General features: G+C 52.4%; 6 non-coding genes across 6 annotated transcripts; 1 reads left to right on the top strand and 5 right to left on the bottom strand.

Moving 5' to 3' along the window:
• The first annotated feature begins 8,229 nt into the window (after positions 1 to 8,229).
• Positions 8,230 to 8,302, top strand: TRNAK-UUU. Its single transcript has one exon. It is a non-coding gene; the product is annotated as a tRNA-Lys (tRNA).
• Positions 8,303 to 18,576: 10,274 nt separating this feature from the next.
• TRNAS-CGA lies at positions 18,577 to 18,658 on the bottom strand. Its single transcript has one exon. It is a non-coding gene; the product is annotated as a tRNA-Ser (tRNA).
• A 3,214-nt stretch (positions 18,659 to 21,872) lies between these two features.
• Positions 21,873 to 21,945, bottom strand: TRNAK-CUU. Its single transcript has one exon. It is a non-coding gene; the product is annotated as a tRNA-Lys (tRNA).
• A 3,436-nt stretch (positions 21,946 to 25,381) lies between these two features.
• TRNAS-AGA lies at positions 25,382 to 25,463 on the bottom strand. The gene has a single exon. It is a non-coding gene; the product is annotated as a tRNA-Ser (tRNA).
• A 39,245-nt stretch (positions 25,464 to 64,708) lies between these two features.
• Positions 64,709 to 64,780, bottom strand: TRNAQ-UUG. The gene has a single exon. It is a non-coding gene; the product is annotated as a tRNA-Gln (tRNA).
• A 3,897-nt stretch (positions 64,781 to 68,677) lies between these two features.
• On the bottom strand, positions 68,678 to 68,750 carry TRNAV-GAC. The gene has a single exon. It is a non-coding gene; the product is annotated as a tRNA-Val (tRNA).
• Between the last annotated feature and the right edge of the window lie 1,835 nt (positions 68,751 to 70,585).

The following is a 70,585-nucleotide window of genomic DNA, read 5'->3' on the forward strand; positions in this document are numbered from 1 at the left end:
GCGGGCAGGGAGCAGCTGGGACCCACACATGTGCACACCCCCAGGGATTGGCGGTGACCCACACATGTGCACACCCTAGGGTGACCAGACAGTGAGTGTGACAAATTGGGACAGGTGGTGGGGGTTATTAGGATCCTATATAAGAAAAAGACCCAAACATTGAGACTGTCCCTATAAAATCAGGACATCTGGTCACCCTAGCACAGCCCCAGGGAGTGGCCAAAGACTCAGACTCAGACTCAGACTTTCAGGTCAGAAGGGACCATTATGATCATCTAGTCTGACCTCCTGCACAATGCAGGCCACAGAATCTCACCCACCCACTCCTGTAACAAACCCCTAACCTATGTCTGAGTTATTGAAGTCCTCAAATTGTGGTTTGAAGACCTCAAGCTGCAGAGAATCCTCCAGCAAGTGACCCATGCCCCATGCTGCAGAGGAAGGCGAAAAACCTCCAGGGCCTCTGCCAATCTGCCCTGGAGGAAAATTGCTTCCCGACCCCAAATATGGTGATCAGCTAAACCCTGAGCATGTGGGCAAGACTCACCAGCCAGCATTCAGGAAAGAATCCTCTGTAGTAACTCAGATCCCACCCCATCTAACATCCCATCACTGAGCGGGGACCCACACATGTAAAACGGAGCTCGTTTCTAGTTCAGGCCCATCTTTTTAAAAAATAACTGTAGGTAGGGTTAACATACAGCCGTATTTTCCCTGACATGTCAGGCTTTTTGGTTCTTAAATTGCCATCTGGATGTATGGTAACCCTATTGGTACAAAAAATACATACTGTGGCACATCCCTTAAATCAGAACTTTTTATAGGGAACCGGTTGCTAAGAAATGAAAGGCTTTTGTTTACTTTTTTTTTTTTTAGTCATCCTGCCGGGCCCCACCAAAAATGTTTGAATTGGGCCCCGCACTTCCTAAAGCCGGCCCTGCCAGCAGCCATGGGTGGCGGGGAGCCCCACAGCCCCACACCACTGCGTATGGACCCTGCAGCTCCCAGCTCCTACGAGTGGACCCCCAGAGCTCCCAGGTGCTGCGGATGGACCCAGGATTTCCCAGCAGGCATTGATGGCGGGAGGAACTTGCAGCCCCATGTCATTGCTAATAGACCCTGCAGCTCCGAAGACTCTGGAGCTCCCAGCCGCCCCAGGCAGGAGAGGAGCCCCCAGCGCTCAGACACCGCAGGCAGAGCCTGGCGTTCCCAGTCACCATGGGGGGTGAGGAGAAGCAGCAGCCAAATGCCATTGCAGGTGGCGCCGTAGCTCCCAGCCACTGCAGGTGGGTGCTAGAGCCTCCAGCTGCCATCGGGACCCCACGGCCCCTGGCCGCAATGGGCAGCGAGGGGACCCCACGGCTCCCAGCCGCCACGGGCAGCGAGGGGACCCCACGGCTCCCGGCCGCCACAGGCAGCGAGGGGACCCCATGGCCCCCAGCTGCCACGGGCAGCGAGGGGATCCCATGGACCCTGGGTGCCACAGGCAGCGAGGGGACCCCCCGGCTCCCGGCTGCCACGGGCAGCAAGGGGTCCCGACAGCCCCCGGCTGCCACAGGCAGGAACCGTCACCCAGCGACCGGCAGAAAACAGCAGCGGGCGAAGGCATCAAGCAAAACCTCAGCTTCTGCTGCTGCCACTCCTTCAACTGGCTCTCGGTTTCCCCTGTTCACTCTGCGTCGCTGCCGCTCCACGGCATTGTCCTTCACCCTGCTGCTGAGAGCTCCTGTGTCGCCACCAGGGCTGGCTCTAGACCCCAGCGTGCCAAGCGCGCGCGTGGGGCGGCATTTTCCGAGGACGGTGGCAGGAGGGTCCGGCGGACCTCCGGCAGGCATGCCTGCGGAAGCTCCACTGGAGCCGCGGGACCAGCGCACCCTCTGCAGGCATGTCCCCCCGGAGCCGCGGGCCCGGCACCCGGCAGCGCACTCCCTGCGGCATGCCGCCCTGCTTGGGGCGGCCGGATTACTAGAGCCGCCCCTGGTCGCCACTTCCCCTGCTGCCACCTGCCTGTCTCCTGCAGCCTCTGCCCCGCCACCTAGTGGGGGAACCTTGCTACAAGTGCAGCCTGGGCAGCCTCTGTCATTGCAACACCATGGGCAGGGTGAGAACCGCCAGCTGGGGGAGACTAGCGCCCTGCCCCGCCCCTTGCACCTGAGGCCCCGCCCCTATTAATTTCCACACCACCCCTGTTGGAGGTCTGGACATCTCCAGTGTCACTGCTCTGCATTCACCTTCCCCTTAGAATTGTTCTCGGACATTCCCAAATTTGGAAAATTATGCAGTTCACAATGTGAATAGTGACCCCGGCTCCTTCCTGCACCTGCTCTACATTGCTCCACAGCAGCTTCTCCCCTGCAGAGTCACCCCAGCACTGCAGTGCAGCCGCCCAGGGTTTTGCAAAAATTAATAATACAGAGTTTGGAGGAAAGGAAACATTTGTGAGTTGTGGAAATAGCAAAAGGCAACAGTTGTGGTGTTACAAGAAGGGCAGTTTTTGGTTTAATAATAAAACCCAGTTATATAAATGTAACTGTATGTGCAGCTCTGTGCACTCACGTTGGATGGAAGCTTAGTAATTAAATTATACAAGAGGGTCAGGTAAAGTGGCTGCTACCACCACTATGTTTTGTCCTGTGAAGCCTTTACAGCCATTCTGAGGGAAAATGGGCCCTTTGCCCACAGAAACGGTCTATAGGGGATGGCTGCAGGCAGCAGGCGGAGAGATAATCTCATCAAAACGATTTGACTCCTGGGTAATGTAAGCAAAATCACTAAAGGAATGTCCGGGGTTTCTATTGGCACTTAACGTGCCTGCCCCTGGCTGGCTCTGGTTATACAAGATGGACGTGTAATCGGGGTACAGTTGTGTAAAAAAGAGTAATCGCAGTGCAAGAGATGTTAGACAAAACAAAATGTTGTGTGTAATTGTGTAAGGTTTTAGAAACCTAAACTGAGACTTATGGTTTGTAACATAATGTTATGAAGGTTAAACTATGGAAGGAATGTGCTTTTTCCCAGGACGTGTGCAGTGTATATTGGAGAAGGGGTAAAAGAAATGCAAACAAAACATGGTACTTAGCTCAAACCCTATTAGGGCTCCAAAGGGAGCCACAATAGGTTGTGGTTTCTTTTTCAGATCTGTGTGTTTTGAAGCAGAAGATGAAAGTGGAAAGTAATCAGAACTCGGGTGGAAGTTGTTTGTGTACCTTTTAAGACAGTCTCTGAGCTGCTGATGGCTTTGGATCCAAAAGCCAAGCCCGAAAGCCGGGGTGAATGCAAATGACCTAGCTGATGGGGGAAGGAGAGAACTGCCCATCAGTGGCAACACAAAGGAGCTGCAAATAATAAATACATCTGGTCAGCAAACAAGCTACTGGAAGACTCAGATTGTGGCCCTCCAGGAAAGGGAGGTGAAAAAACAAGTCAAGCCTGAAAATAAGGGGGACAGTTAACCCTAAGGAGTGTGTGTGTGTGTGTACAGTGCTAAAGCTAAAGCTAAAGCTGTTTCTCAGCTGTTACCTGAGGATAAACTTAAAGCTTGGTGCAGCAGAGAAACTATTGCAAACTGGATCTGTTGTACAAGAGGGGAAACTGAGGCACACCACCTCATGAATTTCATAAATGACCAGTGAGTGGGGTAATTCACTATCTAACTATAGAACAAAATAAGGACAGCCTGGAGGTAATTCTTCTGTTTTTCCTGCAATTAGCAAGGAAATTTTTAAAAGGAAGTGGTATTATTATTATTAAGCACTAATCTGTCCCCACTGGGGGTGTGTGTGGAAATTGTTTCTTTTGTTTTTCAGACACTCTACAAGCAAGCTGGTGCCAGCAAAAGACTAACCCAGAATACCATGAATCTATGTTTTGTATTGTTTGTCTGTGGTGTTTGTCTTGTTGTTAGCATTGTTGTGTTTCAATGAACAGAAAACCTCATGACGTGGGTGGGGGTGGCTTCAAAAGGCTGACCTGGGGGAAGATGTGTGTGGACATTCAAAATGCTCGACTAGGAGGCCAGCACCTGTGTAATAGCTACCGTGGTATCTGGAAGTGAATCGGCAGCTGAGGTGGGCCCCACAAGCCCTATGGGAATAATGAGAAGGGGATTTGCTCACTGGGAATCAATGGAGGGGTGTGTAAAATGGTGTAAATCCAGAGAAGATGTTTGAATGTGCCCCTCCCTGATGGCCGTGGAGGAGCACACCCAATGGCCCGTGGCAAGGGGTGGACAATTGGGTGTACTGTGTATGAGGTGTTTTGCTAGAAATGTACATATTACTGGGGGCACAATTACACCAGCCCCTAACCAAATTCCACACTACACACTGCTCTCTGGGCTTTGGCACACAGATAGATCTGTGACTCTTACTGCTGTGAATAATCGAACCAGCGCATACAGCCTGATTCCACACCATGTGGTTAAGTTGGTTTGGACAATAACCCATTTCTCTGAGGACATTCAATGGACTTATGCTATGGACAAAAGCACGAAAACCTGCAGTGGCAGCGTATTGCAGCTGCCAGCAACTGGGCATGTTAAGGGCTTGACCCCGTCGAAGGAGGAGAGGAGGTGTTTTGGTGGTGGCCAGGATGTTGGACCATGCGGTTAGTGCTCAGGTCTCTCGGTGTTGCTGTGGATTGTTACAGCGGCTGGTGTATTGCTAAGTATACTTGTGTGACGTTGCCTACGGAAATAACCGAGAAGTAATGGAGTAAGCCCCTCCCCCCTGTACTAGACAACCTGGATCCAACCTTCCCGGGCCCACTATAGTGGGAAGTCTGGAACACTAATTGGAACAGGTGTGGCACGTCCGTAGGAGAGAAGGTGCAGGGCACTGTACTACACACGGGGCAGTGGGACAAATGGAATATCAGCCCCTTCCACCTTGATGCCTGGCCCTATCAGGAAATGTGTCACCACGTGTCCTATGTTTTGCTAAGGGGGAGAATGGGAACAGGGACACAGGCAAGGGTCTGTGGCGTCAGGGCTGGGATGGGGACACCGAGGAAGGAAACTGGAATCGTTGCTTGCTACAAGTTTAATCCAATAAACATCTCATTGTTTGCACCTTGGGACTTTGGGTATTGCTGCTCTGTGTGTACGCAAGAAGGACCAGGGAATGGGAGGGTGAAGGGATAAACCCTCTAACACTAACTAACATCTAACACACATTTGAACCTCTTCTTTTCACACCGTTGCTCATTCTCAGGGGCTGCTTTGTCTCCAGACAGATCCATTCTCTTTCAGAACAGCCTTGCTCTTTCTGTCTGTGTCAGAGTAAACACTCCCCTTCCCTCTAGTCTCAGACAAACACTAGTATTAACTGTTTGCTACTGAGGGGTTTAGAAAGCATTTGTCAAAATGTCATTTCTGGGGGATTTTTCCCAAGATCCAGTATTTTGTATTCAGACATCTCCCAGCTTCCTTGGTGAAAATAAGGCCAAGATTTCCTTGCAATATACAGGAAAAGGCAGTTTTTCACCCCAGATGGGACTTGAACCCACAATCTCTAACTTAGAAAGCCATTGCCTTGTCCATTAGGCCACTGGGGCTCTGTGAAAGAATGGAAATGCTACCTCCTAAATGCATATTTCTCATAAGTTGGAAGCCTCTGTCTTACCCCCCATGAGGGATCCGGTGGATGTGGGTGTTCTCCACGCTACTGGGGGTGTCTGGTGCCCCTGTCCCTCCTGGTTAATAGTGGAGTGTGTGGGTGTCCCCCCGGCCGTTAAGGATCCGTGTTGTGCGGATGCCCCTGTTCTTCTCATTAAGAATGGTGCAATGGAGCATCCCCCACCCCATGAACTAGCTCCCGTGTGTGGTTCCCCTGCCCCCATCCAGGCTCTGTGTGTGTCACTGTTCCTCTTTTCAAAATCCATGTTGCAGGGGGGCGTCCCTCCCCCACAAGTCAGAATCCCCAGCGTATGGGTGCTCCCATCCCCCCAGCCAGGCTCTGCGGGGGGTGTCTGTATAAAAAGAGACTGTGTTTCACTGTCTTGCCCAGGCTATGCTGCAGGGTTTATTCACAGGTGCAATCCCACTACTGATCAGCACAGAAGTTTTGACCTGCTCCATTTCCAACCTGGGCCAGTTCACCCCTCCTTAGGCAACCGGGGGACCCCAAGCTTCCCCGGGATCACCATATTGATGCTGAACTTAGTGAGGACACCTGATTGGCACAGCCCCCTACAGCCCATAACTCCTGAGCGCAAGTGATCTGCCGGCGTCAGCCTCCCCAGGAGCTGGGATCACAGGCACCAGCCACAGGGTCTGGCTTCTTTTGCAGCCTGGCAGCTGCAGCTTTAAACTCTGCTTGTGAGCTCTGTGCCTGGGCCAGACGGGGACAGCCTGGAACTGGGAAATGCTCCTGCTCCCCCTGCCCCCGTCTCATGTCGAGCTGCAGGCGCCGCTGTTCTGCCAGGTAAGATCCCGGATGTTTCAGTGCCCCCCATCCCCCGCCCAGGTGTCCGGGTACCTCTGCCCCCCATACAGAATCCTGGATGTGTGGGTGTCCGTCCCTCTGCAGAGGATCCCGGAGTGTGGATGCCCTTGTCCCCCCCTACAACATCCTGGGTGTGTGGGTGCCACTCTCCCCCCCCTACAACATCCTGGGTGGGTGGGTCCCCAGGGTGTGAGTGCTCCCATCCCCCGATACAGGCTGGGGGGGGTATAACTGGCTCTCCCTGTCCTGCCCAGGCGGTGCTACAGCAGCTGTTCACAGGGGCAGCAACCCCACTGTCAACCTGCAGCTTTACCCTGCTCCAGAGGTGACCTGCTTCACCCTCCTGTGGGAGCCCGGGGACCCCGAACTTCCCAGAATCACCTGATTGATGCCGAGCTTAGCACAGACACCGGCTCAGCCTGGCAGGGAGCTGCCCTGAGCCCTGACAATCAGCTTCCCTCCGCCTCCTGCTGCACAGCGAGGATCCCACGCGAGAGGCTTCGTGCCCAGTTTGTTCAGGAGCGTCCCAGGCTCCAGCTGTAAACGCTGCTGGTCAGTTCTAGTCTTTGGCCACACGGGGGCGGCACTAACGGTCCCATCTAAACGCTGTTTGCGTTGGGCCCTTCGGATCACAGATTGTAACCCGCGGGCAGATCTCTGAGTGCAGCCAGATCCCTCCCCAAACTAAACATTGAAGCAGCAGCTCCCCTTGGAAATATCAGGATTTTTGCCTTTAAAAACAAGGGAAATGTCTGCAGCGAGAGACTGAAGAAGCTTGATTGATTTCATTGACTGGCGGTTAAGAGGCGATTTAATCACTGGTTTAAATACGTTTTACAACTTCGCAGAGGTGGGAATATGTGATTTGAAGGGTTCTTTAATTCACCAGACAAAGGTTGAACAAGACCCCATTGGCTTGCAGTCGATGTCAGAAAATCCCACCTGGAAATGACCATTTTTTAACTGTGGATAAATTCCCCATCACTTGCAGTTTGTAAATCAAGACTGCAGCTCTTGCTGCAAGACACCTGGTGTGTGGGTGTCCCTGTTCTGCATTTTGGGATCCCTGGTACATGGTGCCTCCCTCCCACCAGTTCAGGATCCCCACAATGGGTGCTCCCATCCCCCCATACAGTCTCTGCGGGGGAGGGGGGGTGTCTGGTGCCCCTGTCCCTCCTGGTTAATAGTGGAGTGTGTGGGTGTCCCCCAGCTCGTTAAGGATCCGTGTTGTGCGGATGCCCCTGTTCTTCTCATTAAGAATGGTGCAATGGAGCATAAGGGTGTGTCCCCTACCCCATGAACTAGCTCCTGTGTGTGGTTCCCCTGCCCCCATCCAGGCTCTGTGGTGTGTGGGTGTCGCTGTTCCTCTTTTCAAGATCTGTGTTGCTTGGGTGCGTCCCTCCCCCCAAGTCAGATTCCCCAGCGTGTGGTTGCTCCCATCCCTCCCTCCAGGCACTATGGGGGGGTGTATAAAAAGAGACCGTGTCTCACTGTCTTGCCAAGGCTACGCTGCAGGGTCTATTCACAGGCGCAATCCCACTACTGATCCGCACGGGAGTTTTGACCTGCTCCGTTTCCGGCCTGGGCCGGTTCACCCCTCCTTAGGCAACCTGGGGAACCCAAGCTTCCCCGGGATCACCATATTGATGCTGAACTTAGTGCGGACACCCGATCGGCACAGCCCCCTCACCAGGCCAGAGAGAGCAGCAGGTTTCCCCTATTGTTTCCCACTCTTGTTTTCTTGACTAGATTCTCCTCTGCACCAACTTGCTCTTTTCCTATGTGAGCCTGGCTAGCTCAGTTGGCAGAGCGTCAGACTTTTAATCTGAGGGTCCAGGGTTCAAGTCCCTGGTCAGGTGATAAACTACTCCCCAAGATCTTCAACTGTCTTGCTAGAGTCCTCTCTGATGTTACTTTTTCTCTGTAGGATTTTCCCTTTCCTCAGAAGGGCCTTTTTGTGTTGGGTTTGAAGGGGCAACTTCCTGACAGCCCCTCTGTCCTTGCAGCCTGGAGGAATAAAGGCCTCTGGGCATAGAGCATGTTCCTTCCCTGCACACACACACACACATACAAACACACAGAATATCCCTAAGGAATTAGAATCACCTGGTGCCTTCCCCTGTCCTGCTGGATCCCCAAATGAAGATGCTCTTCAGCCTAAACCCATGTCCCCTCTTTTCCCAGTGCCCCTAAATCCCAACCCTCAGTCCCTCCTATGCTCACTGCTCCTCACTCCCAACCAGAGCCTGCTCTTATTCACCCTTCTCCTCTGTCCCAACCCACAGCCCCCTCCTATTCCCAGTGCCCCTCAATCCCAACCCACAGACCCCCCCCTCCTCAGGCTGCTCCTCAATCCCAACCCACAGCTCCCTCCTTCCCTCCAGCAGCAGGTGCTTCAGACCCCCTCAGGAAGATTTTCTTGCAAGGTTTCGTGTATGAGTCTGCATGTGGATTTTGCAGTATGTTGGAAATAGGTTGGGTTGCTTGCCGAAATGATCACTTGTGGCTGGTGTTAGATTCCCAGTCTCCATGTTATAGGGGCAGGAGAAATAAAGGGTTGTTATCCTTGTTGTGTGAATCGAGGGCAGCACAACTGTGCTTGGCAGACCCCGATTGAGGGACTCACCCTCAATTCAATAGCACTTGCTAGACAGGGGACAGGGGTTCCAAAGCCAAGTGGGCTGGGGTCTGGGTCCCAATACTAAAATTTAGGCGTTAGACCAACGTTAGGACAGGGGGGCTGTGGAGGGATGAGTGAGTCCCTAGACAACATAGTGAGTACGGTGCCTTCTTATTTTCCCCTTTTCCACCCAGGATGGCAGGTGAACTCTACAGAGGCACCTCTGGGCTTACACTGACTAAGGACAACAGCTGTGAGTGGGGTGCAGAGCGGGGATGGATCATGTTAAAGGACTTTTTGTTGCTGGACTTATGAACCGTAGGGAGAAGGACAGTGCCCAGCTTATCTGGGGGGTGGGTCTTTCCCTCATAGTTTATGTTTATGTGTTGGGGCTGCTGACATGACTTCTGCTAAACCTGGGCTTACATTGCAGTGTAGACATACCCTGAGAGGGCATCTAGACTGTGACAAAATCCCGCTGGCCTGGCTGGCCTGGATGATCTGAGTTGGGCTCCTGGGGCTCAGACTCCTGCATGAGTGAAGGGCAGCAGAACATACCTAGTTGGTCCTGATGGAAGGCTGGGTGGGTGGGTGGGTGGGTGGGGAATAGCATTTATTGGACTTTGTAGAAGTGATTGAGAACATCACCCTAAACCAGTGGTCCCCAAACATTTCACACTGTGCCCTCTTACCCATTGCTGTGGCCCCTTGGAAGCCGCAGTCAAGAACCAAGGCTGGGAGTGGGTCTGTTGCTTGCGGGGGAGCGGGGGGCAGACCGGGGTATGGGGGTCGAGGCCAGAGTCCCAGGCTGTGGGTGGGGTTGGGGAAGAGCTGGGGCAGAGTGGGGCTGAGTGCTGCTCCCTCCATGGGGGCTGACTCAGGCCCTGAGGTGCCCCCATGAATGTTCTTCTGTGTCCCCCTAGGAGTCACACCCCACATTTTGGGGACCACTGAACCCTACTCACTAAGCAGGGGCTAGTGATGCCAAAGCCCAGGGAAAGGGAGAACAAGTGTGGGGCCCCCAGCACTGGAACCATGTGAAGGGGCTGCAGGAGAGGGGCAATGGCTGGTGGCCCAGGGAGTTAAGGGCAAAGGGGGCACAGGAGGGGGCAGGAGTTAGGGGCGAAGGAGGCGCAAGGGTTGGGAGTGCAGGAGCTAGCAGTAAAGGGGGAGTGGGGATCGTCCAGGGGCAATGGGGAAATGCCAAAGTACAAGCTTTGCCCAGGGCACCATTTTCCCTAATGCTGGTCTGAGCAAACAATTGGAAATGACCTTTCAGTGAGACCAGAACCATAGTGTAGAAAAGCCCCTTTGTTAAGTGGTGGTGGCTGAGGGCTTAGGGAGATGGGTTAGAAAGCAACAGGTGTCTTTCTGTGGAGGTTTGATTCTTGCCTGCTAGGCAAGGCTGGTGTGTGGTGTCTCCATGGCTGTACTTTCAGTGTCTGATCACCCACACTACCACAAGGAGCCACGTCTAGAAATATTCAGATGCTCTATGCCAGGGTTTCTCAAACTACTTTTCACTGCAACCTCCTTCTGCCCAAAAAACCCTACTATATGGCCCTGGAAAGAGAGACCAAGCCCCTTCCCACTGCGCAGAGGCAGGGGAGACAAAGCCTGAGCCCTGCCCCAGTTAGGGGACGGCAAAACCAAAGCTTGGGGGATTCAGCCCTGGGTGGTGGGGCTCAGAATTTTGGCTTCAGCCCCAGGCACCAACAAGTCTAATGCCAGCCCTGGCAACCCCATTAAACAGGGTTATGACCCACTTTGGGGTCCTGACTCATAGTTTGAGAACCACTCCTCTATGCTGATGGGAGAGAGTTTTCCTGTGGGTGTAGTTAATCCACTTCCCAAGAGGTGGCAGCTATGTCAGTGGGAGTAGCTATATCGGTGGGTGTGCAAGCTGTGGTGTTTGCCACATTTAAGAAGTTTAATCAAATCCCATTTTTAAAACCACCTGTTGTCTGGGAATGGAAAAGGAGCTCGATGAAGCAGAGTTTGTCCTTCAAAGTCATGGAGATCACGATTCTATACTCCTATCAGTATGGGGGTATAGTTCAGTAGTATAGTGCTTAACTGCTGCTTAAATGGTCCTCAGTTCAAACCCCAGTGTTCTCTTATAACCTTCTATTTTTTTTTTAAAAAGGAAAACATTTTCATTTCCATTCTCCATTATGTTCAGGAGCTCCACTATACAGGGGTGCTTGATATGAATGTAAACACTCAAGATTTCGCTGTCCAAATGCATAAAAACCTAGCAAAGCTGTCCATCGGCTGAAATCAGTTCCAATCCTCGAAGTGTCTAGTTTATGTTTTCATCAATTAAACAAAGGTATCATACGAATGTACATTTGCAGATCCCTCTTCTCCAGGAGCTGTGCTGTGCAGAAGAACAAGAACCACATCCAGCTGCAGTTCAGGAGTCTGATGACCAAAGAGCCAATAAATGTTCTGAGGGCTGGAGAAAAATGCCATCTAGTGAGCTATTGAACAAGCTCAACCTGTTTCGCTTATCAAATGAAGATTGAAAGGTGACTTCATTGAAGTGTTGAAGGGCCTTAATGGAGAGAAAAGACTGGGTATTGTTAGCCAAGAGGGCTCGTTTTCCCCCCGGAGCTTACCTAATTACACCAAGGAGGCATGAAGACAGGAAGACAAGTACCACACTCTTTATTGATCGGTCAGCTGAGCGGGTGTTCCTCTCGGCTAGTGCCAGAGAAAGAGACACACCTTTCATGGCCAAGCGGCCTACCTTTATAGCCAGTAACAAACAACTTAGCCTACGTTTGTCTACGTCATTTGGTTGACCTATAGACCCTGTACATGTATCTATTAGGGGATAATTGGGTACGCAGGAGACATATATCATTTTGTGGGGGCTACAAGAGACATACAGCTGTTGAGGATACATTTGTCATTCTGAAGGGGACACAAGATACATCCGTTGACCCTTTGTACTAGATACTTTGGATGCATACATGTGAACACAGCTGCATACACTTGGGGAGCCAACATATACTTGGGGAGCCAAACAAAACTGATAAGCGAAATAGCTGACTTAGGTAGATACACGGCCTTCAGTCTAATGAGTTCTGTAAGCTTTCCAACACAGTTTGGACAAGCATAACATAACTTTGGTTTACTCAGGCCTAATACGGAAAGGCTTTATTAGCACTATGATTTTCCAACAACTCCCCCCTTTGAGAATACTCACCAAACCTTTTGGCTGAGTTTTCTCACACTTTGAGGCCAAAAAGCAATGAAGCTCTGCAGAAATATTTACAACTGCTCTTTTAAGCTTAGTCACCCCCAACCCAGGAATGAATGCATGGACAAAAGAGTGGAACCTTGTTCATTTAACAACGAAGGGATCAGGGCACTGACTATAACTCAGGTAGGTATACCCAGTGGTTTAATTTCCCAGATGTCTTGGTGAATAATTTAATCCCATATGCATCCTCCCCATGGACCCGGCAGGATTCGGTATGTGGGAGCCACACCCACCCCAACCGGTCCATATGCTTGGAAGGAGCACTGTAAATGTTCACACTTCCACCCAGAAAGTGTCCAAGTATGTCTTCATGACCACAGATCAGATGGTTCCTGATATGTCTGTAAGGGCAGTGGGTCAAGTCTGGTGCTCAAGATCACTTCAAATGGCCATCAGCTGGTCATCGAGGAAATCCTGAAATTTTAAACATACTAGATCCCACTGCAATGCCTTCCCAGCCTCAGTGATATTCAATACCATCTCTGTCAGTAACTTCTGGGTTATAGAACTAAGGGTGGAAATGACATGTAACTCACCAACTTCAGCCTATACTTGGGTTAGCTGAACTTCAGAAATAAGGCTAGTGGCCCTTTCTAGTTAGCCCAATTTCTTATTATGTTCTTGGCCTTTAAGAATATTCCAAATGGCTGCTACACTATTGGCCCCAGCCCACAGGGATCTGCCCAATTTCTTCTTTTTCCAGAGGAAATAACCCAGGCTCTTTGTTGTGCTAATCTAATGGCAGTCCCCTGTGAGCAATCTGGGTATGTAAAAGTGATCTGAAAACTGGATAAAGGCAATACCATTTAAAATCCAATTAGGGAGGGCAAGACATACTAAAGGATTTATCCAAAACACAGGGCGCAGCCTGTAGAATAAACCCCAAAATTCAATTAATACCACATTTCCAAACAGGATCCCACAAGTTTCTTCCTGCCAGTGTAGAATTTTTGTTTCTTTACCAGGGTCATTTCTCAATGTCCTTTTTAGTCAGGAATTCCTGGACTTTGGCAATGTCAGTGGAGTGAGCGTTCCTTCTCCTTTCCCAAAACAATTGTAGTTTAGCATTCTACAGGGGAGAGATTATCAGCACATCACCCTGTAATGGTTTTTGATTCTTCTAGAAAAGTTCAAAGGCACAGTAGGTCTGTCAGCGGACAAGGGAGAGGTTAGCTAGCATGTCACCTTGTCCTTTTTCCCTGCTGTCCAGAAGGCACAGTGGAGCTAGAAGAAGGAATAGGCTAATCATATAGGAGAGTTCTCCTGATGTGGACGGGTCTTTTTGCAGTGAGAATCATGGGTCCAAGCAATCAGTCTTTGGCACTTCACAGCGGTGTTGGTAATCAGCAGGACTCAATAAGGACCTTTCCAGTGTGGAGCCAAAGCAGTCTTTCGTTGGTGGACCTGTACATTGATCCGGTCTCCAGGTTCCATGGAGTAGCGGGGCTGCTAGGGTCTTCGGATAGTGTTTCTTTACCTGTGAGAAAAGAAACCTAACACATTGCATTAGTGTCTGTGCAGATTTTACATCTGCTTGGGTATATTCAAGCCCCCCTTTTCTGGTTGTTAGCCAAGTGTCCTTGAACGAAGTCAGTGTATTTTTTTTTTTTTTGGACTGAGCTTGCTAATTAAAGTTTTTCTCAGTTAACTCGTTCTTTTTCCTTTTCCCCTTTTTGGCTTCTTTTTTTTTAACCTACAAAGGAAACTTTTACTTTTTACTTATACACCTTTTGTTAACAATGAACACATACACATTGCTGTTATACAGTACATTAGTCTTATTATTTAATGTATGCCACATATACCCTTCTACTAACATAACCTTATTACAGAGCTTTGGAACAACAAGCCAGGACAAGCACACTCACTTTGATGAGTTTATTTAATACAACCTCTAGTTCAATAGCTTCCCACCATCCCCAGCCCTCTGGCTAGAAGTTTGAGGTAGCCAGAAGGATCCCATGCACAATATGGGGAGTGGGTTAACTTTTCATGTCCTCGCTTCCAAAGACTGTTAGTATGCAAATTTTAACAACAATTTTCAATTAAAAGATTTGGCCAATGTAGTTTCTTTCTCTTACTTAAGAAAATACATAAGACTTTAGTATATCACATTTTTCTGATGTATCCAAACACTTTGTATTTTAAGTTGAACAAAACAAATATCTGCATTTCAATTCAAGCCTTCTGCTTTATTTCAAACCAGACCATCCCATGAAAATATTAATCACAACAATTTGGCCACAAGACAAACACCACAAAACTTAATTTTTACTCTGCCAGTAAATCATGGTACGTTGAATGCTGTTTAGCTGGCATTAGTTTTCTTTGATTATCTGAAAGACCAAAACAGAGGTCTACCCCTTCTGGGCAGTCAATTATTGCTTAAAATATACAAATACCCTTGTTGATTTCAGGCAAAACAAGGGAATTACCCCATATTGTCTTATATGTGTTTCATAGACAGCCCAGATTTCAGTGGCCTCTACCTTATCAGTTAGATAATTTGCATTAATACAGATGCTTTCTGGTTTGCTTTTTACTTTTAACTCCTGCTTTTAAACACTGAAAGAAAACATCACCACTTATAGTGCCTTAGAGCCTAATAAATTTTCATTTACATAGCACTGCATACATTCTTTAGCTAATTCAACAAAATTGTTCATAGCCAAATGATTGCAATCTAATAATTTCTTTGCCTGAATTTATTTACAAACATTTTAAAAAAACACCAAAAACATTTCTCTTTAGCATTTTTACAAAGTTCAACTACTATTCCCTCCAGCAACTACAGAGTTAACTCTTCACTCTCCTTCAAATCACTTGCTCTTTCCTTGTATCACTTGCTTTGTCTTTCAACAGCCACTTACCAATTCAAATCACCATTCCAAATATCCTCCTGAGTATTTGAAATCCCCATGCTTATACTCACTTACTTCTTCCTTCCACTAGACCCTCAAAAGTTTCCAACCTGTTCTCCAAGCTCTCTGTCTGTTGCCTGCCCGCCTGGGGCCGATCCTTTTTTTTTTTATTTTTTTTTTTTTGCTGAACCGTTTCTTTCCTGGGCTTCTGCCCCCACCGTTCTGGTCTTTTCCCAAAAACATTTTATTCACAAGACTACCCGAGTCCTCCCGTGTGAGGCTCGCCACCTGAGCAAAACGCATGGCCCACTGGTGTTTAACTATTTAATTGCCTCTTGTAGCAAACACACTGCTGTTACGGCGTATGCTGAGCACAAATGGTTAAATTTTAACAAGTCCCTGAAGGACCGGTACTTGCTTAGCCAGGGCTTCCTTTTCTAACTGGAAGTCCTGTCTCAAGGCCTGCAACTTGCCCTGGGCGCAGGTTTGAGTTGCTGCCTGGTTCATGATCTATGCTCTTAATTGCTCAATTCTAATTACCAAATACACATTTTTTTCCTTTTCTCCAACTACTCTATTGCCCAGTCCTGCTACGACTGGGGGTAGATTCACCTGCCACCCTTCCTGGTCAACCAGGGTGGAGAGAGGAATGCTAAACCCTTCTCCAGTTCTCAGACTTACTGCAGCTGAGAATGGGCACACCTTTAATTATGCAATCCTCAACATATAACACCAACAGAACCAAATAAAACAAACATAAAACAACAAGGGTAAAACAAATAGATGGTGTAAATTCTACAGGGTTCCCCCATTCTCTATTGCTCACCAAACTGTGACAAATTTCTGTTACCAATTATCCCTCATGTCAGGTGATCAAACTGACACTTCAGGACGGTGGGGGAGGATAGAGAAAATACACCATATAACCAAATTTTAAAGCTTCATTAAAATGATAAAACAACAATGGAGAGCGTTGGGAACGCTTCCACATCACTCATAAAAAATACAAATGCCCCATACTTACACATATCCAGACTGGCCACGTCTGTATATAACATTCAGAAAAGGGGAATAGGTGGACGGGAGATTATCCTGTATATAGCTTGTTCAGAATTTCCAACATGCTTCTGCTCTTGGGAAGGCTGTTCTTGTACACCCTGGAATCTCCTGCGGTGTCTCTTTCAGAGATTCTAGTCCAGGTCAGCTACCTCTGGCTTCTCCAGTGTCACCAAGCCACACCAGCACCGGCATCCATCACAAAGTCAGACTGTTGGATCTCACCAAACAGTTAAGCTTTGCAAATGTAATCTCAGTTCTGTAACTTGTACTGCCTTTGGTTTGCCTGTCTCTATTTTTCCACAGCCAGCTGGGGCTGAAAGCAGTTTTTTTTTTGTACTTAACATAGTCTGTACTGATTCTTGACCTTGAGCATAAAACAACTTTCTCTTTTTATCTCTGGGCGAAGCTGAGTTTTAAATTAACCCGTTTCTAGACAAATTGCTCACACTGTGTCAGAGGCTTTTCTTTGGTGATTAAAAGCTCCTCTGAGATATATGATCTTATCTAGATTAAAGGTACCTTCTAATGGGCATTGTTTAGATGGATCTTCACGCGTATAAAGATTCCAATTCTCTAAATACCTGCAGGTTTTAGAACCATAATGTACGTACATATAGTATGCTGGGGTACCCTTAGGGGGTGAGGTGGAATGTTTAGACTGTCCCTTACCCATTTTCTACTCACACACACAGGGAGGGTGCCCTGTCCGCGCTAGCAGCTCATAAACTAAGGATCTCTCCCTACAGGGCACTCACACAGGAGAGACTAACAAGGATGACCACGACTCTCCCACACCTCCCTTCAGCAAAGAGCGTCGGCTAGTCTCTAGGAGAGGGCGTCGGCTTGCTCTGATTGCGTCCAGTGAGATGATCAGACTGTCAGTAGCCCACACGGAAAAGAAGGGGGGGGAGAGAAGATGGGTTCACACGCTCCTAGACCCGGTTACAGTTTTGGCTTCCAGCATACCAGTAGAACAAGAAACAAAAGTACCCCTACCAAAAAGAAAAGCCAGCCCTGGGGCTGCTCTAAGTCCCAGTAATTGTTCAGCACGGCCCACGGACTCATGGAGTTAATGGAATTATTCATTAGCCGTGGCTGTACCTAGGTATCTTAACCAAAAACCTGTTAGGGGCCCAAGGTCCAACCCGCACTTCGGGGGTGTTAATCCTCAAAACCCAGGAGGTAACACACTTACCACGCCCGGAGTGGCCACGTCTGGCAGGTGGACTCCCCTCTTCTGGTACTGTCTTGCCTCCGTGTCGTTTGGAGTTCTCTATAGAGGGGGCGTAGCCGTCCCGGCCGATTGCGGCGACCCGGAGCTCGAGCAAACCAATAGCTCAAGGTGGCCACTCTCCTGAGCCGTCCTCGGCCGCCAGTCGCACCCCCTACAGGGAGAGAAGTCCTGCTGCGGTCGCCATTTGTTAGCCAAAAGGGCTCGTTTCCCCCTGGAGCTTACCTAATTACACCAAGGAGGCACGGAGAACAGGAAGACAAGTACCACACCCTTTATTGATCGGTCAGCTGAGCGGGTGTTCCTCTCAGCTAGTGCCAGAGAAAGAGACACACCCCACAAGCCCGGACGGTCCCCTTTTATAATCAGTAACAAACAACTTAGCCTACGTTCGTCTACGTCATTTGGTTGACCTGTAGAACCTGTACATGTATCTGTTAGGGGATAATTGGGTACGCAGGATACATATATCATTTTGTGGGGGCTACAAGAGACATACAGCTGTTGAGGATACATTTGTCATTCTGAAGGGGAAACAAGATACACCCGTCGACCCTTTGTGCTATATACTTTGGAAACATTCATGGGAACACAGCTGCATATACTGGGGAGCCAAATAAAACTGATAAGCAAAATAGCTGACATAGGTAAATACACGGGCTTCAGTCTAATGAGCTCTGTAAGCTTTCCAACACAGTTTGGACAAGCATAGCATAACTTTGGTTCACTCAGACCTAATACAAAAAGGCTTCATTAGCACTATGATTTTCCAACATGAGCACCTATTTTTTCTCTGTTGGTTCTGCAGCCCCGTAGTTCCTATGGATTTGCTGACTCAGCTCCTTTCGCACCCTAGAGAGAGGAGCAGAACCAGGGCTATGGCTCATCTATGGGGCACCAGGTGAGTGGCAGAGGCTTTAGGTGCTGAGAGTTTGCCTGACCCCTCAGGGACACACTGTGAGGTGGTGTCCCAGGGATCTCTATGAAAGGAGCAGAACAGCATTTACTTGGGGTGGGGAGAGAATTGAGAGTGTCTCAGGGGGTTGGACAGAAGTATTGCCCGGGTGAGGGACTGGCTAAAACACAGGCCTTGCTGTGATCAGGATTTGAACCTGCGCAGGGAAACCCTATTGGATTTCGACTCTAACGCCTTAACCACTCGGCTATCACAGCGGTGAGCACAAAACTGCCCTAATGCCAGAGAAACTGGTAAAGAATCACAATGCCCAGGTGTGAAGTCATCTGAACTACAGAATTCCCACCACAAACCTGGCTCCCAAAGCACAGGGGGGATTGGGGGTTTGTTCTCTTTGCTTAGCCATGTGCAGTCGCACAGAGCGGGAAGGGGAAATGATTCTCAACTTGAAGCCTGACGTAGGGTGACCAGACGTCCTGATTTTATCGGGACTGTCCCAATATTTGCTCTCCCCCTGACATACACTCTAACCACTGGCCCCCACTCCCCTCCCAGGGCTGGAGATAGAACCCAGGAATTCTGACCACCAACCCCCTCCTCTGCTCTGACCACTAGACCCCACACTCCCCTTTTAGATTTTAGGCTTGCTGCCTCTTCTATTCATGCACCCCACCTGTCTATCCCTTTGCCGCCCCTGGGCAGGGAGCAGGCTGGCCGGGTGTCTTTGTGGCCATCTGCTGGCCATGGTCCTCTCCTCCTCTGGCCCTGCCCTCAGTTGCTCTGTAGCTTTTACGCCTTCCCTTGCAGCTGTCAGCACCAGCCGCCTCTGCTCTAGGTGCCCAGAGGAGGAAAGGTGTGTTGGGCTCCAGCCTGTGACTCTTCCTCCATCCTGCCTAGCCCTGACTATCAAGACTGGCCCTGGCACTCAGGGCCGGCTCCAGACCCCAGCCAACCAAGCGCGCACTTGGGGTGGCCTTTTGCCGGCAGGCGGCTCCGGCGGACCTTCCGCAGTCATGCCTGCCTCTTCTATCCATGCACCCCACCTGCCCATCCCTTTGCTGCAGCTTTTTAGGGTGTCACCCTTGCTCTGCACTCCCCCAGTGCAGCCCAAGGCTTTTCCTCCCCCCAACCACACATCCTCTCCCCACACTGAGTGGATTAAGCACATCTTCAGTGGGGGTTTGGCAAGGCAGGGACAGGGGCGGCTCTAGGCATTTTGCTGCCCCAAGCACAGCAGGCAGGCTGCCTTCGGCCGCTTGCCAAGTCGCAGGACCAGCAGACCCTCTGCAGGCAAGCCGCAGAAGGCAACTCTGCCTGCTGCCCTTGCAGCTACCAGCATTGCGCCCGCAGTGGCTTTCCGCCCCAAGCACGCGCTTGGCGTGCTGGGGCCTGGAGCCGCCCCTGGGCAGGGAGCAGGCTGGCTGGGTGTCTTTGTGGCCATCTGCTGGCCACACATAGGCATGGTTCTCCCCTCCTCTGTCCCTGCCCTCAGTTGCTCTGTGGCTTTTAAGCCTTCCCTTGGAGCTGTCAGCACCAGCTGCCTCTGCTCTAGGTGCCCAGAGGAGGAGAGGTGCTGGGCTCCAGCCTCTGCCTCCCTCCTGCCTAGCCCTGACTATGAAGCCTGGTCCTGGCCCTCCTTCCTTTAAATGCCATGTGGACAAGAGGTAACGTGTCACTGCAAGTGAAATGGCCAAACTTGTGGGCCTGATGTGAGGCAGCAAGAATCCCAACCACCTGGTCAAACCACAGGCATCAGGGTAACACGTTCTAGATCCCCAACCCATTGTGGCCATCACAACCCAAGACCTGGCTCCAGTGGGTGAGTCACCCAGCTGGAGGGTGGAGACTGGCTCTTGCACAGCTGGAGACAGGAAAGGTAAGCATTGGGAGCTCCAGGACTTCATCACAAGGTCTCACTGAGATTTGAACTCAGATTACAGGATTCAGAGTCCAGAGTGCTGCCCCTTACACCATGGGACCAGCTCATAGTTCCTTCTCTGCACACCAGTGACCCTCATGGGGCTGGCTTGTGTAAGGGACTGTTGGCCCCTTAAAACTTAGTGTGTGTTTGGGGGGAGGTTTGGTTGGCTATTTCCCAGCACCAATAGAAGGGGGAAGGGCCAATGGGAAATCAGGACCCTGAGACTGACAGTCCCCAGGGGCAATGGGGAGAGGCCAAAGCTCCATGTTAGCCGGACTGACAGGCCAGGCAGTGTAATGAGGGAGTCACCAGGCCAGGGGGTCCCATCCTCCGTGGGAGCTGGAACTGCCCGGGCCAGAGTGGGGCAGAGCTAAGGAGAGAGCAGGAGCCCGAGAAGAGCCGGGGAGCAGAGCTGCACCAGCCGGGGAGAACCAGAGCAGATCTGTGCTGGGAGCCGAGCCGCAGCAGCACGAGCTGTAGAAGCTGCCCAGGGAGCAGATCTGTGCTGGGAGAAGAGCTGCAGCAAGCGGAGCCAGAGGAGCAGCCCAGGGAGCTGGAGGCAGAGCCGCAGCAGCACTGGGGCTGGAGGTGGGTGCAGTGAGCAGCGTGGGAGAGTGAGGGGGACCCTGGGCAGAAGGCCCAGTGCAAGGAGATGCCACCGGTCAAGAGATCTTGCAGGCCAGACTTTTGGGGGTGGGGGGATCATATCCCCTACATGGGGGCTGACACTGGGAACAAGGGGCCTGTCACCTAGAGCACGTGGCCACTGCCAGAGCACGTGTCCAGCCCGTGGTGTCCCTGCAGCACAGCCAGGGCCTGGGGAGGAGGCCTGGGACATGTGAGGGAGAGACTGTGACCTGCCCTGACCCTCCAGAGACGCTGGCTGTGATCTCCCTGCGCCACAGAACAGGGTGACGTGTTTTCCTTTCCCATCTTTCCTTATGTTTTACATTGATTGCTGGGTAATAAATGGTGTTTGCTTGAAGCACGTGCAGAGAGGAGTGGGTCAGGGAAGTGCCCAGAGTGGAGACACTGTAGCCCTGTTCAAGTGATCATGACAAGATTGGGGGTCATCAAACCCCCCAGGATTCCTGGACCCAGCCTTGTGGGGTTACGAGGTCTCTGCTGCACAGGAGAGTAGAAAGAGCGTCCTTGGGGTCAGGCAGCCTCTGGGTAAGGGGGTGGGGACTCAGATCCTTTCTCCAGCCAATTGCACCAGGGTCGTGTATAAACCAGGGAAGTTCCCCAAAATAGCCAGACCAGATGCCCCCTGTACACTTGTGCTCTGTCCTCATTGCTTCTCTGTCTCTCTTCCCCCCATCTCTGCTGCTCCCCCTCTGGGCTTTCTCAGCACCTGGCCCCACAGCACTTCCTGCCAGCCAGGGACTGCGTGTTCTAGGCCTGCTCCTGTGGATGTGGCCTCTCTCCTGATTCCTGAGGAAAGGAACCTTTCCAGGAAATGGCCACAGCTTCTGCGAATCCACATGTGGCTGGTGGGCAGCACCAGGAATCATTTGGCTCCTGGCACACAAGGTAACTTAAAAGCTGAGCACCCAGACAGGGACTTGAACCCTGGACCCTCAGATTAAGAGCCTGATGCTCTACCAACTGAGCTACCTGGGCTTGTTGAGATCAGCTTCACCGTTCAGCACAAGAGCGAGCAGGCAGGCAAAAGAGAGGCAAAAAAAGTCCCCAGAACCCCTCCTCTTTTCCGCACAGCCACTGCCTTTCAGCAGGATTCCTCCTCCTCCTCCCTCCTGTGCCTCAGTGTGTCTAAATCTCTGTGCCTAGACAGCCGGTCCATCCGCTGCACCCCAATCCCCCATGCCTGAGCCTCCCTGCCAAAGCCCTGCACCTGGCTCCAGAGAATTAAGTCTGGTGTCTCGCTGGAAACTCGACTTCTTGTGCCCAAAGAGTCTCGTCCCCCCTCAGCAGATGACCTGAGAAACACAATGTTCATCTTTTCCAAAGAAGTGCTTGGAGGAGCTTTTTTTTTTATGAATCAGAAAACTGAGGGTTTGAGTCCCTTGGTGGTTGTTTTTCTGCAGTTTTACTGTTGTGCTGAACGTCCTGCTCCTTTCAAGGCTGGAAACTCTCCATGGCTGCTCAGGCCACTGCTCTGGCTTCAGCGAGAGCCCCGGGAAGGAGTTGGGGGGTGGGCGTCACAAAGGCTGGGGCATGAGCCCCAGGTGCTTCCAGTCTCACCTTTGCCATTCCTGACTTGCCAAAGAAAATGGGTGGCTGCCCGGGCTAGCGTGTGGAGCAGTTTCCCTCTTCCAAGTGTGCGCCTGTCCCTGTGCTGGAAGGTACTTGCTACATAGCGTCTTCGGAGCCTGGGTGTTTCTCTGCTTCTCACCCACCCAGGAAAAGCCTCTTGGGGTAAAATCTCCTGCCCCACTGCAAAAGTGAGCACCGTGAGTGGGACCAGTCAGAGGCCCCACCATGGGGCTGGCCCTGCTTTCCTACCATCTTTTGATGTTGGCCACAGAGCATCAGCAGCTGCCCCGCATGCTGGTGACCTTCAGTGGGGTTTTGGCATGGCAGGGAACAGCCTGGCTGGGTGTTTTTGTGCCTGTCTGAAGGCCACACATAGGCATGGTCCTGCCCTCCTCTAGCGCTGACCTCAGTTGCTCTGTGGCTTTTAAGCCTTCCCTTGGAGCTGTCAGCCTGGGACTCTTCCTCCCTCCTGCCTTTCCCTGACTATGAAACCTGGTTTTCAAATTAACCATCAGATCTTGAATTTCACACACTGAATGACCTCATTAAAGTTCTCTCACATGACATCCAGACCAACAGCAGTGCACAGTTTCAGCAAGTATTTGAGGAGAACTGCAATGTTAGAGAGAATCATGAACTGCTCAGAGACAATTAATGCAGAGAAGCAGCAAAATTAATCAAACATAGAACTGGTTATGACTTATTTCCTTGGTCTTAAAAGAGAACAACAAGGACCTGAGTCTCCTCCCTGTCAATAACCCCCTGCTCAGCCAATCAGGGTAGAGACTGAGGATGGGGGGCTGAGGGTTCTCACCAGAGAGCCCAAAGGATGGCCCAGGTCACCGGTGGGGATCACTGCCCGAGCACTATTTCAGCCCCACATTTTTGGGTGGACCTCCCACAGTGGGAGCTGCCGAGAACTCCCCTGCAACACACACACACACACACACCCACCCACCCTCTCTTGGTGTTGGGAGGAGAACTGGTGAAAGGACAAAAGAAGCAAGAGACAAAGAGAAAGGAGAGAGGGATGGAGGAAAAAGTAAAACAAAAAGGACATACCCTAATGTCCCCAGTGATTCTGAGGGACAACATGCCAGTTGCAGAATAAAATTCTGCCTCCTTAAGCTCGTGTTTTCCATGCCTAGAATTCAACTGTCACCGGATGGATCAGACTGAACAGGTTTCAAACCTCGAGGAGGCTCTTACCTTCTAAACAGGGACGGCTGTTTTCTAGTAAAATCACTAAAAGGGAAGGAGAAAACTCAAAAGAGGTTCCTCCTGGCGCTCACGTCCATGAACCCAAATACTCTTTCAGTCCTCAAAGAGAGACCTGGAGAAGGAGACTTGCTGAAGCAAAGCCACAGGGGTCTCTGAGGTTTCCCTGGCCCCTCGCCCCTGTCCTGCCTGGCTGATGTCAGCATCTCTCTGTGAGGTCACCACCTCCCCACCGCCTTTGACCAATAGTCTGAGGTCCTGCAAAAGGCTTTGTGATGTCACTGCCACACCCCTCCCTTGCTGTGCTAATGTCCTGCCCCTGGCCAGGCACTTTGGAGGTTTGAGCTACTCCCTGTGGATCACCCCACTCAAGGAGCGTTCGTTCTAGGAAGCAAGCCGGTAGTTTTGGATCATCTACAAATTCTATCAGCTCACTATTTAGGTCATTTATGAATATGTTGACTAGTACTGGCCCCAGTACAGACACCACTAGTTACCTGTTTCCGTCCTGAAAACTGACCATTTATTCCTACCCTTTCTTTCCTATCTTTTAACGAGTTATTGATCCACGTGAGGACCTTCCAGAGGTGAAAGTAAGCCGGTATGTTCCGGTATGGGGTACTGGCAAAAGCCGGTACGCTGTGCCAGCCTGGCCCGGCTTCCCCAGGATGGTGATTTAAAGGGCCCAGGGCTCCCTGCAGCGGCTGGAGCCCCGGGCCCTTTAAATCACCTTCCGAGCCCCCCTGCCAGAGCCCCAGGGAGCAAATCACTGCCGTGGATGCTGCTCTCTCCCGCTCTGCCAACACAGAGCAGGGGCGGCAGAAGCTTCCTTACAGTGGGGGGGGGCACCGTTGTCCGAACTGTTGCACCCCCATGGCACCCCTTCCCTAAGGACCCCCACTCACACCACCTCTCCCCCCGAGGCCACACCCACAGACGCCTCTTCCCCAAGACTGCACCCTCCCCCGCCCCCATCATTTGTCCTAACAGCCAGTAAAGAGTGGTGGGACCATGGCCCTCTAAACCCCCTGTTCCAGCACCCCTGACACAGAGCTAAGCAGGCAGCAGTGTGTACATGTGTGTGTGAGACAGAGAGTGCTGTGCTGACCTGAGCCAGGGAGAGAAGGGGGGCTAATGTCAGGGCTGTCCCCTGCCTCAGGACTGGTTGCTTCCAGCAGCTGTCTGAGCTTAGAGACAGTGTGCGACACACTCACTCTTCCACAACACACACACTGTCTCTCCCCCACACACACACGCTCTCTACCCTATCACACACATTGCAGTTGAAAAGCAGCTGGCAATCTAGTAGGATGCCCATGGAACAATGGGATAGAAACCTGCATCAGGTGATGCTGTACCAGCCTGTGAGGCATTGCAAACCCTTCCCAAAGCACCCTGCAGCCAGTTGCACAGTGGGATGGCTACCCACAGTGCACTGCTCTCTGTGGCAATCCAAGAGATGCTAGCATGGATGTGCTCTGGTGACACAGGGGAATAGGGTGGACATGCAACAGCTGTTCAATTAAAACACTTTAACTTAAGCCACATTATTCTTTCATGTAGACATAACTGAAGAGTGAGACAAGACCCAGCTCCATTGAAACTAAAGAACCACAACTTCCTGCGTAGTTGGCAGGATTTGAACCTGCGCGGGGAGACCCCAATGGATTTCTAGTCCATTGCCTTAACCACTCGGCCACAACTACTTGCTTGATATGTAGCCTTCACTGCACTCTAGTTCTGTTCTCAGTGAGTGATCAATTCCAGTTGTTTCCTCAGACCAGCTTCCACAACACACACACTGCTGTGCCCTTGTGTAAGTGTGTCCATGGCTGAACTGAAATAATTCCTGCTCCTTTCCCTTCTGGCTGGAGCACGAGGAGAGTGTGTTTGTGGTTAATGATGTTGCTGTAGATTTTTGTCCATTTCCTGCCTCGATCATTCAGACAGTCCCTTTCCCGTCATATCCCCAGTACATCAGTGATTGCGATAGCAGGGGGCAGGTTTTCTCTGGGGCACTGAGCTTTGCCAGGGGGTTGATGGCTCCTTTCTTTCCTCACCCTGGAGTAAACTCGCTTTTTATTCCATCCTTGATGTTTCAAGGAATAACAACAGATGATCAAAGAAAGAGGTGGACAGGGTAGGTCTCAGGGGAGGGGCAGAGAGGGGTGGGTGATGGGCAGGGCGGGTCTCAGGGGAGGGGGCAGAGAGGTGGGGGCAGCAGGCAGACCTTGGGGTAGGGGGTGGAGAGGCGCGAGGAGGCCTTGGGGGAGGAGAGGAGCGAGCGACCAGCAGGCCTCAGCCAAAGAGCAGGGGTGGGAAGTGGCCAAATGGGAGTGAGGGTGGAGCACAGGGGGGGCCTCGGAGGGAGGAGAATGAGGGAAGGGGGTGGAGTGGGGGGACAGCACCACGGTCTGGGCAGGGGCCGCCCACAGGATTCAGGGGGCCTGGGGCAAAACAATTTCAGGGGCCCCTTCCATAAAAAAAGTTGCAATACTATAGAATCCTGTATTCTCCTGGGGGCCCTGCGGCAAACTGGCCCCCCCCGCCCACCCACCCTCTGGGCGGCCCTGCCCTCAGCCTCTCCTCGTAAGTCCCCTGCCCCCTAATCATTTTTGTTGCCCTCCCCTAGACTCTCTCCAATTTGTTTCTGTAGTGGCGGGGGAGAACTGGACGCAGTGCTCCAGATGTGGCCTCACCAGTGCTGAATAGAGGGGAATAATCACTTCCCTCGATCTGCTGGCAACACTCCTACTAATCCAGCCCAATATGACCAGTTACCCATATTGAATGCAGACACAGCAATATCTGATAAATTGGTTCCTGTCCATTCAGGAGGTTATTTCCCACCTATTCATAAATTATGAAGCTGCTCTAAGTGGAGGAGAGAGAGCAGTCCTGTCCGTGCAGATAACCCATCTCCCCGAGAGGTGGTAGCTATGTCAGAGAGGGAAGCTATGTTGGTGGGTGTGCAAGCTGTGGTGTCTACATGTGTATATAAAGTTTAATCAAACCCCATTTTTAAACCCCTGAGGTCTGGGAATAGAAAAGGAGATCTCTGAGGCAGAGCCCATCCTTCAAAATCCTTAAGATCATGGACTTGCCAATGTAAAGGTCATGGGAGTATAGCTCAGTGGTAGAGTGTTTGACTGCAGATCAAGTGGTCCTTCGTTCAAATCCCAAGTGCTCCCTTACAAACTTGTGCCTTCAGTAAAAGTAATTCCATCTCCAGTGTGTTCAGGAGCTCCCCTAAAATGAATTGACTCACTCAATGCTTTCCTGTGCAAATGCATAGAAACCTAGCAAACATATCCCCCAGCTGAAATCAGTTCCAATCCTCTAAGTGTCTAGTTTCATTTTCATCAATTAAACAAAGGCACATGAAGTCACATTTGCAGGTCTTTGGTCTCTATGGGCTACAATGTGCAGAAGAACAAGAACCACATCCACGTGGGAGGCATAGACTAGTCTGTAGCCTGGTCTACACTAGGCGTTTAAATCAGTTTTAGGAGCATAAAACCGATTTAACGCCACAACCGTCCACACTAGGAGGCACCTTATATCGATTTTAATGGCTCTTTAAATCGGTTTCTGTACTCCTGCCCGACGAGAGGAGTAGCGCTAATATCGGTATTAACATATCGGAATAGGGATAGTGTGGCCACAATCGACGGTATTGGCCTCCGGGCGGTATCTTACAGTGCACCACTGAACGCTCTGGACAGCAATCTGAACTCGGATGCACTGGCCAGGTAGACAGGAAAAGCCCCGCGAACTTTTGAAATTCATTTCCTGCTTCCCCAGCGTGGAGAGCTCATCATCACAGGTGACCACGCACAGCTCATCAGCACAGTTAACAATGCAGTCTCCTGAGAATCGAAAAAGAGCCCCAGCATGGACCGCTCGGGAGGTACTGGATCTGATCGCTATATGGGGAGAGGATTCAGTGCTAACAGAACTGCGTTCCAAAAGACGAAATGAAAAAGTATTTGAAAGAATTTCTAAGGCTATGACGGCTAAAGGCCACAGCAGGGACTCCGTGCAGTGCAGAGTGAAAGTTAAAGAGCTTAGACAAGCCTACCAGAAAACCAAAGAAGCAAACGGAAGGTCCGGGGCAGGTCGAAAAACTTGCCGCTTCTATGCTGAGCTGCATGCAATTTTAGGGGGCTGCGCCACAAGTACCCCACCCCTGACCGTGGATTCTGAGGTGGGGGTTGTAATCTCTGCCATGTCTGAGGATTATGCAGACGGGGAAGATGAAGATGAAGAAGAAGAGGAAGACCTAGCAGAGAGCACACAGCACTCCATGAGCCCCAGCAGCCTGGAGCTTTTTATCACCCTGACGGATTTACCCTGCTCCCAGCCCTCACAAGCAACTATTCCACAGAATGACGCCATGGAAGGGAGCTCTGGTGAGTGTACCTTTGCAAATAGCAAACAGTGTTTTTTAAGCAAGCCTTTTTTAATGATTGATTTGCCCTGAGAACTTGGGATGCATTCACAGACAGTATAGTTACTTAGAAAAGTTTGTTAACATGTCCGGGGATTGAGAGGAAATCCTCCAGGGACATCTCGATGAAGCGCTCCTGTAGGTACTCCAGAAGCCTTTGCAGAAGGTTTCTGGGCAAGGCATCCTTGTTCCGCCCACCATGGTAGGACACTTTACCATGCCATGCATGTAGCAAGTAATCAGGGATCATTGCGTGGCAAAGCATAGCAGCGTATGGTCCCGGTGACTGCTGGCATTCAAGAAGCATCCGCTCTTTATCTTGTTCTGTTATCCTCAGCAAAGTGATATCGTTCAGGATAACCTGGTTAAAAATCAGGAATTTAAGTAAGGGGGGTGGCCATTTTTCTACTGGGTTCGTGGAATGCAGCAGCTTAAAAAAAACACTTTCCTGCACGTAGCGAAGAGGGGGGAGGGGAGGAGTGAAATGCCGATGATCTTTTCTGTTTGGTCACCGGCGAGGCGATCTTCCCAAGCTACCGGACAAGCAGTGGGTGGGGAGGGGAAGGTTGTTGATTAGCAGGAGCTAGCGTGGTATTAGCCATGCGTTGGGGGAGGGTAAATCACTGAGACAGTGGCTTACCATGTCCGCATGCAAGCTGAATTCTGATGCCTGGACCTGATGTGTCTGTGAGATCTGTAACCCCAGAGCTGCAAGCAGTCACTATTAAGATGAAAAATGCGACCTTGTAGGAAATCACATGTGCTAGGTGAATAGTGATGTTCACTGTGAAACAGTATAACCATTGTTCTGTAAAATGTATCTTTCTAAATATTTCTCTCCTCATGCAGCTGCAAATTTTTCAACCATCCCTCCTCCATCCCAAAGGCTAGCACAGATAAGGCGGAGAAAAAGAAGACGCGAGATGAGATGTTCTCGGATATTATGGAAGTTACACGCAATGAAAGAGCTCATCTGAATGAGTGGAAGGACGTGGTTTCAAATTACAGGAAAGAGGCCAGTGAACGTGAGGACAGGAGGGACAACCGAGATGAGAGGTGGCGGCAGGAAGACCGGCAGGAAAATCAGCGGTGGCGGGATGCAACTCTGGGGCTGCTGCGTGATCAAACTGACATGCTCCGGCGTCTTGTGGAGCTTCAGGAACGGCAGCAGGATCACAGAGTGCCTCTGCAGCCCCTGTATAACCACCCTCCCCCCTCACCATGTTCCTTAGCCTCCTCACCCAGACGTGTAAGAACGCGTGGGGGGAGGCTCCGTGCACCCGCCCACTCCACCCCCGTGGACAGCCCAACCAAAAGGCTGTCGTTAGTCTGAATTTTTTTTTAATAGCCTTCTCCATCCCTCCTATCCTCCTCCCAAAGCACACCCTTACTTCTCTCCCTCTTTTATAATGAATTAATAAAGAATTCATGCTTTTTAAACGAGAGTGACTTTATTTGCATAAGTAAGCTGTACTCGAAGGGGGAGGGGGAGTTGCTTACAGGGACTGAGTCAATCAAGGGGGGGTGGGTGTTCATCAACAAACACAGCAGTCACACTGTACCCTGGCCATTGATGAAGCTCGTTTTCAAAGCTTCTCTGATGCGCACCGCTTCCTGGTGTGCTCTTCTAATCTCCCTGGTGTCTGGCTGCGCGTAATCAGCGGCCAGGTGATTTGCCTCAGCCTCCCACCCCGCCATAAAGGTCTCCCCCTTACTCTCACAGAGATTGTGGAGAATACAGCAAGCAGCAATAACATAGGGGACATTGGTTTGGCTGAGGTCTGAGCGAGTCAGTAATGTGCGCCAGCGCGCCTTTAAACGGCCAAATGCACATTCCACCACCATTCTGCACTTGCTCAGCCTGTAATTGAACAGATCCTGACCACTGTCCAGGCTGCCTGTGTATGGCTTCATGAGCCATGGCATCAAGGGGTAGGCTGGGTCCCCCAGGATAACAACAGGCATTTCAACATCCCCAACTGTTATTTTCTGGTCTGGGAAGTAATTCCCTTGCTGCAGCCGTTTAAACAGAGTAGTGCTTCTGAATACGCGAGCGTCATGAACCCTCCTGGCCATCCCACGTGGATGTTTGTGAAACGTCCCTTGTGATCCACCAGTGCTTGCAGCACCATTGAAAAGTACCCTTCCGGTTTACGTACTGGGTGCCCTGGTGCTGCGGTGCCAAGATAGGGATATGGGTACCATCTATCGCCCCCCCACAGTTAGGGAATCCCATTGCAGCAAAGCCATCCACTATGGCCTGCACGTTTCCCAGAGTCACAACCATTCGTAGCAGCAGCTTAGTGATTGCTTTGGCTACTTGCATCACAGCAGCCCCCACAGTAGATTTTCCAACTCCAAATTGATTCCCGACTGACCGGTAGCTGTCTGGCGTTTCAAGCTTCCACAGGGCTATCGCCACTCGCTTCTCTACTGTGAGGGCTGCTCTCATCTTGGTATTATGGCGTTTCAGGGCAGGGGCAAGCAAGTCACAAAGTTCCATGAAAGTGCCCTTACGCATGCGAAAGTTTCGCAGCCACTGGGAATCGTCCCACACCTGCAACACAATGCGGTCCCACCAGTCAGTGCTTGTTTCCCGGGCCCAAAATCGGCGTTCAATGGATAGAATCTGCCCCATTACCATCAGGATCTCCAAAGCGCAGGGGCCCGCGGTTTGAGAGAATTCTGTGTCTACATCCTCATCACTGTCATCGCCGCGCTGCCGTATCCGCCTCTTACTCGCCTCGGTTCGAAGGTCCTGGTTCACCATATACTGCACGAGAGTGCGCGAGGTGTTTAAAACATTCACGATTGCGGTATTGAGCTGAGCACGGTCCATGCTTGCTGTGCTATGGCGTCTGCACGGTTCTCCAAGCAAAAAAGGCGCGAAACGGTTGTCTGCCGCTTTCAGGGAGGAAGGGAGGGAGGGGTGAGGCTGTACCCAGAACCACCCGCGAAAATGATTTTTGCCCCATCAGGCACTGGGATCTCAACCCGGAAATGCCAAGGGGCGGGGGAGGCTGCGGGAACTATGGGATAGCTACGGGATAGCTACCCACAGTGCAACGCTCCAGAAATCGACGCTAGCCTCGGACCATGGACGCACAACACCGATTTAATGTGTTTAGTGTGGCCGCGCACACTCGATTTTATAAAATCTGTTTTACAAAACCGGTTTATGCAAATTCGGAATAGTCCCGTAGTGTAGACGTACCCTGTATTACATTTGGTAAGTAAGTTGCCATTGGGACTGAAAACTCTACTGGAGGTGGACAGGAGCCTGTTACAAAACTAAAATAACCAAGATTTACCAAACTCCCTGTTACACATTCAATCCTCTGTTTGTGCACACGGCATCAATTGGGGCTCTAATAAATGGCAGCCTTCCTTTAACACAGATCGTTGTTCCTTGTGACTTTCAGATGCATTCGAATGGCAGCTGTTCAGAGGTCATGTGCTGCTAGTTCATGAGCAGCAGCAGAGTCTCTGTACGTTACCAACCGTAGAGCTGGGTGTGTCTGCATCCAAGAAACTGCAGAGTCAGTGTAGTCCCAGACAGTTAATTGCACAGTCTCCCTTTCTGGTCTCATTGATCATTTGGGAAGAAACAGCAACGGTTTGGTGGGGTTTGGTTTTTTTCCCCTTCGTTTTCTCCTAAGGAATGTGTGATCTTGAGCATGTTAGTTTAAGTTCCCTGTGGGTCAGGAAAATTCCATCTCCTTGAAATAGCTGGGAAGTGACCTGTTTGTATCACCTAGAATAAAGGAGCTTTTAAAGAAGACATTGCTTTACAATTATGCTGGGATAAAAACAGTAAATTCCACGGCCAGACACCAGGCCAGGATCAATTGATGGGACCAGGATCAATTAATTACAGGAGAAACAATCTCTTGGGAAGTAGCTGTAATTTGTCCCCAGACCTTTCCTTGTTCTCATATGCTATCAGGGATTCTCTTCTAGAGGGCAGACTCAGAGTTAGCATCATCTGGGCATGTACCCTCACTCTGTATTCCCTGTTTTTCCAGAGTTTGAGTTTTACTGAACTCGATGTTCTGGAAGGTAAGAGATATTCACAGCCAAAGTTAACTCTCTGTTAACAAAGGTTTTGTTAGTAACAAATAATGAGACTAATCCCTCACTGTGGTAATTCCACTGACTTCAGTGTGCTCTTTCCCCATTTCTAGTTCCAAAAAAATAAGCAAATTAAAACAACCTTGAGACCTAAAATGCTGTGAGAAAATGGAAATTTTAGTAGCTCAAATAATTCAGTTTCTTCTGTGTCTTGTGCATGTGTAAATGGCACAACATGTTAATTTATAAGCACATCTTTCTTAACTTCTTTAAATATTCTGTAGTACATTGACTAGATCAAGTGGGTTGTTCAATGCAGTGAGGTTTTCATGCATTGCCTAATACATATTTTTCATATTATGTAAATGAACACAACTCATTGAACACAAAATTGTGTATTTCATGCTGTGAACTGTGTCGGTAGCTCAGATTAATAGGTTTATTTTCTCTCTCTTTCTCTCTGTGAGGCACAACAAAATAATTTAGTGATGCTGAAAACATTCCCTTCTCCTCCAGAACTGCCTTGGAATCACCTTCATTTGTAGATTAATCTGGCCCTGTGTCTCTACAAGGAAAATACAGTTTCTATGAAAAAAACACAATCTTTTAATTAAAGGGACTGAACAGAATAGGTTACTCAGACATAGGTTAGGGGGTTGTTATAGAAGTGGGTGGGTGAGATTCTGTGGCCTGCGTTGTGCAGGATGTCAGACTAGATGATCATAATGGTCCCTTCTGACCTTAAAGTCTATGAGAATAGCCACATGATGGTGACACATCAGGAATGCAAAGCAACAGGTTCCTGGTTTGCACATTGATGGTGACAAGGGATTGAACTCGACTCCCCTCTTTTCACAGACACATTTGTTTTATTCTCTGAGGTCAAACATAAGTTTAAATGTTGTACTTAGTCCTCTGCCTTGTAGCTTCAACAGCCGCAGATGCAAGATGAGTTACTGCAGCCTAGACCTTGTGTCCGTGTTTAGGTGGTTTTCACCTAAACGTTCAGGCAGCTCACAGTAATGTCCGGAGCTCCCCAAGTGCCACTGACAGCTGAGCTCTTCCTGCCCACTGAGCCCAGCCCAGACAGTGGGTGGGGGGTGAGTTTGTACCCAAATAACTGACAGAGCCAAGCAAGGAGCAAAGAAATGTTTGCTTCGGTCACTAGGTCTCTGTTTCTATTGCTCGTTGTCTCTCTCCCCTTCCCTGATAAGGAGCAACGGTAAGAGAAGAAGAGGTTAAAACATGTGCTAGGTGGTGGCTGGGTTTGGATTTAAAACCATCTCAGCGTCCTCTAGTGTGACACTGACACCATCAGCTTCTCACCTTTCACTCACACTTCATTAATAACAGTTTCCCTGAACTACTTTGCTGTGATTATTTCAATGGCTCCTACACTGATACCTGCTGCCCCTTCTGGCTGGTTAATTGCACTATTTGGAACCTGCTCCTAAAATTACACCCTTCCTGGGAGCAAGATTCAGAACTGCCCAAGGAAACCCCATTGGGTTCCAAGTGCAGCCCAGGCAGGGTGGCAAGGGGACAGCCCAGGGGTCTCAGAGCTTCTTCTTCCTCCTCACAGAGAGAAGGTTAAGGGGGGCCACTAGTTATGACTCCTGGGTTTTAGTCCTGGCTGTGGGAGGAAAGGGGTGTTTAGTGGATTAGAGTTGGGGGCTTAGGAATCAAAGAGGAAACATCTCCCTTTTCAGCTTCAATGCACATTGAACAAGAACATGGCTTCTCATCTCTTCCGTTTCAGAGGAGCAGCCCTGTTAGTCTGTATCCACAAAAAGAACAGGAGTACGTGTGGCACCTTAGAGACTAACAAATTTCTTAGGTTCTGTTGCCATCATGTGGCCATTTCATTTCACTTCTTATTGTTAAAAAGGTCTGGGTACTTCAATGAGGCTAATCATCTAGTGGAACAAGCTCCGCAAGGGATGTGGTTAATTCCCCATCACTGCTGTGTGTAAATGAAGACTGCAGCTCTTGCTGCAAGACACGTGGTGTGTGGGTGTCCCTGTTCCCCCTTCAGAAACTCTGGTACATGGTGCTTCCCTCCTCCCACTTCAAGATCCCCATCATGTGGGTGCTCCCATCCAGGATCTCCGGTGGGTGTCTCTGTCCCCCACCCCATGAACTAGCTCCCGTGTGTGGTTTCCCCTGCCTGCCCCCAGCTGGGATCTGTGGGTGTCTCTGTTCCTCTTTTCAAGATCCGTGTTGCTTGGGTGCATCCCTCCCCCCCACGTCAGAATCCCCAGCGTGTGGGTGCTCCCATCCCCCCCCTCCAGGCTCTGCGGGGGGTGTCTGTATAAAAAGAGACCATGTCTCGCTGTCTTGCCCAGGCTACGCTGCAGGGGCTATTCACAGGCACGATCCCACTACCGATCGGCACGGGAGTTTTGACCTGCTCCGTTTCCGACCTGGGCCGGTTCACCCCTCCTTAGGCAACCTGGGGACCCCAAGTTTCCCCAGGATCACCATATTGATGCTGAACTTAGTGCAGACACCCACTCGGCACAGCTCCCTGCAGCCCGGAACTCCTGAGCTCAAGTGATCCGGCGGTTTCAGCCGCCCCAGGAGCTGGGATCACAGGCACCAGCCACGTGGCCCGGCTGGTTACAGAGTCTCCCGCTTCCAACTTCAGGCTCAGCCTGGGAGCTCTGCGCTCTGAGCGGGTGGAAGTGGAGCCTGGAACTGAGCTGATGCGCTGAGGGTTATTTGCACTGTGCGCTTCACATGGAGGTGAAAACAAGGGGCACAGTTCTTTGAGCACAGCCCTCGTCCTGAGGAATGGTGGCGGGGCGGGGGCTGCATAAAGAAAGACCGGCTTTCCCTGGTGGTGCTACAGTGGCTCTTCACAGGGGCAGTCCCACAGCCAATTGGTACCAGAGTTTTTCCGGCCTCCCTACCTGGGCTGACCTGGCTCCCCTCTCTTTAAGGGAATTGGCGACCCCAAAGAAACCATCATAATGAGGCCAACCTGAACACTGACACCTGCTCAGCACCCCGGGGTGCAGCCCTGAACTCCGGCAATCAGCTACGCTCAGCTGCCCACCCAACAAGCGTTACACGCAGGAGCCTTCGTGCCCCGCGTGTTCAGCTCCCTCCCAGCGCCAGCTTTAAACTCTGCTGCTCAGTTCTAAGCTTTGGCCACACGGGGGCAGCCTGGAGCTCAGCCAACGCCTCCCGTTGCTGGTTGCGTTTCCCGCTCCTCGTGGCAGGTTCACACCCCGCAGGCAGATCTCTGAACCGGAGCCGAACCGTTCCCCAAATCCAGCGCTTTAGCAGCAGCTTTGCTAGGAAAGCGCTGACGTCCCCAAGTAATGTAAGAGCCAGAGCGCTGTGTGCGGGATCTTCTATTGGGCCCCTCACCGTGGTGTCTGACAGGCACAAGGAGAAACCAGAGAAATGTTTTCATGGCGTTTAAGGGCAGAAGGGGCCATTAGCTCAGCTAGTCTGACCCCGAATAACACAGAATTACACCATGACATGTATTGATCCCACAGACCTTAGATAGATCAAAGCGTTTCAGCCCTCAGGAAGGAGGCTAAACTGGGTGCCAGAGGCAGCGAACAAGGGGCCCCCAAGGCAATGGCAGGGAACTGACGAGGTGAAATATGCCCAGATGATCCCAGCAGGCGACCCACCCCCATGCTACAGAGGTGGGAGTCCCTGTTCCTCCTGCCCTTAACAATCCCTGGTGGTAAGTGGGTCCCCCCAGTTCCCCAGATAAGAATCCTCCATGTGGTTTCCCTGGCTTCACCTCCAGATAAGAACATTCTGTGGAGGGGGTGGGAGGAAGGTTGTCTGGCAGAGATGTGAAGGGGGACTGTGTCTCCCTGTCTGGCCCAGGCTCCTTGGAGGAAGTGATCTCAGTGTGTCTGGCTGTCTCCATTCCTCCCACCCATAAGAATCCCTGGTGTGTGGGTGCACCCTAGACCATTAAGGATCCTCTGGTGGGTGGGTGTCTCTCTCGCCCTAGTCAGGATCTCTGGGACGTGCCTGTATAAAAAGAGACTTTGACTCACCCAGGCTGGGCTGCCATCATGGAACAGACCAGGTCCTTCTGTGGAGGGTTTGTGTTCCTCCAAGGACGTGATCTCAGTGTGTGTGGGTGTCCCTGTCCCTTCAACCCTTAACAATCGCTGGTGCATGGGTGCGCTGGGCCCCATTACAATCCCCTCTGTCTTACCCCCCATGAGGGATCCGGTGGATGTGGGTGTTCTCCACACTACCGGGGCTGTCTGGTTCCCCTGTCCCTCCTGGTTAATAGTGGAGTGTGTGGGTGTCCCCCCGCCCGTTAAGGATCCATGTTGTGTGGATGCCCCCATTCTTCTCATTAAGAATGGTGCAACGGAGCATATGGGTGTGTCCCCCACCCCATGAACTAGCTCCCGTGTGTGGTTCCCCTGCCCCCATCCAGGCTCTGTGGTGTCTGGGTGTCGCTGTTCCTCTTTTCAAGATCCGTGTTGCAGGGGGGCGTCCCTCCCCTCAAGTCACAATCCCCAGCATGTGGCTGCTCCCATACCCCCATCCAGGCTCTGCGGGGGGGAGGGAGGTCTAAAAAGAGACCACATCTCACTGTCTTAGCCAGGCTACGCTGCAGGGGCTATTCACAGGTGTGATCCCACTACTGATCAGCATGGGAGTTTTGATCTGCTCTGTTTCTGATCTGGGCCAATTCACCCCTCCTTAGGCAACCTAGAGATCCCAAGCTTCCCCAGGATCACCATATTGATGCTGAACTTAGTGCAGACACCTGATTGGCACAGCCCCCTGCAGCCCAGAACTCCTGAGCTCAAGCGATCCACCAGCCTCAGCCTCCCCAGGTGCTGGGATCACAGGCACCAGCCACAGAGCCGGGCTTGTTTTGCAGTTTGGCACCTGGAGCTTTAAACTCTGCTTGTGAGCTCTGTGCCTTGGCCAGACGGAGACAGCCTGGAACTGGGAAGTGCTCCTGCTCCCCTCGCCCCTGTCTCATGTCGAGCTGCAGGCACCGCTGTCCTGCTAGGTAAGATCCCGGATGTTTCGGTGCCCCCTTTCCCCACCCAGGTGTCCGGGTACCTCTGCCCCCCATACAGAATCCTGGATGTGTGGGTGTCCGTCCCTCTGCAGAGGATCCCGGAGTGTGGATGCCCTTGTCCCCCCCTACACGATCCTGGGTGTGTGGGTGCCACTCTCCCCCCCGTAGATCTCTGGTGGGTGGGTCCCCAGGGTGTGAGTGCTCCCATCCCCCGATACAGGCTGGGGAGAGGGGTATAACTGGCTCTCCGTGTCCTACCCAGGCGGTGCTACAGCAGCTGCTCCCAGGGGCAGCAACCCCACTGTCACCCTGCAGCTTTACCCTGCTCCAGGGGTGACCTGCTTCACCGTCCTGTGGGAGCCCGGGGACCCCGAACTTCCCAGAATCACCTGATTGATGCCAAGCTTAGCACAGACACCGGCTCAGCCTGGCAGGGAGCTGCCCTGAGCCCTGACAATCAGCTTCCCTCCGCCTCCTGCTGCACAGCGAGGGTCCCACGCGAGAGGCTTCGTGCCCAGTTTGTTCAGGAGCGTCCCAGGCTCCAGCTGTAAACTCTGCTGGTCAGTTCTAGTCTTTGGCCACACGGGGGCGGCACTAACGGTCCCATCTAAACGCTGTTTGCGTTCGGCCCTTCGGATCACAGATTGTAACCCGCGGGCAGATCTCTGAGTGCAGCCAAATCCCTCCCCAAACTGAACATTGAAGCAGCAGCTCCCGTTGGAAAGATCAGGATTTTTGCCTTTAAAAACAAGGGAAATGTCCACAGCGAGAGACTGAAGAAGCTCAATTGATTTCATTGACTCCATGAATGTTCCTCTGTGTCCCCCTAGGAGTCATGCCCCACATTTTGGGGACCACTGAACCCTACTGGCTAATCAGGGGCTAGTGATGCCAAAGCCCAGGGAAAGGGAGAACAAGTGCGGGGCCCCCAGCACTGGAGCCATGTGAACGGGCTGCAGGAGAGGGGCAATGGCTGGTGGCCCAGGAAGTTAAGGGCAAAGGGGGCACAGGAGGGGGCAGGAGTTAGGGGTGAAGGAGGTGCAAGGGTTGGGAGTGCAGGAGCTAGCAGTAAAGGGGGAGTGGGGATCGTCCAGGGGCAATGGGGAAGTGCCAAAGTACAAGCTTTGCCCAGGGCACCATTTCCCCTAATGCTGGTCTGAGCAAACAATTGGAAATGACCCTTCAGTGGGACCAGAACCACAGTGTAGAAAAGCCCCTTTGTTAAGTGGTGGTGGCTGAGGGCTTAGGGAGATGGGTTAAAAAACAATGGGTGTCTTTCAGTGGAGGTTTGATTCTTACCTGCTAGGGAAGGGTGGTGTGTGGTGTCTCCATGGCTGCACTTTCAGTGTCTGATCTGCCACAGGGAGCCAACTCTAGACATATTCAGAGGCTCTATGCCAGGGTTTCTCAAACTACCTTTCACTACAACCCCTTTTTGCAAAAAAAAAAAACTTACTACATGACCCTAGAAAGACGCACTAAGCCCCTCTACACTGAGCACAGGCAGAGGAGACAAAGCCTGAGACCTGCCCCAGTTGGGGGAGGGCAAAACCAGAGCTTAAGGGATTCAGCCCTGGGTGGTGGGTGTCAGACTTTTGGTTTCAGCCCCAGGTACCAACAAGTCTAATGCCAGCCCTTGCGACCCCATTAAACAGGGTTATGACCCACTTTGGGGTCCTGACTCTCAGTTTGAGAACCACTGTTCTATGCTGATGGGAGAGAGTTTTCCTGGGGGTGCAGTTAATCCACTTCTCAAAAGGTGGCAGCTATGTCAGTGGGAGAAGCTATATCGGTGGGTGTGCAAGCTGTGGTGTTTGCCACATTTAAGAAGTTTAATCAAACCCCATTTTTAAAACCACCTGTGGTCTGGGAATGGCAAAGGAGCTCGAGGAATCAGGGTTTGTCTTTCAAAGTCCTGGACATCACGATTCCACACTCTTAGTGTCATGGGGACCTTGCTCAGTGTTAGAGTGCTTGACTGCAGTTCAAGTAGTTCTTAGTTCAAACCGCCGTGTTCTCTTATAACCCTCTTTCTTTTTTTAAAAAAAAAGAAAACATTTTCATTTCCATTCTCCATTATGTTCAGGGGCTCCTCTATACAGGAGTGCTTGATATCAATGTAAACGCTCAACATTTTGCTGTCCAAATGCATAAAAACCTAGCAAAGCTGTCCATCAGCTGAAATCAGTTCCAATCCTCTAAGTGTCTAGTTTATGTTTTCATCAGTTAAACAAAGGTATCATATGAATGTACATTTGCAGATCCCTCTTCTCCAGGAGCTATGCTGTGCAGAAGAAAAAGAACCACATCCAGCTGCAGTTCAGGAGTCTGATGACCAAAGAGCCACAAAGTGTTCTGAGGTCTGGAGAAAAATGCTTTTTAGTGAGCTATTGAACAAGCTCAACCTGTTTAGCTTATCAAAAGAAGATTGAAAGGTGACTTCATTGAAGTGTTGAAGGGCCTTAATGGAGACAAAAGATTGGGCATTAAAGGGCTTTTTAATCGACGAGAGAAAGGCATAACAAGACTCAGTGGCTGGAAGGTGAAAAGAGACAAATTCATATTAGAAATAAGACACAAATATTCAACAGCGAGGATGATTCACGACAGGAACAAGCTACCAAGGAAAGTGGTGGATTTGTCATCTCCTGATGTCATTTTATGAAGACTAAATGCCTCTCTGGAATGTGTTTGCCCCAAAAGTAGCTATTGTGTCATACAGGAGGCCTGTGATATGCAGGGGGTCAGATGAGATGCTCTAATGGTCTCTTCTGGCCATAAAGTCGACTAATTTCTGAAAAACTGAATGTAGCATTGGGAGCACCATCTGATGTTTTCCTGTCTAGCCGGCTTGCTTTCTAGAACGAACGCTCCTTGAGTGGGGTGATCCACAGGGAGTAGCTCAAACCTCCAAATTGCCTGGGCAGGGGCAGGACATTAGCACAGCAAGGGAGGGATGTGGCAGTGACATCACAAAGGCTTTTTGCAGGACCTCAGACTATTGGTCAAAGGTGGTGGGGAGGTGGTGACCTCACAGAGAGATGATGACATCAGCCAGGCAGGACAGGGGTGAGGGGCCAGGGAAACCTCAGAGACCCCTGTGGCTTTGCTTCAGCAAGTCTCCTTCTCGAGGTCTCTCTTTCAGGACAGAGAGTATTCGGGTTCATGTAGGTGAGTGCCAGGAGGAACCTCTTTCGAGTTTTCTCCATCCCTTTTAGTGATTTTACTAGAAAACAGCCATCCCTGTTTAGAAGGTAAGAGCCTTCTCAAGGTTTGAAACCTGTTCAGTCTGATCCATCAGGTGACAGTTGAATTCTAGGCATGGAAAACACAAGCTTAAGGACGCAGAATTTTATTCCGCACTTGGGATTTTGTCCCTTAGAATCACTGGGGTCATTAGGATTTGTCCTTTTTGTTTCACCTTTTCCTCCATCAATCCCTTCCTCCTTTCTCTTTGTCTCTTGCTTCTTTTGTCCTTTCACCTGTTCCCCTCCCAACACCAGGAGAAAGAGGTGTGTGTGTGTGTGTGTTGTGGGGGAGTGCTCTGCATCTCCCGCTCTTGAGGTCCACCCAAAAATGAGGGGCTGAAATAGTGCTTGGGCAATGATACCCATCAGTGACCTGGGCCATCCTTTGGACTCTCTGGTGAGAACCCACAGCCTCCCGTCCTCAGTCTCTACCCTGATTGGCTGAGCAGGGGGTTATTGACAGGGAGGAGACTCAGGTCCTTGTTGTTCTCTTTTAAGACCAAGGAAATAAGTCAGAAGCACTTAAGTGATAACCAGTCATATGTTTGATGAATTTTGCTGCTTCTCTGCATTAATTGTCTCTGAGCACTTCATGATTCTCTCTAACATTGCAGTTCTCCTCAAATACTTGCTGAATAATTAGTGTGCACTGTTGTTGGTCTGGAGCTCATCTGAGAGCACTTTACTCAGGTCATTCAATGCATGAAATTCAAGATCCGATGGTTAGTTTGAAAATCAGGGCTCTTGGGTCCTATTCCCAACTCTGCCACTGACTGGCTGTGTGACCTAAGACAAGTCAATTCTCCTTTCTCAGCCTTAGCTTCTCCCTCTTTCAAGTAGGGATAATAACTTGGGACCTTACCAGACTGGCTCAGTGAAGACGGGGGGTTGACAGAGCAATACAGACGCTCTCCAGAGCACGGAGCAGCAGCCGCCCATGCAGCCAGGCAATGAGCATTTCCCACAGCCTGGAGCAGAGGGGGAGGCGGCAGCTGCTGTTCCAGCTCCTCGGGGACAGGCCCTGTCAGCCAACAGCCACTTCTTACTCCCCACAGCTAAGGGCGCCGGGTTCCTCCGGTGGGGGTGTGGAGCAGCCGTTCGTTTTCCTGTTCGCACTCCTCTGCGGTGTGAAAATCGGGGAGGGGAGGCAGAAGCCCCACTTCCCTCCTGAAATGACGCCCAGTGGGGGAAGCCAGGACAACAGGGTGGGGCGGCAAGTGGTGGCCAGACTCTCACCGCCAAGGTCTAGTCTAGCTCAGGGTCCAGCTCAACCTCCTCCCCGCGCCACTGGCCCCCAGTCCCCTTCCGCCACCAGGTCAACCCGGGCACTAGGGCAGGAACGGGGTGAGGCAGCAAGTGAAGCTGAGCAAGGCAGGCAAAAGCGAGTCTTGTCTTCATGGGCCGCTCACAATGACGTCCTGTTTGTGTGCAACTGCTGCAAAAACCTCCCGGGCAGAGAAGCAACAGGCCAAAAAATTCCTACCCAACTGCCAAAGTAGCTCAAATGGGAGAGCATTAGACTGAAGATCTAAAGTTCCCTGGTTCAATCCCAGACTTTAGCAAGTCTTTTCATCCCTCTTTGTGCAGGGGTGGATTGTTTTCTGGGAGCACAGTGGTGTCTGCACCCAAGATGAGCAGGACTGCCTTAGGGGGTCTGGAACAAAGCAATTTTGGGGGCCCCTTCCATTAAAAAAAGTTGCAATACTATATTCTCATGGGGCCCCTGTGGGGCCTGGGGCAAATTGCCCTGCTTGCCTCCCCTCTGGATGGCACTGAAAGCGAGTCTCTGATCTTGGGCTCTGCGGTAGGAAACAGGGCCAGCTCCAGACCCCAGCGCGGCAAGCACGCGCATGGGGCGGCCCTTTCCCGGGGGGGCGGCAGGCTGGGCCGGCGGACCTGCCACAGTCATGCCTGCGGGAGGTCCACCAGAGCCCCGGGACGACCAGACCTGCCGCAGGCATGACTGCGGAGGGGGCGCTCGTCCCGCAGCTCCAGTGGACCTCCCGCAGGCATGACTGCGGACAGTTCGCTGGTCCCGTGGCTCGGCTGGACCTCCCGCAGGCGTGCCTGCGGCAGCTCAAGCGGAGCCGCCGGACCTGCGAACCGTCCGCAGCTGCGAGAGGTCCAGCCGAGCCGCGCGACCAGCGGACCCTCCGCAGTCATGCCCGCGGGAGGTCCTCTGCTCCCACGGCTCCGGGGCACCTCCCCCTCATGACTGCTTGGGGTGGCCAAAAAGGTAGAGCCGCCCCTGGTAGGAAAACATAGAATGGGCTTCTGCCCCTAGTTGGCCCACCTGACCTGTAAGGATGAGAGCTGTCTTTCCCAACATGGCAGGAAGAGAGCAAGACAGGGTGACCCTCACGAATGGTGCCAGAGGGCTCCTGGGCAGGGATTGGGGATGAACACTCCTCTGTGCAGCTGAGCAAGGGCAGTACCAGGGAAGGGGCGTCTGTGAAAATGGCCGTGTGGAAGGTGGCAGGGATTTGGGGACCCAGGAGGAGGTGCTTGATGTTCAGTGCCTTGGAGCAGCCATGGTGGGTGTTCAGGAAATGCACATTAACAACTCTAGGGTAGCTCAATAGGCAGAGGGTGATTGGAGGAAGGGCCTCCTGGCCAGGGAAGAATGATGGGACTGGAGTCTTGTTCTTCACGTTGGCAGTGCGAGTACAGAAGGGGCTGGAGCTCCAACCAGGGAGGGCATTACTGGTGGGCTTTGTGCTCTGTGGCACTGGTTACTACTATATTAGTGTGTATGGTCCCCAGTTAAGGCATGGGAGGGAAGATCAAAGGCTCCCTTCCTCTGGACTGCATGATGTTTGTGGTTGGGGGGGGGGGGGGGGTTTATTTTAATTGTGTCAGCCGGCCTGAGGACCGCTGGTCCCGTTTTCCCAACCTTCTGAGGAAACGTTTTTACAATGAGCACTACCTGGCGCAGGTCTGTAGTGAGGTCGGCTTAGAGGAGCTCACTCCAGCCACAGAGGGGGTTCACCTTTCTGCGGGGACAGGCCCGGATTCGTACTGACCGGATTTATGATTAGCTTTTGTGTCTTTAGCATGTTGCTTCTCAGATTCTTTCTTGGCCTGACTTGTTACACTTTGACACTTAACAGGCCAGAGTTTGTGCACCTTCCTATTATCCTCACTAGGATCTGATTTCCAAATTTTGAGGAATGACTTTTTGCCTCTAACAGCCTCCATTACTCTGCCATGAACCTAGAGTGGCGTTCTGCTGGTCCTCCTATTGTCGTTTCTGATTTAGGGCAAATGTTTCATCTGAGCCTCTAATTGCGGCGGTTTTAAACAGTCTACATGCTGCTTGCAGGCACCTAACACTTGTGACAGCAGCTCCTTTTAATTCCCATCCAACCATCTGTACTTATGCTGATAGGTCGACTTTAGGTCTTTAACTTTGAGCAGTAGCTGAGAAGATGGTAAATCGGGCAGAAACCCATTTGACAAACCTCTTCATTTCCTTGTTATTTCCTGTCTTCTTCATTCATCCCCTTTTCTTTATTTCCTGGCTGAGGCGGCGGCCTGCCAGGGAGCTCCCTGGCACCTCTGGCTGCCTGGGCTGAAGGTAAGAGGCAGGCCTGGGCGTGGCGTTGGCCTCCTGTCCCGTAATGAGGCCGCAGTGCTTCCTGGTCCCCTTTTCCCACCCACACCGGCAGGCGGCTGCTGCGGGAGAACACGAGGGAGGCTCTCGGGATGCTAGGCAGCGCTGTGTGGCTGTCAGGGAAAAGAGCCTTCTTCTCTAAAGATGGCTGGCAGAAAGGTGGTGCTCAGCTCTGTCAGCGACCTGCCCAGTAGCCTCACTGCCAGGGGATGCAGACGTTTCTGTAAGGTGCAGAAAGAGGGTATTTGGCTTCCAAGTTAATATGAGAAATACGCATTTAGGAGATGGCATTTCCATTCTTTCATTGGGGCCCCAGTGGCCTAATGGACAAAGCAATGGTGTTCTAAGTCAGAGATTGGGGTTCAAGTCCCATCTAGGTGAAAAACTGCCTTTTTCCTGTATATTGCAAGGAAACCTTGCCCTTATTTTCACCAAGGAAGCTCTGGGAGATGTTTGAACACAAAATACTGGATCTTGGGAAAAATCCCCCAGAAATGGCATCTTGACAAATGCTTTCGAAAACCTTCAGTAGCAAAGAGTTAATACTAGTGTTTGTCTGAGACTAGAGGGAAGGGGAGTGTTTACTCTGACACCTCCAGTAGTTTCCCCAGGAATTGAAATTAGGGGGGGGTGTTTTTATTTACAGGGGGGGTGTCAGGGCCAATGAGATATATAAAAGAGATGTGACTAAAGTAAATGTTTTGTTAGGATAATGCAAATTTAACATAAGGATAATGCAAGTTACACATAACAGGTCTAGATTTCTAAAAATATATATAATTTAAAAAAAATGTATTTAATTTAAATTGACTTTTGAAAAGTAAGCCATCATGGGATAAGAGGGAAGTCCTCTCATGGATCAGTAACTGGTTAAAATCTTGGAAACAAAGGGTAGGAATAAATTATCAGTTTTCAGAATGGAGAGAGAGAAATAGTGGTATCCCAGAGGGGTCAGTACTGGGACCATTACTGTTCAACATACTCATAAATGATCTGGAAAAATGGGTAAACAGTGAGGTGACAAAATTTGCAGATGATACAAAACTGTTCAAGATAGTTAAATCCCAGGCAGACTGCAAAGAGTTACAAAGGGATCTCACAAAACTGGGTAACTGGGCAATAAAATAGCAGATGAAATTCAATGTTGATAAATGGCTTCATCGGATGCCTAGAATGGAACATATAGTGAGGATATATGTATATGCACACACACATAGAACATGAAAAGGTGGGAGTTGCCCAACCAACTCTAAGAGACTAATTAATTAAGATGAGCTATTCTCAGCAGGAGAAAAAAATGTTTGTAGTGATAATCAAGATGACCCATTTAAGATAGTTTGACGAGAAGGTGTGAGGATACTTATCGTGGGGAAATAGATTCAATGTGTGTAATGGCTCAGCCATTTCCAGTCTCTATTTAAGCCTAAATTGATTGTATCTAGTTTGCATATTAATTCAAGTTCAGCAGTTTCTCGTTGGAGTCTGTTTTTGAAGCTTTCTGTTGCAAAATTGCCACCTTTAAATCTGTTACAGAACGGCCAGAGGTTGAAGTGTTCTCCTACTGGTGTTTGAATGTTATAATTCTTGACGTCTGCTTTGCATCCCATTTATTCTTTTCCACAGAGACTGTCTGGTTTGGCCAATGTACATGGAAGAGGGCATTGCTGGCACATAATGGCATATATCACATTGGTAGATGTGGAGGTGAACGAGCCCCTGATGGCATGGCTGATGTGATTAGGTCGTATTATGGTGTCACTTGAATAGATATGTGGACAGAGTTGGCATCGGGCTTTGTTGCAAGGATAGATTCCTGGGTTAGTGTTGTTGTTCTGTGGTTGCTGGTGAGGATTTGCTTCAGGTTTGGGGGTTGTCTGTAAGCAAGGATTGGCCTATCTCCCAAGATCTGGGAGAGTAAGGGATCATCTTTCAGGATAGGTTGTAGATCTTTGATGATTCGCTAGAGAGGTTTTAATTGGGGGATGAACGTAAAGGCCAGTGGTGTTCTGTTATTTTCTATGTTGGGCCAGTCTTGTAGTAGGTGACTTCTGGGTACTCTTCTGGCTCTGTCAACCTGTTTTTTCACTTCAGCAGGTGGGTAATGTAGTTTTAAGAATGCTTGATAGAGATCTTGTAGGTGTTTATCTCTGTCTGAGGGATTGGAGCAAATACGGTTGTATCTTAGAGCTTGGCTATAGACAATGGATCATGTGGCGTGTCCTGGATGGAAGCTGGAGGCATGTAGGTAAGTATAGCGGTCAGTGGATTTCCGGTATAGGGTTGTGTTTATGTGACCATCGCTTATCAGCACAGTACTGTCAAGGAAATGGACCACTTGAGTGAATTGGTCTAGGCTGAGGTAGATGGAGGGATGGAAATTGTTAAAATCATGGTGGAATTCCTCAAGGGCTTCTTTTCCATGAGTCCAGATGATGAAGATGTCTTCAGTGTAGCGCAAGTACAGTAGGGGCATTAGGAGACGAGAGCTAAGGAAGCGTTATTTTAAGTCAGCCATAAAAATGTTGGCATACTGTGGGGCCATGTGGGTAACCATAGCAGTGCCGCAGACTTGCAGATATATATTGTCCTCAATGTGAAATAGTTGTGGGTGAGGACAAAGTTGCGAAGTTCAGCCACCAGGTTTGGCATGTAACTAGTTCACAAAACTGCAGGGGGGTGTTGGGAAATCACTGCTCATGCCCCTGGCCAGCCTATTTCCCTTTGCCGCTCTGAAACGTGCCCCCACGTGCAGGCCCCGAAGCTGGGTCCGGGGGCGGCTTTAGCTAGGGCAAGCATGTCCTTGGAGGTAATTGTCTCTCTGGAGGTGAAAGTCATCAGTGCAGGGTGCGAAGGAGAATGCAAGGCATGTGGTGGGCAGGCCAGGGATTTATTTGTCCCCCCTTCAAAAGGGCTCACCCTCCACGTCGGGGAACCGAACCCCGGTCTCCCGCATGACAGGCGGGGACACTCACCACTATACTAACAAGGAAAGGGGCACGGTGAGTGGCCCCAGCTCCCACAGACCAGATATGGTCAGCGTACACCTGCACCGTCGCATGGGCCCCAGCAGGCAACAACACCCCTGGCCCTCTTCTGCTTCCCAAAGGCTTTGGCCGCAGCAACAGCCCTGGGAAAAGCCCTGGCCCTCCTCACCTGCCCTTGCCCAGCACGACGCCTTTTCGGGCCTACGCAGCTCCTCACACAACACCCGCCTGGGACCTTGCCCTCCCCTACCAGCTCAGCAGCACCTTTTTTCCTCTCAAAACCTCCTCTTGCCACCCTCCCCCTTCCACACTTCACACTCACCTCATCACAAACTCACCCACGGCCCCTTTGGCTTCTCAAGCGCCTCTGGAGGGACGCAGCTTCCCTGGCACGCAGATCCTTCCCTTCAACGCGCACTGGACGGACATTCGAAACACAGCCCTTTCCAGGAGGGAATGCGCTGCTTTTGGACCCTGGCGCCCAGCAAGAAGTCCTGGGACTCTTTTTCTGACCGATGGACCCCACTGACTTGCCTTTACCAAGCAGAAACTGAGGACCGGCTCATGGCTCTCTTTGCAAACGGACGCCATCAGACTGAGCCACAAGGCGTGATGCAGGATAGCCCCTCCCCACCAAAAAGCAATGCCGTGACCCGGATTCAAACCGAGGTTGCTGCGGCCACGGCGCAGAGTACTAACCACTATACGAGCACGGCCAGGTGCTGGGGGCGCAGGCAGCAACCCAGCGGAAAATGCTCAGCTCTGCGCTCTCGGGGCGGCCACCTACCTCGCCGGCGGCCACAGGTCTTTCTCAAGTCTCCCCATTACAGTCACAGGTCAAATGCTGAGCAAAGGAAAAAAGACAGGAAGCCAATCCCAAGCCTGTCCCTTTTTCTGTCTTCCTCCACCCCTGGACCAAGTCGCTCCCCGTTTGTCTGGGCCATTGTCCTCATGGCCCTGGCCAGCCTATTTCCCTTTGCCGCTCTGAAACGTGCCCCCACGTGCAGGCCCCGGGGGAGGCTTTGGATAGGGCGAGCGTGTCCTTGCGAGGTAACTGTCTCTCTGGAGGTGAAAGTCATCAGTGCGGGGTGCGAAGGGAAGTGGCCGTCGAAGGAGAATGCAAGGCATGTGGCGGGCAGGCCAGGGATTTATTTGTCCCCCTTCAAAAGGGGTCACCCTCCCCGTTGGGGAATCGAACCCGGTCTCCCGCGTGACAGGCAGGGATACTCACCACTATACTAACGAGGAAAGGGGCACGGTGAGTGGCCCCAGCTCCTACAGACCAGCTATGGTCAGCGTACACCTGCACCGTCGCATGGGCCCCAGCAGGCAACAACACCCCTGGCCCTCTTCTGCTTCCCAAAGGCTTTGGCCGCAGCAACAGCCCTGGCCCTCCTCACCTGCCCTTGCCCAGCACGACGCCTTTTCGGGCCTACACAGCTCCTCACACAACACCCGCCTGGGACCTTGCCCTCCCCTACCAGCTCAGCAGCACCTTTTTTCCTCTCAAAACCTCCTCTTGCCACCCTCCCCCTTCCACACTTCACACTCACCTCATCACAAACTCACCCACGGCCCCTTTGGCTTCTCAAGCGCCTCTGGAGGGACGCAGCTTCCCTGGCACGCAGATCCTTCCCTTCAACGCGCACTGGACAGACATTTGAAACACAGCCCTTTCTAGGAGGGAATGCGCTGCTTTTGGACCCTGGCGCCCAGGAAGAAGTCCTGGGACTCTTTTTCTGACCGATGGACCCCACTGACTTGCCTTTACCAAGCAGAAACTGAGGACCGGCTGATGGCTCTCTTTGCAAACGGACGCCATCAGACTGAGCCATGAGGCGTGATGCAGGATAGCCCCTCCCCACCAAAAAGCAATGCCGTGAGCCGGATTCGAACCGAGGTTGCTGCGGCCACGGCGCAGAGTACTAACCACTATACGATCACAGCCAGGCGCTGGGGGCGCAGGCCAGCAACCCAGCGTAAAATGCTCAGCTCTGCGCTCTCGGGGCGGCCACCTACCTCGCCGGCGGCCACAGGTCTTTCTCAAGTCTCCCCATTACAGTCACAGGTCAAATGCTGAGCAAAGGAAAAAAGACAGGAAGCCAATCCCATGCCTGTCCCTTTTTCTGTCTTCCTCCACCCCTGGACCAAGTCCCTCCCCGTTTGTCTGGGCCATTGTCCTCATGGCCCTGGCCAGCCTATTTCCCTTTGCCGCTCTGAAACGTGCCCCCACGGGCAGGCCCCGGGAGAGGCTTTGGATAGGGCGAGCGTGTCCTTGCGAGGTAACTGTCTCTCTGGAGGTGAAAGTCATCAGTGCAGGGTGCGAAGGGAAGTGGCCGTCGAAGGAGAATACAAGGCATGGGGTGGGCAGGCCAGGGATTTCTTTGTCCCCCCTTCAAAAGGGGTCACTCTCCCCGTTGGGGAATTGAACCCCGGTTTCCCGCGTGACAGGCGGGGATACTCACCACTATACTAACGAGGAAAGGGGCATGGTGAGTAGCCCCAGCTCCCACAGACCAGCTATGGTCAGCGTACACCTACACCGTCACATGGGCCCCAGCAGGCAACAGCACCCCTGGCCCTCTTCTGCTTCCCAAAGGCTTTGGCCGCAGCAACAGCCCTGGGAAAAGCCCTGGCCCTCCTCACCTGCCCTTGCCCAGCACGACGCCTTTCCGGGCCTACACAGCTCCTCACACAACACCCGCCTGGGACCTTGCCCTCCCCTACCAGCTCAGCAGAACCTTTTTTCCTCTCAAAACCTCCTCTTGCCACCCTCCCCCTTCCACACTTCACACTCACCTCATCACAAACTCACCCACGGCCCCTTTGGCTTCTCAAGCGCCTCTGGAGGGACGCAGCTTCCCTGGCACGCGTATCCGGCTGATGGCTCCCAAATGTGCAAGTCCGTCCCCGCAGAGCTGCCCCATAGGGTGACATTGAAGCAACTGTGGAAAACGGGACGGGGGTGGGGGGGGTAATAGGCTCCTATATAAGAAAAAGTCCAGCCAAACCGGCCTGTCCCTTTAAACATGGGACATCTGGTCACCCTGGAGCAGCCCCGCACTCCTGCTCCCCGGTTGGTGCGTTTGTAACCCGGGGGTTGAAGCCGACGCGAGAAAGGGAAGGGAGCGAGCTCGGAGCTCTCCGGCGCCACCTGCTGGGAGCAGAGGGCAATGACTGAGCGACGTCCTGGCTAATTTAAATATCACCTGGTTCTCTCCTGGGTGGCTCCACTGGAGAGCTGGGGCGTGGCCTGAGTGTGGCAGCACCTTATTTGCATATTAAAAGCAGCTGTTTGGGGCCATTGGAGTAAAATATGAGTAAGTTTTGGGGTTGGGCCCCACATGTTTAGTGCAGGCTGTGGGGAGCCGGGCTGAGCAGAGCCTGCCCCGATGGGGAGTGTGGTCACCCTGATCTGGGAGCGTGTGGCCAGACATGGGGAAGGGGCTGCGGGGGGGCGGGGGAGAAGAGAGGTGAGGGAGAAGGTTGGCTTTGGAAAGCAGAAAGTGCCCCTTGTCTCCCCCGCCCCTTTTGGTGTTTGGGTGGGGTTCTTGTTACCTACTGAAGAGCAGCAGCAGCAGCAGCAGCAGCAGTGGTGGGGGAGGGGAATTGAGGCTCTGCTTTGGGGGTTGCTGTGGGGCGTGACACAAGCCCCCTGGGGCTGGGTGCTGCTGTGGGGCATAGGACAGGTCGGGGCGGGGGTGTCTGGGTGCTTGAGATGAGGGGCGGTTCCTGGTTGGCTGGTGCCGGCCTGCCTAGTGTTTTTTGATAGCTGGTCTCCCATTGGGCCCTCCCCAACTGACGTTTCTGACAGGCCCATCTCCCATTGGTGACGTTGTCTGACAGCGATGCGGGGCGGAGCCGCCAGGGCCTTGTGCGCTCAGAGCTCAGCGCCGCCCGCGAGAAGCGGCGCGAGGCCGCGCGGGGCGGGTCCCGCTGCCGGGCGGAGGGACCGAGACCGCAGCAGCGGCGCCGCCTCCCGCCTGGCGAAGCCGCAGCACCGGGGTCACAGGGCGCGAGGCGCTTCCACGCGGCTGTTTCCTGCCGGTCGCGGGTGACGGGTCCTGCCGGGCGGCGCGGGGTCCCGATGGCAGCGGGGGCTCTGGCGTCCGCCCGCCCGCGGCGGCTGGGAGCTGCGGGGCCCCCTGCACTGGCCGGCGACTGCGGCTTCTCCTCACCCCCCCGCCCGGTGACTGGGAGCTCCGGGCTCTGCCTGCGGTGTCTGAGCGCCGGGGGCTCCTCTCCTGCCCGGGGCGGCCGGGAGCTCCCGGGGCTGCGGCTTCTCCTCACCCCCCCCCCCCAGTGACTGGGAGCTCCGGGCTCTGTCTGCGGTGTCTGAGCGCCGGGGCTCCTCTCCTGCCCGGGCGGCCGGGAGCTCCCGGGGCTGCGGCTTCTCCTCACCCCGGTGACTGGGAGCTCCGGGCTCTGCCTGCGGTGTCTGAGCGCCGGGGCTCCTCTCCTGCCCGGGCGGCCGGGAGCTCCCGGGGCTGCGGCTTCTCCTCACCCCGCCCGGTGACTGGGAGCTCCGGGCTCTGCCTGCGGTGTCTGAGCGCCGGGGCTCTCTCCTGCCGGGCGGCCGGGAGCTCCCGGGCTGCGGCTCTCCTCACCCGGTGACTGGGAGCTCGGGCTCTGCCTGCGGTGTCTGAGCGCCGGGGCTCCTCTCCTGCCCGGGGTGGCCGGGAGCTCCCGGGGCTGCGGCTTCTCCTCACCCCCAGTGACTGGGAGCTCCGGGCTCTGCCTGCGGTGTCTGAGCGCCGGGGGCTCCTCCTGCCCGGGCGGCCGAGCTCCCGGGGCTGCGGCTTCTCCTCACCCCACCCCGGTGACTGGGAGCTCGGGCTCTGCCTGTGGTGTCTGAGCGCCGGGGCTCCTCCTGCCGGGGCGGCCGGAGCTCCCGGGGCTGCGGCTTCTCCTCACCCCGGTGACTGGGAGCTCCGGGCTCCGCCTGCGGTGTCTGAGCGCGGGGCTCCTCTCCTGCCGGGCGGCCGGGAGCTCCCGGGGCTGCGGCTTCTCCTCACCCCGCCCGGTGACTGGGAGCTCCGGGCTCTGCCTGCGGTGTCTGAGCGCCGGGGCTCCTCTCCTGCCCGGGCGGCCGGGAGCTCCCGGGCTGCGGCTTCTCCTCACCCCGGTGACTGGGAGCTCCGGGCTCTGCCTGCGGTGTCTGAGCGCCGGGGCTCCTCCTGCCCGGGTGGCCGGGAGCTCCCGGGGCTGCGGCTTCTCCTCACCCCCCCCCACCCCCGGTGACTGGGAGCTCCGGGCTCTGCCTGCGGTGTCTGAGCGCCGGGGGCTCCTCTCCTGCCCGGGGCGGCCGGGAGCTCCCGGGGCTGCGGCGTATCCTCACCCCAGTGACTGGGAGCTCCGGGCTCTGCCTGCGGTGTCTGAGCGCCCGGGGCTCCTCCTGCCCGGGCGGCCGGGAGCTCCCGGGGCTGCGGCTCCTCCTCACCCCGGTGACTGGGAGCTCCGGGCTCTGCCTGCGGTGTCTGGCGCCGGGGCTCCTCTCCTGCCCGGGCGGCCGGGAGCTCCCGGGGCTGCGGCTTCTCCTCACCCCACCCCGGTGACTGGGAGCTCGGGCTCTGCCTGTGGTGTCTGAGCGCCGGGGCTCCTCCTGCCCGGGGCGGCCGGGAGCTCCCGGGGCTGCGGCTTCTCCTCACCCCCCCCCGCCCGGTGACTGGGAGCTCCGGGCTCTGCCTGCGGTGTCTGAGCGCCGGGGGCTCCTCTCCTGCCCGGGGCGGCCGGGAGCTCCCGGGGCTGCGGCGCTGCAGGGTCTGTGAGCAACGACGTGGGGCTGCGGGGTCCTCCCGCCATCAAGGCCTGTTGGGAAATCCTGGGTCCATCCGCAGCGGCTGGGAGCTCTGGGGTCCGCTCGTAGGAGCTGCAGGGTCCGTATGCAGTGGGGTGGGGCTGGGGGGGCTCCCCGGCCACCCATGGCTGCTGGGAGCCCCAGGGTCTGCCTGTGGGAGCTGTGGGGAGATGAGGGGTTTGGGGTGGAGGAGGGGGCTGCAGGCTGCAGGGTGGGGCCGAGGGATTCAGAGTGCAGGAGGGGGCTGGGGGTGGCGGCCGGGGGTTGGGGTCCAGGATGGGGTGATGGCTCTGGGGTGTGGGCAGGGATGAGGGGTTCCAGGTGTGGGAGGAAGCTCTGGGCTGGGGCAGGAGGTTGAAGTGCAGGTGGGTGAGGGCTCTGGGGTGCAAGAGGGGGCTCTGGGTTTGGGGGGGTTCAGGGCTGGGGCAGGGGGCTGGGGTGCAGACTTACCTCGGGCGGCTCCTGGTCAGCGGTGCAGCGGGGGGACCTACTGGCCACTTCCAGGGTGCAGCGCGGTGCCCTAGGACACGTAGGGACCAGCCTGCCTGAGCCCCGCAGCATCGCTGACCACACTTTATAACCTGGTCACCGCACTGGGAGCTCCAGGGTCCCCCTGTCCCATGTGGTGGCTGGGAGCTCTGGGATCCACCCACAGTAGCTGGGAGCTGTGGGGTCCATCCGTGGTGGCATGGGCCTGTGGGAGCCCCTTCCGCCACTGGTGGCTGATAGCTGTGAGGCCCCCACTGGCCGACAGCCCCAGTCTTCCTGCCCCAGGGCTGAGGCGGAAAATGTCACTGAGATCTGTGAAAGTCACAGATTCTGTGACCCCCTTTATATAATCTTAGCCTTAATAGTTGTTGACTGTCTCTCTCAATCTAGAGGTCTGTTCTAGGGCAGATGGGACAGGGAAGACAGAAGCTCACCCCCCAGCACAGGTTTGGGCAGCAATGGCTCTTGGGCTATTTGCTGTGCATGCAGAGGACTTGTCCAGGCCGGTGGAGCAGCTCAGCCAGATGAGGAGCTGGAAGAAGGAGACCTGAGCAGCCTGGAGATCCCTCTTTTTCTCCACAGCCACTGCCTGTCAGCAGGATTCCTCCTCCTCCTCAGTGAGACCAAATCTAAGCACCTAGATAGCTGGTCTGTCCGCTGCACCCCAGTCCCTCATGCCTGATCCTCCCTGCCAAAGTCCTGCACCTGGCTCAAGAGAATTGTCTCACATCTTGCTGGGAACTCGACTTCTTGTGCCCAGAGAGTCTCGGCCCCATTCAGTAGAGGACCTGAGAAACACAGTGTCGCCTTTTCCAAATAAGTGCTTGGAAAGGTTTTGTTCCTGTGACCACGTGGCCTAATGGATAAGGCATCTGATCTTGGATCAGGAGATTGAGGGTTCGAGTTTCTTCATGGTTGTGCAATTTTACCTTTGTGCTGCAAGTCCTGCTCCCTTCAGGGCTGGAACCTCTTCTTGGTCACTCAGGCCAATGCTCTGGCTTCAGCTAGAGCCCTGGGAAGGAGTTGGGGGTTGGGTGTCACAAAGGCTGGGGCATGAGCCCCAGGTGCTTCCAGTCTCTCCTTTGCCCTTCCTGACTTGCCAAAGAAAGTGGGCGGCTGCCCGGGCTAGCGTGTGGAGCAGTTTCCCTCTTCCAAGTGTGCGCCTGTCCCTGTGCTGGAGGGTACTTGCTACATAGCCCCTTGGGAGCCTGGGTGTTTCTCTGCTTCTCACCAGCTGGGGAAAAGCCTCTCGGGGTAAAATCTCCTGCCCCACTGCCAAAGTGAGCACCTGGAGTGGGAACAGTAAGAGGCCCCACCAGGAGGCTGGCCCTGCTTTCCTACCATCTTCTGATGTTGGCCACAAAGCATCAGCAGCTGGTTGTGGGTGGTTTTCAGTGGGGGTTCGGCATGCCAGGGAGCAGCCTGGCTGGGTGTCTCTGTGGCTGTCTGCTGGCCACACATAGCCATGGTTCTCCCCTCCTCTTGCCCTGCCCTTGGTTGCTCTGTGGCTTTTAAGCCTTCCCTTGGAGCTGTCAGCACCAGCCGCCTCTGTCCTAGGTGCCCAGAGGAGGAGAGGTGTGCTGGGCTCCAGCCTGGGACTCTGCCTCCCTCCTGCCTTTCCCTGACTATGAAACCTGGCCCTGACACTCCTTTCTTCAAGTGCCATGTGGGCAAGAGGAAAAGTGTGGTAGAAAGCACAAGGGCCAAACTTGTGGGCATCAGGAATCCCAAACACCCAGTCAAACCATAGCCACTTCTAAACCCCATTCCCACCAGAGACCTGGCTCCAGTGGGTATGAGTCACTCAGCACAAGGTAAACAACTCATTCTTAGACAGCTGGAGATAGGAAAGCACTTGGATCTCCAGGGATTTACCATAATGTCCCACTGAGATTTGAACTCAGATTTCAGCATGCCAACCCTTACACCATGGGCCCAGCTTGTGCTAGTTTTTCTGAACGTTGGTGACCCTATCATAGAATACCAGGGTTGGAAGGGACCTCAGGAGGTATCTAGTCCAACCCCCTGCTCAAAGCCAGGCCAAGCCACAGACAGATTATTATCCCAGATCCCTAAATGGCCCTCTCAAGGACTGAGCTCACACACCTGGGTTTAGCAGGCCAGTACTCAAACCACTGAGCTCTCCCTCCCCCACAGGGCCAGCTTGTGTAAAGGACTGTTGGCCCTTTACTAAAACTGAGTGGGGTTTTTTTCGTTGGCCAGTTCCCAGTCCCAATAGAAGGGGGAAGGGTCAATGGGAAATCAGGACCCTGAGACTGACAGGCCCCTGGGGCAATGGTCACCAACTGGTAGGGAACAAGTGAGAATTTGTTAATGAGTAAAATTCCTGGTGAAAATTGGCAAAGCTGTGGAGAGTTTGAAAAGTTCCAGTGAATTTACACATGAAGATACAAACAGAGAGACAAATAGATAGAAAGAGAACATCACAGACTGCACAGGCCCACACAGACATAAACAAAACCAAACACACACAGCACACAGAGCCATATACACATAAGGAAAGCCACACAAAACATAGAACAAATCCACACCAAAAATACAGCAAAAGCCCACAACAAGAAAGCACAAAACCACATACCTAAACAATACTTAGCAAAATACAAGCTGCATGCAAAAGTCACACACACACACAAAACTATATGGCATCCACAAAAATCACACAGGACCCACATGCACATCAACACGACAGACAACAAAAACCCAACATACAGAAAGCCAGGCAGGGTTTGAGTCTCACAGCGAAGAGGGTGAGGACACAGGTGGTTTGGGGAGCAAAGACTGAGGGGGAGTCGGGGGCAGTGCTCTGGGCTCTGCTCGACCCCTCCTGACACAGGCGGCTGGTGGAGAGCAGAGCCTGGTAGATCTGTGGAATCTGCCCTGCTCTCTGTGAAGCAAGGGGACCTTGGTGTCTTCTGAGCTGCAATTGTATTTTCTGCAGGGCAAAATGATTGGCAGAAGCCATTTGCTTAAAGGAAGCTAGTGCTGTAGGTGAGGTTTGAACTCACAAGCTCAGCATGACTCCACTCAGCACTGCTCTGTAAGTACTGGGCACTAACCCATTGCACCACTGGACCCTGTTTTCAAGAATTTGTCTCCATGTTTCATGGATGGATTAGCAGAGTGTGTGTGTGTGGGGGGGGTGCATTAGCTAAAACAAATCCATATTAAAGGCTGCAGGATGGCAGCAGCAGAGGTGGGGAGCCTCCTTCCATGTGATAGAGCTGGTTCCCCCTTCCATTGCTCAGGGGAAGGTTGGTGCTTCGAGACCACCCGGTGCTGGAATATCTCATGGGTGAGATTAACGGGACTCTTGGGAAGGGAAGAGAAGAGAAGAGAAGTCTTTTCTATCCCTGCCTAGCTCCATTGGTCTCCGGTGGCCCTTTCGGCTCTCTGCTCCCCGGGTGGGGAGCTGCAGAGACAAGCCCCCATCTGGGTGAGTCACCGAGAGGCTGTGTCCCATGGCGTGTGGGGGGGAGAGGGGGAGGGGTGGGATGGGACTCAAGGGGAGAAGGTTGAGTGTGACAGTGCGTGGGGGGGGAGGGTGTGTTCCTTAGGATAGAAATAATGGAAAACACAGGGGCAGTGACAGTGAAGCCCCATCTCTGAGTGTTATGACCCTGTGTGGTGTCACCGTTCACCTTCCCCTCCTATGGTCTCAGCTTTCACTGAATCCATCATTTTTTCACCTGTTCTCACCACAGAGGTGTCCCACATGCCTCAGCTACCGAGTGTCCCTCTTAGAGACGCCGAGGACTGGAACTGATTTCAGCTGCTGGACAGCTCTGCTAGGTCTTTATTCATTTGCACAGGAAAATGCTGAGTGTTTAAATTCATTTCAAGCCCCCTGCCCCCCTTCAGCGAACTCCTGAACATACTGGAGATGGGTCTGGAAATCGATTTTCATTCAAAAAAGTTTTTAAAGGGAATTACTTGGATTAGATCCCATTACCCTGCAGGGAAACATTCACCCACTGATCTATACGCTCAACAGAGAGTGTCATGTACAGCTGAGAGCAGAAGCAGTTTTTAACCTGGGGGTTAGTAAACTTTATCTCTGTACAAACACCACAGTTTACAAACTCCCCACCCCCGCTCTGTGTCACCAGAGCACAACAACAACTCTCCTTGGGGCACACACAGCTCCCCAGCTCCCTGCCCGTCAGTCTCTCCAGCGATGCTCCAATCCCTTAAAGCAGGGACTCAACCACAATTTCCCTTAGGGCCAGGGCCAGTCCTCCCAGTGGGCCAATAATGTCACTCATACTGCCCAGAACCCATCCCCCAAAACTCCACCCCCCACCTGCCTAAGGCTCTGGGAGGGAGTTTGGGTGGGGGGAGGAGGTCTAGGGTTCAGGCCCTGGGTTGGGGCTGAGGATTGGGGTGCAGGAGGGGTGCAGGGTCTGGGAGGGAGTTGGGGCAGGAGTGTGTGGAGGGGATGCAGGCTCTGGGAGGGAGTTTGGGGCTGGGAGTGAGTATATGAGGAGGGGGGGTGCAGGCTCAGGAAGGGGTCAGGAGTGTGGCGCTTACCTGGGGCTCCAAGGTGGGGCAGGCTGGGGAGCGTCCGCATGCTGCTGCCCCCAGGCATCACCCCCACAGCGTCCCATTGGCCACAGGGGTGATCAGGCAGGGGCAGCGCGCGGAGGCCCAGCCCCACCCTGCCCTGCCATGAGGAGGGGCCGACAGCCACTGGAGCGAGCAGGCAGATGCTGCTCAGCTCCGCAGCACTGACGGGGCCCTTGGGGGGAGCACCTGGGGGCAGCAGGTGGGGCCAAGGGAGTGACCTGGTCCCAAAACTGCTGGAGCCCCACGGGTGAGACCTGGGAACCAGGACTGCCAGCCAGACAAACACCTTTAAGAGGAGGCGTCCCTCTGCCTGTCAAAAACTGATCTTCCTCCTTCAGTTCAGTGACAGCCTGAATTGTTCCTTATCCCGGCAGAGCCAGAGGACTGAAAGCAGCAACATCAAACCCCTGTGTAGCTCGCAGGAATGGACATAAACACTCCCTGGTATCTGAGGAGATGTTCAGCTTTGCCCTTGGTCAACCACAAGGCTAAAGGGAAAGGAGGTGGTGCCAGGTATAAAGAGTGAAACACGACACATCATAGTTATGCCCACGGTGGCTGCAAAATCTTTTGATGTACTTCTTCTTATCAGCAGTGTATTGTTTTCTCTGGAGCCTAGGCCTTGACCAAGAAATTTGTACCTTGATAAAATAATCGACTGCCCCTGGTGAAGACAATGGACTTGACACCCACTGGGGTGTCCCTACACAGGTACAAGTACTAACAACAGTGGCTGCCTTTTAGCCATAGATTTTAATCAGGGCAATAAATTGAAACAAACCCCTGTTAAATCATTTCTCAGCCCGAGTCCTTCACCCACATTCCATAGAGCATTGGGCCACCATGTGGATGTTTCATTTCTGACCTCAGTTTCACACAGAGACAAAATTTCCTTTGCACAGATCCATAAACAGCAAAACCTCCCTTTGTCTCTGGTCTGAGCCAGGGCATTCAATGCCAGTGAACCTTTTTCTCCTGCAATGGCGACGGTCAGACAGAGGGGACGTGGCACCTGCATCCCTGCCAGGGAGATATTGGCTCCGCTCTTTCTTTCTGCTGCTGTTGTTAGTCCATGAAACATCAAGGGTGGAATGCAAGGCTGAGTTCACGCACCAGCCCTCTGAAAAATTTCAGTGCCCCAGAGAAATCCTGCCCCCTGCTATTGGAACGATATGCTGGAGATTTGAATGGGAAAGGGACTGTCTGAATTGTCAGAGTGGGGAATGAACAACAATCTACAGCAATGTCGTTCACACAAACACACTCTCATCCTGCTCCAGCTGGAAGGGAAATGGGCAGGAATTCTCGCTGTTCAGCCCAGGACAGCTGTAAATTAATTATGTAAATTAATTATGTAAATTAAGCTGTCATGGGATAAAAGGGAAGGTCCTTTCATGGATTGAGAACTGGTTAAAGGACAGGGAACAAAGGGTAGGAATTAATGGTAAATTCTCAGAATGGAGAGGGGTAACTAGTGGTGTTCCCCAAGGGTCAGTCCTAGGACCAATCCTATTCAATTTATTCATAAATGATCTGGAGAAAGGGGTAAACAGTGAGGTGGCAAAGTTTGCAGATGACACTAAACTACTCAAGATAGTTAAGACCAAAGCAGATTGTGAAGAACTTCAAAAAGATCTCACAAAACTAAGTGATTGGGCAACAAAATGGCAAATGACATTTAATGTGGATAAATGTAAAGTAATGCACATTGGAAAAAATAACCCCAACTATACATACAACATGATGGGGGCTAATTTAGCTACAACGAGTCAGGAAAAAGATCTTGGAGTTATCGTGGATAGTTCTCTGAAGATGTCCACGCAGTGTGCAGAGGCGGTCAAATAAGCAAACAGGATGTTAGGAATAATTAAAAAGGGGATAGAGAATAAGACTGAGAATATATTATTGCCCTTATATAAATCCATGGTACGCCCACATCTCGAATACTGTGTACAGATGTGGTCTCCTCACCTCAAAAAAGATATTCTAGCACTAGAAAAGGTTCAGAAAAGAGCAACTAAAATGATTAGGGGTTTAGAGAGGATCCCATATGAGGAAAGATTAAAGAGGCTAGGACTCTTCAGTTTGGAAAAGAGGAGACTAAGGGGGGACATGATAGAGGTATATAAAATCATGAGTGATGTTGAGAAAGTGGATAAGGAAAAGTTATTTACTTATTCCCATAATACAAGAACTAGGGGTCACCAAATGAAATTAATAGGCAGCAGGTTTAAAACAAATAAAAGGAAGTTCTTCTTCACGCAGCGCACAGTCAACTTGTGGAACTCCTTACCTGAGGAGGTTGTGAAGGCTAGGACTATAACAATGTTTAAAAGGGGACTGGATAAATTCATGGTGGCTAAGTCCATAAATGGCTATTAGCCAGGATGGGTAAGAATGGTGTCCCTAGCCTCTGTTCGTCAGAGGATGGAGATGGATGGCAGGAGAGAGATCACTTGATCATTGCCTGTTAGGTTCACTCCCTCAGGGGCACCTGGCATTGGCCACTGTCGGTAGACAGATACTGGGCTAGATGGACCTTTGGTCTGACCCAGTACGGCCTTTCTTATGTTCTTATGTTCTTATGACACACTTACACTGATGCGCAGCCGTGAGTGTGCTGGGGAAGCTGGTCTGAGCAAACAATTTGAAGTGACAATTCAGTGAGAACAAAATCATCATGCAGTGAAACAGGTGTATGTTAAGTAGTTGTAGCCGAGTGGTTAAGGTGATGGGCTAGAAATCCATTGGGGTTTCTCTGCGCAGGTTCCAATCCTGGCAACTATGCAAGTGCTGCGCTGTTGTTGTTATTATTGTAGTCTTAGTGCCTGAGCATCCATAGTGCGAACTGGAGATAAATCTAGTTTCACTCTGTCTACACTTAAAACGCTGCTGTGGCACTGCTATAGCACTTTGGAGTAGACAGTGACTGGAGGGGTTTCCCATCCCTGTAATAGCTACATGGACAGAACAATTCTTCCTTTTCTTTAGCACTGTCTAACCCGGGCTTAGGTCACCTTAACTATATGGGTTTGTGGGGGGGTCACACCCTGAGAGACATCACTTTGCCAGTTCAGTGCCCAGCGTACACCAGCCCTTAGATCCCTCTTGGTATTTCAGTGCAGGCACTGACCTGTGAGAGGAAAACATCAGCTCACAAACACAGAGACTGAATTTCCCACATTTAATCTCGCTGCACTTTCCAGAAAGTCACAAAATTCATTTCATTCTTGCTAGGACAGGGAAAAAATAAGTGATACTAAGTTTTTGGCTTGATTAAATAAAATTAAGTGTTTAATTAATATAGGAAAAATCTGTCCTGATTCCTCTAACTAACACCATAGCGTGAAATAGGAACAGAGACAAATCTTGTCAGTGACGACTAATTTCACAAATGATCTTCCCATTATTAATTTCCACATTGCCCCTATTGGAGGTCTGGGCATCTCCAGTGTCATTGCTCTGCGTTCACCTTCCCCTAGAATTGTTCTCGGACATTCGACTTCCTCTGGCATGGGGCTCGGGTCACTTGCTGGAGGATTCCTGCACCTTGAGGTCTTTAAGCCACAATTTGAGGACTTCAATAACACAGACATAGGTTGGGGTTTGTTACAGGAGTGGATGGGTGAGATTCTGTGGCCTGCATTGTGCAGGAGATCAGACTAGATTATCATAATGATCCCTTCTGACCTTAAGTCTATGAATCTATTAATCTTTTCCCAAATTTGGAAAATTGTGCAGGTCAGAATGTGAATACTGACCCCATCTCCTTCCTGCACCTGCCCTACATTGCTCCACAGCAGCTTCTCCCCCTGCAGAGTCATCCCAGCACTGCAGTGCAGCTGCCCACGGTTCAGCAGGGGCCCCTGGCAAGGACCGTGGGTGCAGCTAACAGCCCCGTGTGCCTGGCAGTGAGGCAGCTGTAAAAAAGCAACACTCCCCCGAGAAGTACAGAGACTGAATTCCCCAACTTTAACATCATGACCCCCTGTAGAAAGCCGCACGTTTCAGTTGTAGTTTCACAGGGAGATGCAAAAATCAAGTGACACCAATTTTTAAATTGAGGAAATAAAGTTGAGGAGATAGTTATTAACCTCACAAAAATACACTAAAGATCCCTCAACATAACACCTGAAGGTGAAATATGAACTGAGACAAACCTTGTCCTCAAAGGCTCATTTCCCAAACGACCCTCAAAATGTTACTAATTCCCACCCCTCCTCCGCAGGAGCTCTGTGCAGTGTAACTGTTCTGCAGGCAGCTTCCCATTCAATGCTGTTGTGGGACATTCCCAGGCCTGGAAATGTACCAACGGCAGAATTTGAAGAGCAAACCTGGCTCCTTGCACCAGGCGGGATTTGTGTGTTTTGTCCCTGTCACTTAGTCTGTGTCAATAGTACAGACGCCAGGGGCAGGACTCCAGGCTCTGCTTGAGGGATCCTGGCACAGGGGATGGGGGCAGGAGAAAGGATTGTAGATTCTGACCTGGAGAGGAGGCAATAAGTGAATGGGCATTTTTGACTCCTCCTCTCCTCAGTGTCCCTGGGCTGGAATTCTACATTCCACAGGGCCAAATGAGGGGGTGGTGTCACTTGGTTAATGAAAATCAGTGCTCTAGGTGAGGTTTGAACTCACAACCTCAGCATAACTCCTCTCAGCACTGCCCTATAAGTACTGTGCACTAACCAATTGCACCATTGGAGCACCTGTTAGTTAACCTTTCCGAGACCCCCCTAGGTTGATATTCTCCCAGTTCCCTAGGTTGATACAAGCGAGGGGTGACCCCAAAACATTCTCAGTGGGGCTGAGAGCAGGTAGCGACAAGTGATGTACTCGGTGGGGTGGATTCTTCTTAAGGGTTCCAGGCCCCATTTGACCCTTTTGTTCTTCCCTGGGTAATAACAGAGCTGGTTAAGACTCAATGGAGAGTCTTGCTGCAGACCAACAGATCTGAAATCACTGATAACCAGCTCTAAGCATTAGTCCTGCTTTGGGACAGTGTCTCTCATGCAAGAAACTGCCCAGTCTGCGCTAGCAGTGAGGCTCCCTCACTAACAGCTGAAATCAGGGAGAGCTGTGTGAAGTGCAGGGCCCCAGGGGTGCCTGAACAGGGGGGAACAACACCCCAGGGCTTTTAAAAATGGGAGGGCTCTGCCTTGCCACTTTGTAATGACCGTGAGGGTGGGGAGGGGGCAGAGAGCAGTGAGCAGGAAGTGGGGTCTTGGGGGAAGAGGCAGCATAGGAGCGGGGCCTGGGGGAGAAGGGGTGGGGCAGGGGCGTGGTCTCAAGTGGAAAGGGTGGGGCTACTCTTTGGGCTCTGGTGACTGCTACTTTTAGGGAGCCTGTTCTGCTCCTGGTGGGACCACAAGACGTCCCAGAGCAGAGAGGGTGGCCAGCAGAGCGGTGACAGGGTGGAACGGCAAGTGGCCGGCAATGTGGCCAGACAGCGGAGGGAGAAAGGGGCTTTCCCCCCGGGAGGTGAGAGGTGAACTCTGGGTTTTCACTGACCCAGGACAGCAGCTGTGGGTGAGGTGCAGTGAAGGGAGGGGCACATCCACAGAGTTTCTGGTGTCTGGATTTAAGAGCCTGAGGCAAAACGCCACTGCCCAGTGCACTGTGGGTGGGTGTTTTGCTCATAGTGTTGTGTTATGAATCCTGATTGTGGTGTTTTCCCAAGTTAATACAAGGTGATTTTCCTCCTTTTTATTAAAGTTTCTTTTCTACACTCAGTGCGTGTGAGTGGGGAAAGTATCGCCTCTTAGAGGCACCCAGTGGCCAGGGTTAGTTTCCCCAGGTTACTGGGTGGGGGCTTAAGCAGATTGTGTGTTGTATTGTTGAAGAGGAGCCCCAAGCACCCAAACAGGGAATTGTAACTTCAGCCTTTAGAGTAGGAGCCAGAGGTGCTGCCAGCTGAGCTAGCCAGGCCGCCTAAATGTATTAACCCCTTTCACCGCAAGAGCAAAGACCGGGTACTTCTGTGCTTCTCAGCAGCTGGGAAAAAGCCTCTTGGGGGAAATATCTCCTGCTCCACTGCCAAAAGGAGCCCATTGAGTGGGAATGATCAGAGGCCCCACCTGCTTTCCAACCACCTTGTGATGCTGGCTGCAGAACGAATGCTGGTCTGTGGATGGCCTTCAGTGGGGGTTCGGCATGCCAAGGAGCAGGGAGCAGCCTGGCTGGGTGTCTCTGTGGATGCTGCTGGCCACGCATAGGCATGGTTCTCCCCTCCTCTTGCCCTGCTCTTGGTTGCTCTGTGGCTTTTAAGCCTTCCCTTGGAGCTGTCAGCACCAGCCACCTCTGCTCCAGGTGCCCAGAGGCGGAGAGGTGCTGGGCTCCAGCCTGGGACTCTTTCTCCCTCCTGCCTAGCCCTGACTATGAAGCCTGGCCCTGGCCCTCCTTCCTTTAAATGCCATGTGGGCAAGAGGAAAAGTGTGGCAGCTACAGGGACCAAAGTTGTGGGCATCAGGTGAAGCAGCGAGAAACAACCATATGGTGAACCCACAGGACTCTCTAGCCAGACTGTTAAGTTCTAGGACCCCAACCTATAGCGGCCAGCCCATTGAACCAGCCGCTATGTGGGCATCAGTCACCCAGCAGGAGGGGAAAAAACTCACTCTAGTTCACCCTGAGAGAGGGTAACCAAGCACATTGAGCTCCAGGGCTTTGCAGCAAAATCACATATCTCCAGGAGGTCCCACTGAGATTTGAACTCAGATTCCAGGATTCAAAGTTCTGAGTGCTGCCCATTACACCATGGGACCTGCTGCTATTTCATTTTCTAGACCCCTGTGACTCTTGGCTGGTTTGCACTCTGCACTTATTGCTTCCCACCAGCGGCTTCCCTCGAGGGACTCTCTCTCCTCCTCCATCCACTGTGGTCCCGCTCCACCGGATCCACAGGTCCTGCCCTGAGTCCCTGCAGGCCGCAAAAATGTCAGGGGAGGCCGCCCCTCCCTTCACTCAGTGCTCCCTCTCAAATCAGCCAGCTGCAGCCTCATCTCCCGGAACTCGGGCAGCTGTCGCTTGATCCGGTCATTCAGTCACAGGCTGACCGGCTCCCCTGCCTGGATGCTCTTGTGGAAATTCCACAGCTGATGCTGCAGGACTTGGCACCTTTGGTTTCTTTAATGTTGCACTGTTTCCCTGACCGCCGGAACAAAGCTGCCAACTCCTCCCTCACCGACTCCCACCAATCCCCCTGTTTGCCATAGGATCCTCTGATGCTTTACCACTCTGCCAACACCACCAGGCCTCGCCCCCCTGCTCCTTTATCTTGCAAGCTCTGGATGTTCAGCTTCCAATATCCTCTGCCCTGGGTCAGGGAATTGCCCACATTGAGCACACGGTGAGAGCTGTGTGATCCGAACTGTCCATTGGCTCCACCCTGCACTGCGCTGTCGACGTGCTCTCCTTCACGGAAATCCGGTCAATGCGACTCCTGGCCTGTCCCCGCAGAAAGGTGTATCCCCTCTGTGGCTGGTGTGAGCTCGAGTCAGAGGAATAGGAGGCTACCGCCCGCCCTCCACTGGTTCCACTGTGGAGAAACACGTCCTCTAAGCCGACCTCACTACAGACCTGCGCCAGGTAGTGCTCATCATAGAAGAGTTTCCTCTGACGGTCGGGAAAACAGGACCAGCAGTCCTCAGGCCGGTGCAACAATTGAAATCCCCCCTGACACCAAACACCGTGCGGTCCAGAGGAAGGGAGCCAGTTCCTTCATAGAACTTTCCTTTCACGCCTTAACTGGGGACCATACGCACTAATATAGCCATAACCAGTGCCATGGAGCACAAAGCCACCAGTAATGCCCTCCCTGGTCGCAGCTCCACCACCTTCTGTACTCGCACTGCGAATGTGAAGAACAAGACTCCAACCCCATCATTCTTCCCTGGCCCAGAGGACCAGAGGGAAGGGCCCTTCCTCCAATCACCCTCTGCCCATCAAGCTACCCTAGAGTCATGTATGTGCATTTCCTAAACACCCACCATGTCCAAGCCCAGCTGCTCCAGGGCACTGAACATCAAGTGCCTCCTCCTGGGCCCCCAAATCCCTTCCACCTTCCACACAGCCACTTTCACAGATGCCCCTTCCCTGGTACTGCCCTCACTCAGCTGCACAGAAGAGTTTTCATCCCCTATACCTGCCTGTCACTGCCCAGCAGCCCTCTGGCACCATTCCTGAGGGCCACCCTGCCTTGCTCTCTTCCTGCCATATTGGGTCCACCAATTACTCATGTAGGAGAGACAGCTCCTGTCCCTCATTGTTAAAGGTCAGGCCAGCAGCCCACAGTATCTTTTCCTACTGCAGAGCCCAAGCTCAGGGACTCACCTTGGGTGCAGGCACCTCTGTGCTCCCAGAAAATGAATCCACCACTGCACGAAGAAGAATGAAAGGGCCTGCTAGAGTCTGGGATTGAACTAGGGACTTGTAGATCTTTAGTCTAACCCTCTCCCAACTGAGCTATTTTGGCAGCTTCGGAGGCATATTTTGGCCTGTTGCTTCTCTGTCAGGGATGTTTTTGCAGCAGTTGCACACAAAAAGGACGTCATTGGGAGCGGCCCATGAAGACAAGACTCGCTTTTGCCTGCCTTGCTCAGCTTGACTTGCTGCCTCACCCTGTTCCTGCCCTAGTGCCCAGGTTGACCTGGTGGGGGAAGGGGACTGGGGGCCAGTGGCGCAGGGAGGAAGTTGAGCTGGACCCTGAGCTAGGCTAGACCCTGGCGGTGAGAGTCTGGCCACCACTTGCCGCCCCACCCTGTTGTCCTGGCTTCCCCCACTGGGCGTCATTTCAGGAGGGAAGTGGGGCTTCTGCCTCCCCTCCCCGATTTTCACACCGCAGAGGAGTGCGAACAGGAAAACGAACGGCTGCTCCACACCCCCACCAGAGGAACCCGACATAGCTTCAGGATTAAGACCCAAGGACTCAGGCTGAGAACTGATATAACTCCACTCATCTGGGATTTAACAACTTGTCTTCCATGGAGCAGGGCCAGTTCCAGTGTTTTTCCTGCCCCAAGCGGCAAAAAAATTAAAAAAAAAATCCACAATCGATGGCAGCTCTGCCATTTTTGGCAGCAAGTTCTTCCCTTTGAGAGGGACTGAGTGGGCCAAATTGCCGCTGAAGAGCCGGACGTGCCTCCCCTTTCCGTTGGCTGCCCCAGGCACCTGCTTGCTGCGCTGGCAGCACCAGATGATGTAGCAGGTGATAACTAACCCAGGTGGGGCACATGACCCCACAAGCCCTCTGCAAGTCTTGCCTCTGAAATTAGGAAAACTGGTGAGTTGAAGGCACAGCTGCACACCCAGAAGAAAGCCCAGCATGACACGCTCAGGGTGAGGGGGGTGCTAAAGCCTGGCATCAAACCAGAAACCTTCAGCTCTTCAATCTAATACACTCCCAGCTGAGCTACTTTGGGGACAACCAGGCCTGCCAGGAAGGCTTAATACATGAGCCACAGCACATGCTGGGCAGATTTAAATCTGGATGTCACAACGCAGGAGACAAACAGTGGACTTGGCCCCGGGGGGGCAGGCTGGGGCTCCCTATATCCCAGTCACTCAAGCCAGCACCTGCCCCCTCAAGCTGTCACTGGCGCCCCCAGGTCTGCGAGACAAGAGCAGCGGTTCTCACTGGAACAACTCCACCCACAGCTCGCAGGCTCCTCCCAAGCCTAAACCGGAAAACCATCTTGCCAGAAAGCCGCCCACTAGGACTCACCATTGCTCCTTTTCCTTTCACCCAGAACTGTCCTTCTCCTGGGCTGCAAGTAGCCATCCCTGGGAAGCCAAGAGGCAGGCACAGGATTCTACCTCCCAGCAGCCAACCGCACCTCCCCAGGCTTTGCAGAATGACTGGTGACACTCTACTAACCCCACTTAGCCGCACTGAGGCGCTGAGCTTCTGCCCTGCCTTCCTCAGCTCGACTTTCCTCTTTTGCCCCATTCCCGCCTCACTCCCTCCTTTGGCAAGTAACGCAGAGGAGCCGGCCTCCGCAGGCCAACCTCCCAGGGCAGAGGAGGCCAAGCCACAAGCATTCGAAAGGTGACTGGTGTAACTCCTCTAGCTTCCCCAGGCTGACGCTAAGGTACTTTGTCCACTGATGTCACCACCCTCCATCGTGCGGGGTTGGGGTTATCCCAGGGACAGGCCAGTGGCAGAAGGAGGAGCGCCTTGCTGGACAGCATGGGGAGCTGGGAAAAGGAAGCCACTATGTTTCTGCCTGGTTTTGGGCTGAGGCCCTTTTGCATGTCAGGTTACCATGAGAACCGCTACACTACAGAAACTCCATCAGAGTGCGCTCCCCTGCCCTGCCCTCTAATTCCATGCACTTTGGTGGTGCTCACCCTGGCACACACCGAGGGGTGAACCTGGAGAACATGGCGGCAGCTCTTCAGTGGGTCAGCTGGAAGAGCAGAGGACTGGAGCTGGGGCTCAGGAAGTCGTCCTTACATCACCCTTGTGACTCCAGCTTGAGGGAGAGCTGCTTTTTCTTCCCCTTGCTGAGAAAGAGCAAGAGAAGAAAGAAAGCTGAGGTGGGCCAAATAGGTGCAGAAGCCAATGCTGCCTTTTCCTGCAGAGGAGCCCAAAACAAGGGACTTGAATTGGGTAAAGGTACTGCTGTGTTTCCAATAAACAGCCCACTGCTGCAGAAAGAACCTGTTGAAGCCTGGGATTGAACCAGAGACCTTTAGATGGTCAGTCTAATGCTCTCCCAACTGAGCTACTTCAGCACCTGCAGGGGGCCTTTTTGGGCTGCCACTTCTCACCTTGAAACTTATTCTCAATAAACATCTCACCAGTCAACAATGGCCAATGCAAGACAGACATCACTTGCTATTTTAGCACTTGGAAATGTCATCAACTAGCGTTTGGATCTCTCCACTGCTTTAGTTCAGGAGGGGAAAGGCGAGAAAAGCGACCTTTGAACTAAAGCACTAGGGTTAACATCCTAACGCTGCCTACTCCTGTAACACTATTTAATACCGGCCCACCCTGTGCTGGTGACAGTTCCATTGCTAGATGTTAGCACAGTTCAGTTACTGTCAAAATTAAAAAAGTTTCTATATGCTTAAAGGAAATGATTGTTTTTATTTGCTTATATATGGCATGAATAAATACAGGTTTACACATCCTAGCATGAAAATGTATTTTATATGACAGAGAAAATCATGCATCAAATTGTGCATCAAAATCATGCGATGAGCTACAAATGCAACAAAAAACAAGGTATTCAATGGTTTAACATATGGAGCGGGGGTGGAGGGGCACTGAAGACACTTCTTGCCTGGGACGCCACTTGGTCTAGGGGAGGCCCTGTCAGGGAGAGCAGGAGTTAGTGTCACATGCCTATTTCCAGGCTGTTATCTGTGGGCGCCCTGCTCTGTGGGAGGGATCGCGGTAGCCCAGACTCAGGGCTGGAACAGACCCCGGATTGAGGGGGTGGCTGCAGGGTTTGCAGCGCTCTGATGTCTCAGACAATGTGTCTCCCCAAAGCCTTGGATCTGTGTCCCCAGACAGCTCCTGCGCTGCCTCCGCTCCTCTCCTGTGATGCACAGTCTATAGCAAGGAGCAGCAGCAAGGGTCAGGGATGAGCCATAGGCACTAGGTGGGGGGCAGAGGCTTCAGGACTAAACCCAGCACCCAGAGCAGAGGGGGGTATGAGGCTTTTTCTCTCTCCTTAGCCACGTGCTATGGCCCTGAGAGCTCTGTGAAATGCCTCCCCGCCCACAGCCTGGGGAAGGGGAAGGAGTCTCAGGTTCTAGCGTGATTTGAATGAGGATCGCTGGACCCTAGAACCATTCACTGCCCTTTCCCAGAGAAACCTGTGATGCACAGAACGGGGCTGAGATAAATGCTGACAGGAGCCAGGATTTGCTCCCCTGGAATAGTAGCAGGACTGGGCAGCTGGAAATCTCCCCAAAGGAGCTGAAGCCTTGATGGGTCAGACACAGATGCCCCAGGTACTGCATGGGGGGCTTAGGTTTGTTTCTGGACAATAGCAGTGAGAGTCTTATTGTCTCAACATTTCAATAGAAAATTCAGACCCAAACTGTGTGTGGTGGGGAGGTCGATAGCGGTTTCTTTGGGTTTGATTTAGTTTGTTTTCTCTTTCTCATTGTAAAGCCTTTGATGATTTTGATGGGAACAATGTTGGCACAAGGCCAAGGAAAAGTAAGAAAAGTTAAAAATCTGCATTGGAGTGAGGGGGTCTCTGTGGGCCAGGGCAGGGGTGGAGATTTTCATGGGGAGGGGGATAAGGGATGAATGAGACACTTTTGTGGGAACACAGGGGGCTGTTTTGCAGTTTAATTTTTCCAAAGGGAAACCTCCCCACTCTCCCTGTGCTGCTGCCCAGCTCAGACCCCACTGACACCCCTGTGACGAAGTGGGAATTTTCGGAATGTTTTGCATATTGTGCATGCCTCAGTTTCCCCTATTTGTTGCATGATTATCTACATCAGAGGTCCAAAACGCAGGGTGCATCCCGCCAGGTGGAATGAAGTAACACTCAGGGGAATGGAGCTGGGGCCCAGGCTAGCCCCCAGAGTGTGTGGGGAGGGAGCAC

This window comes from Mauremys reevesii, linkage group 17 (assembly GCF_016161935.1).
Source record: "Mauremys reevesii isolate NIE-2019 linkage group 17, ASM1616193v1, whole genome shotgun sequence".
In the NCBI taxonomy this organism is placed as follows: Eukaryota; Metazoa; Chordata; order Testudines; family Geoemydidae; genus Mauremys; species Mauremys reevesii.